Source organism: Drosophila subobscura, chromosome U, assembly GCF_008121235.1.
Source record: "Drosophila subobscura isolate 14011-0131.10 chromosome U, UCBerk_Dsub_1.0, whole genome shotgun sequence".
Lineage (NCBI taxonomy): Eukaryota > Metazoa > Arthropoda > Insecta > Diptera > Drosophilidae > Drosophila > Drosophila subobscura.
In genome coordinates, this window is record NC_048534.1 from 1,459,697 (window position 1) to 1,531,785 (window position 72,089).

Below are 72,089 nucleotides of genomic sequence, written 5' to 3' on the forward strand. Positions count from 1 at the left end.
GCTGCTCGTGCACCTTGTTACTCGTAAATTGCAACACGCATGTTTTAGCATAATATAATAATAATAATAATAATAATAATAATAATAGCATAGACATCGATCAACATCTACTACCATTTTAGAACTCTCGTCTCTAATCAACCGAGGATTTCAAAGTGGCTTGCAGACAGACGTCATTTTTACAGATTTCAGCAAAGCTTTTGACTCTGTTGATCATACTTTGCTGATCCATAAACTCTCTCTTTACAAATCTCGTAAATTGGATGTCATCGTATCTGTCGAATCGCATACTGCGTGTTTTGTTTACCAATGTTTTGTCGAATGTTGTGAAAGTAACCTCTGGCGTTCCTCAAGGAAGTCGTTTAGGTCCGCTCCTTTTCAATCTGTTTGTGAACGACCTGCCCCAAGTTATTTCGCACTCAGTTACTTTAATGTATTCTGATGACGTTAAAATTTGTTTTTCCTTTTCCGTCTGGTACTTGCATACTCGCCTACAACTTGACCTTGCTGAATTCAGCATTTGGTGTTCAAGTAACCTACTTTTCTTGAGCCTTTCCAAGTGCAAACTTATGACTTTTCACCGCCGTGCACCACATTTTGTCTCCTATTCTATAGGACACCATGTGCTGGATCGAATCTCCACATCATATGACTTAGGAGTCCTTTTCGATCACAAGCTTTGCTTTAATAGCCATATTGCTCCAACGGTTAACAAAGCTAAGGGAGTTCTAGCGTTTATTAAGCGTATATAACTAAAGCACTGTACGTCTCGTTGGTTCGCCCGATATTAGAGTGTTGTTCTTGTGTGTGGAGTCCACAATACAAGGAGCAACAAATTATTATTGAATCCGTTCAAAAACAATTTTTAATATTCGCCCTTAGACATCTAAACTGGGACTCTAACAGACTCCTTCCACCATACTTATCTAGGCTAAAACTACTGAACCTACCCTCTTTACACCATCGCAGAATTTGCAATGGGGTGGTTCATGCATATTCATGCATAAGCTCATTCTCGGGATTGTGGACTCCCAAACGCTTTTGGGACGAATCGATTTTTCGGTTCCCCCAGACCAACCCGTACTTTCCGCCCCATCCGATTACCCATATGTACATAGATCTACTTACGCCCAGCATGAACCTTTCCGGGTTTTATGCAATAATTATATTTACTTGTACCATTTAATATCTCCCGAAATATCCCTTGAAAAAATTGTACATAACATTTACCATTACCTTAGTTTAGAAAATTTTGTAAATTGTGTCTTTCCTTTCTGAAGGACCTATCAGACTGTCCACGCCTACGCCTAGTTTCAAAAACACACTCCCACGCATCAAACACAAGTCAGCCCCTATATCGACAAGTCCTTTAAAAACAGTATTCATGCAAATCACTAATTTCTGTTCAAGACGCGAAGAAAATTGGGGTGATGGTTTTGAAACGACGTTTTTGTCCTGAACTACGTTTGTTTCTCTCTCTGTCTTAACTTTTCCTTGCGCATTACAGTGTACTGCTCGGTGTCCTGGGCGATCATATCTAAAATATTTCTCCCTCACCGGACAATTTCTCTTTATATGTATGTGAAGAGTCTCCACACCTGAAACACTTCCTACTAGATCCAACTGGCTCTTTTTTTCCCCATCTCATTTCCCACCTTGCTGATCGGACCACCATACTTGCTTGGCGGCTTAGAAGAACCACGAGATTTTAGATATGCCTCCATTTGTAGCATTAGATCTTTGATGTTTCTAGCCTGGTATACAATAATTTTGTTTGACCTTGTATCAACAACTCAACTCGTAAATGTCTAGACTTTTATAATTATAATTTCACAAAAAACTTTCTCTCATTACATTTTAATGAATTTCTAGTAAAATTTGTAATTTACTGCGAACACAACGTTAATTTAATTGCAATACAAACAGAACAAAAGAAGAATCAAGTCTCAAATGAGTTCTCTGGGTTCACAGAACAAAATGAGAAATTGGGTAGTGGAGTTGCTGGGAGAGGACAAGGGCTAAAGAGCAGGTCGTCTCAAAGTGGACGAACCAAGACGCTAATTTTCCATTCCTACAACTGCAGCAGATAAAGGATAGAGGATGCCTCTCTTCGTTGAAGGGGTTTCCTACAGCCCGGGAAAAAATATATAAATGGAAAAACAAAGATCCAAGACGAAAATGCTTTCTCCTTTTGTCTAGGAGTCCCCTTCACCTTTTCTTTTGGTTTCTCCACTTCAGGCCGCAACGCATTGCCATTTAACGCAAAAACCAAGCTTAATTAGCCTTAACAACAAGAAATAGCTCTCTTTTTGTATAGCACTCCCCCTCTCCATCACCCACCCACTGTGTGTGTGGTTAACGCTTGTGCAACCTGAAGCAAGGGGCGTGTCAGCCGTATCTTTGCCGTCTCCTTCTCCACCACGTCAAAGGCAGAAAAAATATGAGTTACAAAAAATGTCCACAATTGGCTTGGCTTCGTATTCTGCTGCTCCTTCTGTCTGGGTTAGTTTCCTGAGTGCCAGAAGGAACAAAAATTTAATATAACTATAATTAAATACGCAAACACTGAAGAAACCATACATATCGAAATAATTAGTACAGAGCATGGACAGGCTGGAGCAACAATAGACACGCATTTCAAAATTTTAAAATACAACAGTGTGAGCATACAGCCATCTGGATGAAAAATTTGGTGGCTCCAGCTTTTATAAGTAGTCTCTGAGATCCAGGCGCTCAACAAGACGGACGGATAGACAGACATGACTAAATCGACTCGGCTATTGATGCTGATCAAGAATATATAAACTTTGTGATGTCGGAAACGCTTCCTTCTGTGTGTTACATTTTTTCCGGCCAAATACAATATACCCTATTTACTCTTCGAATGCCGGGTATAATTAAGAAAGAGAATAAATGGCAATCAAATCAATTGTTCATGTACTGAAATACTAAGCCAATGCACTATGAGAAATTTGACAACTTTTTGTGACAACACATAATAATTCCAAACTAAACAACATTTTTTGATTAAGGTTTTTGAAACAAGTTCATTTTAGTGAGAGGAAGGTATGTTGAAAAGATGGGCAACGCCTTTTCTTTATATAGAAAAGGCGTGCCTGGATTTTTAAAAATGTAAAACTAGAAGATAATCGGATTTGTACATGGACTTCCTTCTATACTTCAAGCAGCTTATTTTCTTTGAGTTGTAGAAATGTTGGACATAATAGCATGCACGTCAGTGCAGAGACCTGCAAGACCTTAATTTGATTATAATTGTACGTTAGTACAAAAAGCTAGCCAATCCGTGAAATTTTTCAAAATAATAAAAAAAACGGTTCAGATAATCTCTTACTTTTATCTTAGAAGATCCTTTATCGTTATCAAACTAGTGACTGGTATTACCGCTTAAATGCATTGGAAATTTAGTCTTTAGTCTTTTCAAACCTTAGGTTACACCCTAAAAACTTGAATTCCAGAGAAAGTGAACATTGGTATGCAAAACATATAACAAAGAAAAATTTTAGTTAAAAATGTATAATTTTTAAACAACTGAGATATTATTAGGACCATTTAATATGTTCACTCGCTAGCTAACAGCTACATATGTTAAAAAGGCTGCTAACTTAACGGTGGCATGCTCGATGCATTTTGGACTACATAACTTTGAAGATCAATGTTATTATTATTTCAGATACTCTCTTGGCTCTAGCTTTTATAGTCTCTGAGAACCAGGCGCTCAACAAGACGGACGGACAGATGTACAGCCGTCCGCAAAACAGACAGACAGACAGGCATGGCTAAATCGACTCAGCTATTGATGCTGATCAAGAATACATATACATATGTATGTATATACTTTGTGGGGTCGGAAACGCTTCCTTCTGTGTGTTACATTTTTTCCGCACAAATACAATATATAAAGTCTTTACAAGTAGGTATTTAGATAATAATAGTTATGTTCGTTTGTATATATTTTTCACTACCCTTTCTATATTGTTTCCAATATTTTCTTTTGTTTTTACTAAAAACTTTTTAAGTTATATTTCGAAAAATGTGATGATCCCTTCCAATCACAGAATTGTCCGCTTTTCTCGCATTTTCGGTCATGAGTCTCCACCTTAACGATAACTGCAGTTCTCTTTAGTTAGATTCGGGATGACTTTTGATTCAAAACTAGCCAAAAGCCAGTGAGAGTTTCTGTGCTGAGTTTTTAGGACCCTACTGCAGGTGATTGATGGCTGGAAGGCGCACTACACACTTTCCCGGGCAATCAAAGTCACAAAATGTTTCGCAATTGACATGTAATCGAGAGGGAGGTAGCGCTGAGAATCGCTCAGAATCGGTGGTGGAGGAGGAGAAGCAGCATTGGGGAGCATCGTTTTCAGTTTTTTCTCGGCGCCTGCACATTTCTAATTTCATTAAAATTTGTTCAAAGGCCTCGGACCGTGCGATAGCTCAGATGTTGACAGACACAAATCGGCACAATAGACGTCAAAAAGCGCTCTCTCTCTCTCTCCCTCGCTCTTTCGAAACGATGAAGAGTGGCAAGGGGAGACAGGGGTCCACTTGTGGGCGAGACAGCTTTTGGCAATCAAAGTACGCCGATCAAAGTGGAAAATCGATTTTAATTGCAATCTAAGCGCCCGCCAAAGCTTCAACATGCTCCATTGGTGGTCGAGGGGAGGGGCGTTTGTGTGTGTAGACTGGCAGTGGGCATTAAATGGGCGTGGCATGTCGGCCACTCGGCCAATAATTGATTCGCTTTTTTGGACGTTATTTTCCTCCGCACAGGGAGAATCCGAATTTTGATGCTACTGGCTGTTTTCGTGACTAATGTGTCGAATATCAAGAGATACTTTGGTTTTTTATTAGGTTACATTCCCTCCCCTTCTGACACTACGGCACTCTGCCATTGCAATATCTGCCTTTATTTCGGAATATGTGGCACTGCAATTACAGCAACGTCGTGTCAATGCTTGTCGCTCAAAGGAAATCCAAACTGTCACATTTTCACACGCCCAATGACCGCCCCACCAAAATGTGGGATATGGCCGCGATAGCAAAGACAGTTTTCATTCAAAACAGTGTGATTTAAAAGGGGAGATGTGGCACATATGGATGGATCATTTTTAAATATATAAATTAATTAACCCACATTAACCATATTCAAACTCTTTCAGAATTACGCCAACTCCTGCTGCAACATCCAATCAAATATGCAGCAATCAATATCAATTCTCATTGAAAGTTGCTTTCAGCAGGACACGAGCAGGTGGGAGCAGTACAGGGATCCAATGAAGCATAGGAATCCTTGGAATACACGTGTCTGACCGCCAGGTGGTGTGACATCAAGCAATGAAAGCTATATGCAATCGAAAAGAAGCGAATATTCATACTTATGTACATCCACCTGCTGTGTATCCGGCATCTGCATCTGCAGATTGTCCAAAATAGCCGAAAATTCCATTACGTAGATACAAATCAAATTGAAAAAAAAAGGATCAAACGAAGCGGTGGGAACGGGAGGGAGTGGGTGTAAGAAAGGTGCAAAGAATATGCAAAGAAAAATCAAATTACCACAATTTGAAAAATCGCCAGACATCAGGAGACACATAAATCCGTGCAAACGAAGACGGGAAAAAGGGGAAAAATGGCAATAGCATAAGGAAATGTTACCGCTATTTAAGGATTTATTGATGCGTGGCTTTTGGCTGAAATTTATTGGGCACTGTGCTGGTCGTTGGCCTTACGCAAAGAAAATCTAAGTACACTCTGACCTCCATATCATACATTCCCCATAGTACCCTAAAATAAATATTTCCACCTGAAAAACTTCAAACTGTTTGGCGTAACAATGATCGCAGGGAGTTTTGGGCTGAAGGACAGAAAAGAAGATGTCGAATCAGATGCCAACACACCCGTCGCTCCCACTGTCGCACAGCCCTCATCGATACATCTGCCCACCTATGCCAATCGTTATACGGATATACCACGCCTGAACCGTTTAAAGTTCATTGCAAAAGTGTGCCCCAAGCTGCGAGTGCCAGCGCTGGAGCTTGCCATCAATCATGTTAAGACCACATACAATGTGAAGCTCTACGATGAACTTTACAAGACGCTGTCCGCGGCCATTGACAAAAAGAAGGCACAGATGGACATGGACGAGGCGGCCAGCACATCAAAGGGTAATGCATCGCAGGCAGGATATATCAAGAAAGGTCCTGTGCCCTACGATGCCTACTGGGTGGAGGATAACACCATGGAGTCGACACTGCTGCAGCAGGAGCTCGATGCAGAGTTGAATTACAAGAAGGCAAATTCGGGCAGCGCCAAAGTGAGGCGCATTCTAGAGGAGATCGGGGACTATCATCTGAAGAGCCACAACCTCAAGATGGCCGTCAAGTACTACGGCAGGGCCAGACAGTACTGTACCAACAGCGATAATGTCATCAATATGTTCCGCAATCTGATTCGGGTCTCCATTTACATGGCCAATTGGTGGCATGTGCTCACCTACATCGAGGATGCCAAAAAATATGCCTTTGGATTTGATAATCTCTCGCAGAAGGTGCCGCCACGACTCAACTGTGCCGCGGGGCTGGCCAACATGGGGCTGAAGATCTACAAAACGGCGGCACATTGCTTCCTGCTGATCCCTTTCGATCGCTATGACTTTGATAATATTGTGGCACCGGAGGATGTTAGCTACTATGCGGGGCTCTGTGCCTTGGCCACCCTCGATCAGGAGATGCTGGATCTGGGTTTCATCAATTCGGAGGGTTTTAGGCCGTTCTTTCAGCTGTCTCCGCAGGTTCTGTCTCTTTTGACCACCTTCCATGCGGGCGATTTAGATCATTGTCTGCTGCTGCTGCACCAAATCGAGGATCATGTCAGGTTGGATTATTATCTGGCCCCACATGTGGACACGTTGTTTGACATGATCAAGGTCAGGATTCAAAAGAAAAGAGTGCCCAAAGTGCCGCCAGCTGCCAAAACCACACAAAGACTTAAAATTATTAATGAACGCACAAAATCCTCTCATGAAATGAATTAATTAAGTTACATTTTGGGTTGATTAACGAGGGGGCAAAGGGGACGTTCTCAAAGTTAAAGTTATGTGCAAATAAAATTCAAAATATCTACATATATATACATATAACATTTTTGTGCCACGGGGTTAGTGCATGAGCTCCACCTAAACGGCTCGAACGATTCTTATGCAATTTTTGTTGAATATTAAGTAGGACTGCAGATCGGATGTAAGCTATTTTCCAACTTATAATCGTGGTTTTAGTCTTTTTGGCCAATTTACATATTGATTACCAAGATTACAGTTTTGCAAATCATCTAAATCCAAAATTAAAGTGGAAACCCTCGTTATTACATTATCAGCTTACATTTGTTCTGAATGGGTATGTTTGGCCTGGTCAAAATCTAAGTACGCCGGAGGTATTTTTAAATAAGGATATGATCAGGGTTTGGTAAAAGATTGCTGGTTTTTATTGACTCCTTGCATATTTAAGAACATGAGAGTTACAAAAATTCTTTAGCTAGCCCGAAAAAGGCATTGTATAAAGCCTAGTACTCAGATCGAAAAAAAGGGGTCGCAAAAAAAATCAGGGATGATATTCGTATGGAACCGATAACAAAATGTTGTGCGCACAAGTTTTTTTCTACCGGCTCTTCGCCAGGCAGTACTCAGATCGACAAAAAACAGGGAAAAAAAATCTAGAAAGTCAGACGATAGTATTTTGTGGTATCGACAGTCTTTGTGTGGTATTGATAGTTTTGTGTGGTATTGGTGTGGTATGTTGCTAGCAGCTCGCAAATTAAAGGTTTGATTTAATTTCCACGAGGTTGAAAGTAACTGTAACTGACAACATTACACAAATGAAACAAATATCATCAAATGGAGAGAGAGAAGGCGAAACCCAACAGACGGCTGGGCGAATTTACTGACGACAGCAAAATTAAATTAATGAAGGTGGTGGAAAAAAACGAAATTATCTTGAACCTGTGCCACAAGCAACATTCCGATGCGAATGCCATAAAATGCGCTTGGGAGTTTGTGGCAGCTGAGATGAATAGAGATAGTAAGTACAATTGTATTTAATTTTAATTATTTGTTTGTTCATACATATGTATAATTTTCAGTTGAGACGTGCAGAAATGGATGGAAGTCTCTGATTGACAGCTACCGGTACCATGTCAAGAGAGTCGCCAAGAGTGGAAGTGCTGGAGGAGTTCCCATTGAAGGTCCAGTTGCGAGTGATAGCATTGATTGGAGATTCGCTCCACACATGGAGTTCCTACCCGACCTTTCCCCTCAAAGACGGTAAGTACTATATATGTACATATACTTCCTATATGTACTTGACACTCCCTCAAACCATTCCACAGAACGTTCTTTTCGTCAAGCTCGTTCGCCCCCGACACTCCGGCTCAACTCTATACCGAAATCGTTGACACGGATAAAAGAAGCTGGATCGATAGTGAGAAAGGCTTGGAGAGGGAGTTGAGCGACCAAAGCAGTTGGGAAAGTTCCACTCCACTTCGAACCCCTTCGCCCACTGTAGCATCTTTTCTGCGTTCCATTTGGGAAATTCATTTGACAGAGCAATGCATAGGGCTTCACACACTTTTACGATTACAACTCCAAAATGTTGTTTGCTAATCCGATATGCGCTGCAAACGTGGAGCTGCAAGTCACCGGAAGCAAGAAATCTAATAAAACAAATGGTTTACTAACTACATGAATGGATATATAAAATATTCACTTTAGAACAATGGCCAACTTGGCTTTCCGTTTGAGTGTTCCGTTTGGGGACCATGTACTGCTCCACCAATCCAAAAAGGGTGCAGAAGTTCTTCTCAGACATACATATGAAAATTCTCATGGAAAACCAATGGCCTTTGCGTCATATTTTCAAACTACGGAATGTTCAAAGGGTATTGTTAGATGTGTTTGCATACATATTTATATGATTAAGTAGACTCACGGTCATATACATAGAATCGACCCTTCTTATTTCTTTCCTTCAGATATGGGTTTACCCAATGTTGTCGGCGCTTTCTACGTTGATTTTCCTCCTCTTGCGCTATTAAAAGAGCCACACATCCTACTATAAGTATTTTCTTGCTTCGATTTATTTCTTATTCACTGTTTTATTAACTTTTTATTCAATTTTCACACATTTTCAAAAAGGTAAACAAAACAACACAGCTGCCTGAGAAGTGTAACCGTACGGAATGCGATTTTCACCTCTGGTCACACTCTGCAGCTAGCAAAACATATTGCAAATTTTGCTAGCAAGTTTTTTTTTCGATCTGAGTACTAGGCTTTACGGAGGAAAGTGCATAGCCATGCATTTTCCAAATGAAGGGAAAAGTCTTCAGTAAATTAAGAAAAGTCAAGGAGGATCACCTTAATTATTCAGAATGCCTTCAAATCAACAGTGTCTTCTAAAAATCGAGTGACGATACAAAAACCAATCATATTGAAATGACTCCAGGAGACATTTACGACTCCCCTAAGGAAAAATTGAACGTCCGGCACACAACGAAAATAGTTTATGCATGTGAAATGCGACTTTCAAAAGGACTACAACCAAAAGCACAGTTCAAGATTGATTAATGATAGGATTAGACAAAGCAAGGTGCACGCCATGTAATGTGTGTATGTAAGCCAAGTCTGTCTTCTCACTCAAATCTAATTTAAAACCTGTGGGGAGACTTAAAAAATCGAATTGGTTCAACTGCGTTTCAAAAAGAACCGGAGGTGGTGGTGGCTATACCGTATTATTATGAACATAGATTTGTAATTTTATATTTTAAATGTAAAATGATTGTGTTAAACATTTTTATACCCGGTATTCGAAGAACAAATAGGGTAATTGTGTTTGTGCACAAAAGTGGATGTATTTAAAGCAGAGAGGGAAACGTTTCTGACCCCATAAAGTATATATATAGTATATAAGTATATATTTTTGATCAGAATCAATAGTCTGTCCGTCTTACTTGTCGGCTAGTTCTCAGAGACTGTACAAGCTAGAGCCACCAAAGTTTTCATCCAGACTGCTGTATGCTCACACTGATACCATTGTATTTCTTCCACCCCCGCAAAGACGATGCCATTCCGTAGTGAAGGACTACATCTATCAAATGGTCGTATAGAGATCAGCTTGGATCGTTATTATATCCAGAATGAAGAAACTGATTTGCAGTGGCTCAACCCACCCCGTCCAAAAGCTTTTTTTATTTTTTGCACATTATTCCACATAACTCATTCCACACTCTGCTTCGTTCAGTGTGCGGCTCTAGAGGAGGGAGCATGAAGATGTAGATGACATAAGTAAAGAAAAATGTAAAATGTAAAATTTGAAATCACACTACTACATCCTAAACGTAGATGTACTACGGAGTACCGGGTATAAAAGTTGTGACGCGTAAGAAGAGTCCCACACGTTCCTTCTCGTTGTGTGCAGTTTTGTTTGGCTGAGTGAACCTGCAGAAGCTTGCACACAAGTGCACTCTACCCCCACACCCACACAGCAACACACAGATGCACGGAAAGCTGCCGTTGTTTGCTATTTTGTCATGCAAATTTTATTTATTGCGGCGAAAAACCAACAAGAACAGCAGCGACAACAAGCACGAGGCAGAAGTACCCGATACTCGAACAGTAAGTAGGGTATCGTCGGAAACGTTTCCTTCTCTGCGTTACATACATACATCACCTTTACAAAATAACCTATTTACTCTTCGATTACCGGGTATAAAAACGAGAAGGAATGGCAGACATTTTTTTAAACATTTTTTAAAATCTGGAATATTTGTATTCTGTTTTTAAATAAAGGTGGTTATCAAGCACAGCGGAAAATAAAAACACATACAAAAAACTGGTCCAGGAATTTTTCGTCTGTATCCAGCAACGTAAACGTAAACGTAAATACACAGACTCTTATCGATATATCGATACGAAGTGCGTATGTGGGCTGAGAGAACAGCTGGTAGGCACATCAGGAAAATATACTTTACAATTATTCCTGGAGTGAAAAGTAAAATGGAAGAAACAACTTTTCGCAAAAACGTGAAAAATAGTCAAAATAGATCGTCGGAGTCAAAAAAATACTTCTCCCATGACTTTATTGAAAATTAAATCATTTTACTGAAATTAATAAGTTAATTCTTTATTATTTGTGCTCTTTTGGCAATAATGGACGTTTGGCAAACCGTATGCTTTAATGGCAAATCCCAAATGCATTCTCAATTCAACTACCAGCTCTTTTTTTGCCTTCTTATTTTCAGTTTAAATTTTAAACTGTCACTGCAGTACACATGTTTACAAAACACAGCTGATCCGTATGCCTGTGTTAGTTAGGCCTTAAATTTAGTATCCTTCCTCTGGTTGTAATGAACTTAGCCATTCCACTATGGGTAAAAAGCCCGTTTTTTTTGCATTAACCAAACCAAAAGAGCTAGAGCTCTAAAAATAATAAGTAGAATTTCGGAAAAAAAATTTAGTCATTTGAACACATTTAATTATAAAAAAAGTTATTCAAAAGATTAATTATGATAAAAGATCCTTTAAAACATTATAGAACTTTTAAAAAGTATATTTGATTGTCTGGCTGACTGATTGTTTGGTTAAAAGTAGTTTGATTGGAATCGCTCCAACGTACAATTGAATTTTGCTTAGTACTTGTTTAACTAAACAATAATTTGGATAATTTTCGTTTGAATTGTAATAGTTTCATCTTTAGTTAGTCAGATTTTGTCAGTACTCTTTAAATTAAAACATTTTATTGCCTCTGCTTCACGATTGTTGTTGGTCCAGACCTCCGGCAGCGCTGCATGAGTGAACTCATATGCATTTGCCAAATTTAAAATTTTTCGAAAAGGGGCATTAACACCACGTGATTCTATAATATTTGGTTAATAACAAGTAACTTGAACTTCTGTGCAGTGGTGTGCTGTGCAAAAGTAATATTCCACAGAAAACACGTGCAATTGTTAGTACCAAGATAAAAAGACACACGAACAATACATTGGACAACTAAATAACTACACACAACTATACAAAAAAATTTATAACCAATTAGTTTAAATACCTCGACCTATTATTTCCATATTTTTACTTGTATATAAACTTTGTAATCGAGCTACAATTACAGCTGCAAGTTGCTCAAATTTACCCGCACTTTTTCACAAGTCAAAGCATCTCAAAATCAGCCGACTTTGAAAGCGCGCAAAAAACATATGGTACTAGGTAAAAATCTTCTAAAAACAGTTTTGTTCTATCTGGATATTTACATAAATGCCAAAAATTCGGGCTTTTTACCCATAGTGCATTCTATAAAGCTGATTAATGCATCTGTAATGTATCCCAAAATACTTTGTGGTTTTAGCTTACCGTCTGGAAAATATTGAGCTTTGAAATGCACTAATTTTGATATATATTTATTATATTATTTATTTTTACGATGTTTTGACTTTAAAAACTTAGGTAAAGTCGAAACAAAGTTATATATACCCAGGCTGCTTTGCGATTACAGGGTACAACAGTCAAATGGACCGTCCAATGAAACAACAAGAAGAACAGAGAACGTGGCAGAGAGGGAGAGACAGAGGCCAGCTTGGCAGTTAGGCTGCCACTGCGCCTGCTACTGTCTCTCCTACTCTACTGCAAGTGCCTCTGCCACTGCCTCTACTGCTGCGCCTGCTACTGTGCCATAACTTATGAATATTCAATTTTACATACAAGATTTTTTGTTGCTTCTACTGCTGCTGCTGTCTCTGTGGCTGTTGTCCAGGCTCCACTACGCCCTGCAAACTTGCCGCTTCATGCATGGCATGAAATGTGAAAAATATTGGCTGGGTCTATGCCAAAGGTCGTGAGGGGGGTATAAGTATAGGTTAATGTTAGCAACACTAAAAGAAAACTAACCAAAAAGCTTAGCCGATTGCCGATGCCGATTCATTATACATTTAAAATTTTTCAAGTTAAAAAATTTAATCTATTTTTGCCCCAATGAACTGGAACCTCCTGGACGACGTGCACGTAATCAGAAAATCTCTCCGTCTGTGTGGACAGCTATGTCAAGTCCACTGTTGGGTACAGCTGTTCGTCCTTTAGGATGAGGAGCAGCAAATACTGCCGCTGGTCGCTGTCCGGCATTCCAATATGACATTTTGCTGGCATGCGTCGCAGAATGGCCGTGTCCAGGTCCTCGGGTCGATTGGCGGCACCCAGTACGATTACAGTAGAGATGCCGGGCGTGAACAGGCCATCCTAGAGCTGCATGAACTGCGTCTTCATCATGTGCGTGGCCTCATGATCATGGTGTCCCCGTGCCCGCAACAGGGAGTCGATCTCATCGATGAATATGATGGCTGGCTCAAATTTTTTTGCCAGCGAGAAGACGGCGGCGGCAGCTTCTGGGTCTCTCCAGACCACTTTTCCATCATGTCTGGACGTTGATATGCAATGACTGCACCATCAAGTGGCGGAACCCAGCAGAACGCAGCCCTCCTCCCGCCCAACCGACCGAGGGGCGCTGCCGCATGACGCGCGGCGCGATTAACCGAACCGGTCGCGAGCATGCAGGAAAGATAGATGTTAGGCTAATATTCGAGGAAAATTATAACTAAACACAACTAAACTAAAGCAACTATAGCTAAGCAAGCAAATTATCAAAGTCAAAAATTAAACTAACTACGGGAAAGGTAGGCTAGTATAAGAGATTTAAGAAGAGGAAGGAAGTTAGTCGAGGATATAATGTTATAGAGGGAATTATAATACGAGCATAAAACTGTAAAGGGTTCGTGCAAAACATAATTCGATCTACACATTGGAAGGAACAAAGGAATATAGTTTCTAGTGGGTCTAATGGGAATCGTAAAGTTTACGTGACTCAGCAAGTCAGGGCTGTCTACATCCCCCTTGATCAAGTTGTGCATAAAAATTACACCAAGCATTTTTCTACGACTAACTAAGGATGGAAGATTTATTAAAAGAAGTGTACTACGGTAGGATGGCAGTCTCACAGTTGCATCCCAGTTGAGGCCCCGTAGGGCAAATAATAAAAAGTTTTTCTGTACTGATTCAATACGGTCCTGATGTATGTTGTACTGAGGGCACCATACACATGAGCCGTATTCTAAAATCGGACGAACAAGCGAGATATAGAGAGTATTCGTTATATAGGGGTCATCAAATTCCTTTGACCACCTCTTTATAAACCCAAGCACACCCACGGCTTTCTTCACCATGGTAGAAATGTGTTCAGAAAACTTTAACTTGGGGTCTAGTTGAACACCAAGATCATCAACCAATGTAATTCTCTCAAGAGAACTACCGCAGAGGGTGTAAGGAGCCAGTAAGGGGCTGGAGCGATGAAAAGTCATTACTTTGCACTTCGAGGCATTAAGGTGTAACATCCGTGGCCACATCCAGGTGGCCATGGTCTTGGCAATCAGAGTCTTGCCACAGCCAGGTGGACCATGGAGCAACACCCCCATGGAGGCCCCCACAGATGCGATTGCTTCAACAGCTCCCGATTTTTGCAGAGAGCACCACTGTCTCCCGCAGCTCCTGGAAAATGGTATCGAGGCCGGCTATATCGCTCCACTGGATCTTTATGTTCTCGGGTGTGACCAAGACACCGGAAATGATCAGCTCCTGATCGGTCAAGTCTGCCGTCTACCGGATATCTTTAGGCTTTTATTAAGTATTTTCAGCTGCTTCTGGGCCTGCTTCTTGGCCTGCTTCTTGGCCTTGCCGTGTCTCTTGTCGAATAAGTGGCTGTTGTCGAGGAGGCAGGCCGCACCAGCTAACAGCAGGTATCCACTTATGATCATTAGGCTGGCCTTCAAGGCCAACGAGGTGATTATGCCACGTGTGAGGAACGGCGCCTGGTCACTGCGGCGTAGCGACAATTTGCTTAAAACGAAATCAATTAACCATGAGAGTTGCCTACAGACTACATTTATAATAAACATACTGTGTTGAAGTACTTTGTGGGGTTTGGAAATTGAAAACAGTAAATTTCAAAAATGGATGGATAATACTGCGAATATTTACAAATTTCTACCAGCGGCTGCGTTTTAATTTCTGTATAACTTTTCCTATTTGGCCTGGAGCTGTGTTTCTCTTCCCCTCTCTTGAGCTCACTCCACTGCGAAGAACCTGCAAAGCAATGTAAGCCAACAAAAGAAAAGAAAATAGTGGCGAAAAGTAAAGCATAGAAAAGGCAGAAGAGAGAGTAGAGGAGTAGCAGGGAGAGAAAGACTGGGTTGAGAGCAGAAGATGTTTTTTAGTTTTAGCATCTTTCGGCGGAAGTCAATGTAACAAAAGATAAACTTGTCCAGCCAGCTGCCAGTTCCTTGCACTTCGATGTCCGTAGTCCTTTTCCAAGGCATTCCAGCAGGCAGCAGCAAGAGCAGACTAAAGGCCAGCCATAAGACGGTCAATAGTATTAACTAAACACTGCAGCAATTTATCCTGGAAGCCGTACCGTACCGTACGTACCCCTTTTGGCGAACCCAAACGAACGTAGGTCAGTTATGCGCTTTGTCTTAAAGTTTTTTCTAAGCCGCCAGACGAAACCCTCCTGCAACTCCTTCACTATGTGCTATGTTGTGTGTTTTTCTATAGGAAAAGCTTTCTTCCGCATTAAAAAAGAACTACTCAGCACAATGTCTGGAGTCAAGCTTCTACCCCCCCAGATCAGATTTTTTCCAACCATATTTTAACTATATAATATTCCTTTGTGGCAACCCCTTTACAATTGTTTCAGCTACGGGCCCTCAGCCCTCAGGTGGCGATTTTGCACCATTTTCTGAACACATTTCAGCAGCATATTTTACAGGAATTTTCTACCGTTTCAATCCATTAAAAATGAAATTCAGGCATGCTTTTCAATGCATTTTTGTATGCCCCAAAATAAGCTAGCTGCTGTTCCAAATCCTTGAATCTGATCCAATCTTGACCAGCCGAAGAGGACACCTCTTGTTTGGCCTACTAATGGCACAGGCAAGTCCTGCAGGAAATCACCAGCAGGGCGGAGGCTGCCCTGAATTGCTGTCTTGGGTGCAATTTCCAGTACGCTCTTTAAGCTTGTTAGCGAGGCGGGGGTATAGAGTCCTTCTCTTATGCCGTCAATCCTCCTACTCCTTTGTCACCCATTCTAATGCTCGCTCTTTGTCGCTGTCGGTCTCCTACTTTTAGCTACTTTTTAAGAGTTCATAAAAATCACTTCAACTTTGTGCAATATTTCATGATTTTGAGCGTCAATCTTTTGTGAGTCGCTTTCCTTGCATTTCCTTTCTGCTCATAGTTTGGGCCTTCCTTCCAGTCCTTTTCGAGCATCTTTTGTGGAGCATCCAAGTTCGTTCTTTCGTTCTACTGCACACACGAAAATTTAATTATGTTGTTTTGTTACTGTTGTTGTCTTGTGTCTCCACCCCACACCCCCACGAACATTGTGTGCTGCCTAACCTAGCTTTTGCCTGGCCGACTTTTTTTCACAAATGGAGCCATACAGAGAACGAAAAGGAAGCCTTTGATACACTGCAAGACTCTTTAAATCTAAAAATTTTGTTTATTTTATTCGAGATTCTGCGAAAAATAATATATGAATATCAGAGCAGCAGCAGGTTTGGATAGCTGTTTAGATAGATCTTTGTTGAAGCCATAAGCCACTTTTCATACAAAATATACTCTGTCTCTGGCGTTGTGTCATTTCTTCTGCAGAAAGGTAATCAGAATTGGGGTAGAGTAAAGTGTAAAGAGGCAAACACCGCTGACAGCTTCCCTTGCTAAAAAGGTGCACTGCAATTTTTGTATTTAAAATAAAAAAATAAAAATAAAAATATGACTGATACTTTACTTTAATTTTAATCATTTTTATAATATTTTCTTGTTGTAGTTTTGTAGAAATATTATTTTCTTAAAGTTTGATTTAAGCTCACTTCACAGTTTTGCATTTCAAAGCTTAATATTTTTCAAACTTAATATTTTCAAACCATTAAAAATATTTAAAAAATTGAATTTGTGTGTTGTCTTAAGGCTCAAGGCTCTCCATTAACTTCATTTCGGTGGCTGTCGTGTAGGAAATCTCGTCTTATATATGGACAGAATACAGACAATCAGGAACATTTTTTATCAGATTTCTTGGTATATTTAACGCGACTTCATTAGTTTATTCAACTAAACTTGTGAGATTATTTTAAAGTATTATGAGGAAATCTGACTGCGTTAACTCTGACCTGAGACCATAAAAGACATTGTTTCCTCGCAAAAAACTCAAAATCCGCGACAACACAAAGCTTCCAGATAAGCCCAAAAATTCGCATTTAACATTGTTTTGTGTCGTTATAAATCGCGAAGCTAAAGATTATTTCTAAAATAAATCGGATAATTCCTAATACCCTGATGATTTCATTAAGCTAAAACTTTGGTATGTAAATACTTGCAGGACGGCTAATATTAGTATATGAATATGTTTTATGGTCTGGTCTAAAAATAGCCATATGGGCTATGTGTGTGCTTTCGTGCTAAATTTTTGGACTAATTTGATTTGCAGAGCATTAAAATTTACGGCTGCACTGCTGCCTGTGGAGGGTTTTATGTCTATGGCCGTGTCGTAAAAGACTGCGCTGCAGTACCCCTGTTAAAAGTCATAATTGAGCCAAGACGATCTTTATGAGAAGCGATTTGCTGCCTAAGCCCACAAACCACACTCGGCGGCCCCATAGCCCTTAAAAATCAATTTACATATGTATGTATATGAAAAGGAGTGGAGCTCTGACTCTGAAGACATTCAGTGGATACATTTTAATGCCACGCACGCCACAGGAAATATTTTTTCAGTCTAATTCAAAGCCCATCCAGAGAACTCTTGAGACTATTACCATAATCCCCACTGTCGAGGCCGAAGACAAATCCATCAAAGTTTGTGAGTATCTCAGCATCTCAGTTGATGATGCTGCTAATGATGATGGAAATGAGAAAGTGGGGAAATGGCAATGAGAATGAGTACGGCAAACGTGTGGCATAATAAAACTAACAATCGTAAACAGAGGCACGAATCTCTCTCTCTCTCTCTCTCTCTCTCTCTCTCTGTCTCTTGCTTCGATTAGAGCTCTCGACTGGCAGTCCGACTCGCAATTTATGTTCTCCGTTAGCCCCGTAGTCGTCGTTTCACTGCAAGTCATTTGGGTTGAGTTTTATTTATGTGTGCAACTAAATTATCCATTGTGTAAAAAACACTTTAAGTCGGAGCGCAGCGCTTAGGCATGGGATTAAGAAAGACGAACAGTTAGGATTTGGTTTTGTGTAGAGCTGCATTGAGTATGATCTAAACTGCGCAATACTCGCGCGACATGTTCGATCTAGCTGCTCTCATCTAACAAAGATCAAACTTGTACAAGTCAACATTCGAAGATGAGTTCTCGATCGGCCTCTTGCATAAACGAACGCGGAAAGCTTGCCAGCGTGCAGCGGATTTCCCACAGAGAGTTAATTCACAGCCTGAAGTGATTAGGATTTATTTATGTTCATAAATTAAAACGAATTTCAATTACAAATTCTTACCGCACTTCACTCGGCCATTAACACACTCTTCAAATGGTCTCATTCTTTGGGTCGTCCTCGTTGATAAACTGCATAATTGATCACAGAAACAGGCACAGATACACAAACACATTTGATGACAAAATATTTGAAAAAACATTTAAGTGGTTTTGTGCAGAAATTTATTGAATTATTAATAAACTGAAATTGCACAATAAAAATTGAATATTATTGCTGTCATTGGTGTGGGCCTCGGTTAACGCCAGTCAACGGCCCTTGGCCAAAGTGAATTGTGCATCATTAAATTAATTTAATTGCATTCATAATTGAATTGATTTAAATGCTGGTCTTCGCTGCTCGCACTAAAAGTACATTCGCTTTGGCTTAGAATAATTGATGACATTTTACATTAATTACACTCAACAATTTCCCAACTTTCAACTTGAAAAGCTTTGTATTTAAACGTACAATGACAGTTGGAAACCTTTTTCACTGGGCTTCTCTGCGAGGATTTAACTAATTTTATTGTTTAGCATGAATCATGCACCACATGTTAATAAATATTAATGGCCAATGGCGGCAATGTGTGGATTGGCGGCAATTGCCAATTTTAGCCCATAATATTGCTGGAATATTTTTGCATTAAAATGCACTGATTTATGGACTTTGGAGCGGCAACAAAAACCAACAACCGACAAGTTTATTCAAAGAGTAGCATTACAGAAGAAAAAACACAAAAAAAAACCCATTGCAGAAATAGCAATTAATTATTTTATAATGAAACATAACTGTTGGGCTTTTAAATTAAAAACGAACTTGGGGATACACTTGAAAGAAGATAAAATAAAGCAGTCGAGATTGGACCAACTAATACTCGTTGCTTTAGGCATTTACTTAATGTACGCATTTTGGGCATAATAATGATTCGATAGGAACCAGATTCCTGCACTTTTCTCAACTTCCTCCAATTTAAACATTCTATATGTGGAATATTTCAAAACATCATTGGAAAGACTCTCACGATATTAAAAATGACCCTAATTTTTACTGAGCATGTAGAGTATTATTATTTCGCCATTTGTTGCATTCGCTGCAAGACTCGTTGTATCCAGCCTCTTGGACATTAAATGCATCTGGCTGTGCAGCCCGAAAAATGACACAAAAAGAAACAGAGAGACACAAATGAGAGAGAGAGAGAGAGAGCTGTTGGAGGGGGAAGAAAGATGTAGTGAAAAGTTGAGACCGACCCCAAGCAGCATGCGGAAAAAAAGGAGATGCAACTACTGCTGACCATTTCTATTTCCTTTGGCCGTTCCTAAAAATTTGCATTTTTTATGCCACAATGTATAAAATTCATATTTATAAATGTTTTAACTGCTGCTCACACACACACACACACCAAAACGGGACACATCAAAAAGCCAGAGCATAGCAGAAAGAGAAGTGAAAAATGTGTATAAATAGGAAATGGAAATGCTAGAAAAAAAAATAATAACAGCTAAGAAAAAAGAAACGAGAAATGGGCTTAAACTTTTAATACTCTTCTATGTGCGGGTTCATCAAGAGAAATGTTTTGATTCCTGTGAGAATCATTCTAAAATTATATTTGGAACATGCCCAATAATTCAATAAATTGGTATTATTTCCTCACTAAATATCGATCTAGGATCCCAATCCTTTATTATTTTCTTTATTATTTATTAATTACATTTATTATTATTTTTTTCCTTACTCACTGTAAGGGTATACAAAAATAAATACACAAACAAAAATTTGCCTTCTCGCTTTCCACATAAAAAAATTAAACAAAAAAAAAGAGAAAAAATGTGTTTCAAGTCAGTAGTGAATGAATGAATGAATGAATATGACTTTGCCACACCAAGCAGAACACAATAAAAATGCTAGAGAAATGACATTCCTTCCCCCTGAAACGGAAACCTAGCAGCAAGCAAAGGAACGGATCGGAGTGAAACAGAAGGGGAAAGGCAGGCCACGGAGCTGTGATTTTTCATTTGGCGTCCGTCCTGTGCATTGCTTTTGAGTTGGAGCTTTCCCTAGCACTTTTGCCGAGGCAACAGTTGTGTCCGGCACGCGTGCGGCATGCTACCAAAAAGGGACTCATCCACGGACCCCCGTTCAGCTGTATTTATTAATTTAATTTTTATTTTGAGGTCTTATAAATACAAATGTTTATTTCACTGGCTCCCACACTGTTGTAGCCATGAAGTGAGCCCTGAAATACTGTATTCGCCATACCCATTCATTCAGCAAAAAAAGCTTATTATACCCGGTACTCGAAGAGTAAATAGGGTATATTGTATTTGTGGGGAATAACGGTTGTATGTAACGCACAGAAGGAAACGTTTCCAACCCCATAAAGCACATATTTTCTTGATCAGCATCAAGACGAGTCGATAGAGCCATGTCTGTCTGTCCGTCCGTCCGTCTGTCCGTCCTGATGAGCGCCTAGTACTCAGAGACCATAAAAGCTAGAGCCACCAAATTTTGCATCCAGACTTCAGTATGCTCACACTGTTACAAGTGTATTTCAAAAATGAGCCCCGCTCCCTTCCGCCCCCGCAAAAGGGCGAAAACCTCCCAAAGCTACAATTTTGAAGATAAAAGAAAACTAAAAACGCCATTCCATAGGGAATGACCATATCTATCAGATCTATGAAGAAATTAATTTGCAGTGGCTAAACCCACCCCGTCCCGCAGCTTATGTTTGTTTTTTGCACATTCTCTCATTCACACTCTGCTTCGCGCAGTGGAAGAGGCCTCTGCCTCTGACACGTCTCTGCCTCTGCCGCTTCTCTGCCGCGACTCTGCCCTGACTCTGCAAAGTGTGTCTATAGGGGAGGGTGGTGAGCTAAAGGAGCGTGTTGGCGTGAGCAGTGCTGTTGATGTAGATGACAGATGAAGAAAAAATGTAAAATTTGACAAATAACGGCTAAGGTTCAGATGTAGTACTGAGTGCCGGGTATAAAAGTTGTGACGCGTAAGAAGCGTCTCACACGTCCCTTCTCGTTTATTTCTCTATATGCGGAGGTCCGACGCTTTACGAAATTTTGCGCAGCATTTGAGATTGATAACATTTTTATGACTAGGCCAAGAGAGTGATCCTGAGAGAGCCGGAGGGTGGAGCATGAGTATACTTTTCAACGCACCCCAGTTTTTCTTTCCTTTTAGATTATTCCGGTGTCGTGGATGGCTCTCTATCTCTCCCTCTCTTGTGGCGTTGCTATTTTAATTATATCCTGGCACATGTTTGCTCAAAAATAAGCGTGATGCAGACATCCACACACAGATGCATGCATACACATAAAAACACTAATAGGAGCACACACAGAGATACTTTTAACTTTGGGACTTATGTATGTTAAAGGCGTTGAACTTCTCGCTGCTGCACGCCAAAAAAAGATACTTTTAGACGCAACCAAAAGTTTTTCCAACACCAAAAAAAAAGTGTAAAACCGAAGAGATAGTTACCCTTGAAGATATTATCATAAATTAGCCATTTCATAGTGAAGGTACCCGCTTTTAAGGATGTAAAACAACCGAACGTCAAGTGAGGAAAGGTTTGCCCGTAGAAGCCTCTCAACAGGCAACACATTTTCCAGCAACCTGTGAGTACGCGTATGATGACGACTATCTCTCTTCTGGTTGTCTCTGTCTGTCTGTTAGTCGCTGAAGTCCTAATTAGGCGTTGACTTTACCTGCTCCTGCTTCTGACTTCTACTCCGGCTAGTTCACCGCGCTTCGTTAATGAATGTTTCATGAACCAAATATGCAACATTTACGCCCAGCTCATACAAAATTTCCTGTGTCGCGCGTGCATGGGCCAAGGTTGCAGTACATTTTCTCCTCTGACTGCCAGAGTATTGAGTGTCTTAGGGTACGAAATATCAAAGAAAATAGTAATCTTAACTAGGGAAAAGCAAATGACTATGTTCAGTAAACATTCCAGCCGTAGGCTGTTTTTATACCCGGTACTCGAAGAGTAAATAGGGTATATTGTATTTGTGCGAAAAAGTTGATGTATTTAACGCACAGAAGGAACCTTTTCCGACCCCATAAAGAATATATATTCTTGATCAGCATCAATGGCCGTCCCAATGGCCACTTCATATCCGTCTGTCTTTTTGAGCGCCTGGATCTCAGAGACTATAAAATCTAGAGCCACCAAAGTTTGTTTCCAGATGGCTTTATTTTAAAATTTCGCCACGCCCCCTTCCGTCCCCCCAAACGGCGAACATCTGCTGTATCCACAATTTTGAAGATAAAAAAAAACTAAAAGAGCCATTCTGTAGAGAAGTATTAGATTGGATCATTGCTATAGCCAGAATGAAGAAATTTATTTGCAGTGGCTACCCCCACCCCGTCCAACAGCTTTTTTGCTTTTTTGCACATTCTCTCATGTATATCATGTACTATATCTTGTATATAAGGCAGACTTTCGACATTTTCGGGGGCGAAAGGGGGCGTGCCTAAATTTTGAAACAAACTTAATTCAGTATGATATCACATGAGTCTTCACAAAAAATTTGGAGACTCTAGCTCTTATAGTCTCTGAGAAACAGACGTCAAACAAGACGGACACACAGCCATAGACACGGCTATTGATACTGATCAAGAATATATATACTTTATATATTTACTCTTCTAGTACCGGGTATAAAAAACTTTTCGTACATGCAAAATCACAGAGATGGATATTGCTCAAATCGGAACATTCTTATGGCCAGCTCTCACAAACTTTTAATAGAAGAGCAAGTAGCTTTGAGGGGGCACCTCACGCGTCCTTAGTGTTGTGGCTAGTTTCGATCCACCTAAAACCAGATTTTGGGCTTCCGACCTCGTGTATAATTTTGCTGTAGATTCATAGCTGATTCATGGAAATTAGCAGCGTAAAAGTTCAAACAAAGCGAAATTAAAAAACGAGAAGGGACGTGTGAGACGCTTCTTACGCGCCACAAATTTTATACCCGGCACTCAGTACTACAACTGTAACTTAGCGGTTATTTGTCAAATTTTACATTTTTTCTTCATCTGTCATCTACATCAACAACACTACTCACGCCAACACGCTCCTTTAGCTCGCCACCCTCCCCTAGAGACACACTTTGCAGAGTCAGGGCAGAGTCGCGGCAGAGGCAGCGGCAGAGGCAGCGGCAGAGGCAGTGGCAGAGACGTGTCAGGGGCAGAGGCCATAAACTGCGCGAAGCAGAGTGTGAATGAGAGAATGTGTAAACAACAAATATAAGCTGCGGGACGGGGTGGGTTTGGCCACTGCAAATTAATTTCTTCATTGTGGCTATAATAATGCTCCAATCGTATCCCAATTTGGTGATCTGATAGATATGGTCATTCCCTACGGAATGGCGTGGTTTCAGTGTGAGCATACAGCTCTAGCTCTAGCTCTTATAGTCTCTGAGAAGTAGCCGACAAACAAGACGGACAGACGGACAGACGGACAGACATACATGGCTCTATCGACTCGTCTATTGATGCTGATCAAGAATATATATACTTTATGGGGTCGGAAACGTTTCCTTCTGTGCGTTACATACAACCGTTATTCGCACAAATACAATATACCCTATTTACTCTTCGAGTACCGGGTATAAAAAATGAATTGCATCAAATCGAATGCCAAATACACGAAATCCATCCCGTTCTACTTGCCACATGCCCCAGCCGCTGCTTCATATTGGCTAGAAACTTTGCTCACACAGCAAACAAAATTTTGCGCTGACTTCATTAAAAATTCCAAAAACAAAGAAGAAAATTCTGGAAAAAACCAGAAGTAAAATTTCAGGCAAAATGAATCAGTCTGGGCCACAGAGAAAGAAGGAGAAAGAGAGAGAGAGAGGGAGAAAGTGGACCCCAGACGGGGTCCATCGATTGAGTTCAATTGAGGGGCAAAAGATGAAGAGGAAGCAATTGTAAAATGGCCAGACCATGAGCTAAGCCAATAATCAAACGTGTGCGGTGGGATGCGGAAGGTAGAGGTATTATGTTGGAGATATCGGAATCCACGGGTGGTGGTCTGCCTCGGCGGCAGCTAATTTATTACGAGAATTTAACAAGCATACTCTTGGGGGTCTCTCACGAGTCCGCTTTGATTTATTAGGTGTTTGGTTAAAAAAAAGTACGAAACGAAACGAAGGAGCATACACGAAAAGAAGAAATAAAAGGAACAAGAGCAACGAAAGGAAGTAAATGCAGGAAGGCAGGAAAGACCGAAACTGGAGAGACCAGTCGGCGAAGCACTAATGAGAATGTAATTTGTAGTTAATGTGTTCTCGGGGTTTTAAGGCATCTGGGTGTAGCATCCACTTTGGGCCATTCAGCCATTTTAATTGTTCAAACCAAAATTCTTTTGGACTTTTTCACAACCCCCCCGAGGGAGCGCTCAGAGCAGCGTTACGCCCATGAGGTTCGGTCCGTAGCTCAATTTATGCCGCGTTAAGCATATATTCATGGCTACCGTACATAATGTTGCTGATTTCCATTTTATTCTTGTTGCTGATGAGGCAGGAGACAGCCTAAGAATACATTGCGACACGACTTTTTCTGATAGTTTTAATGTTTATTTTGAGTTAAACTTTGTTTAACTTTGATGATAGTTTTTTTTGTTCTATGGTAGACCATTTTTTAAACAATTTTTAGAATCTGCAATTTTTTTAACCTTTTTAACCTACCTCTAGGTAGGGCTTCTTTTTTCACTTAACTTAAGTAACTTACATCTGGTACAGTTTAAAAAATATCAAGCTTCGACATTTTTTATTTTTTGCGGTATTTTTTACGATATTTTGAATTTAAAAACTCAGGAAAGGTCTAATATTTTTTGTGTATGTGTAGGTGCATTAATTCGGCGTCGTTTAAGGTATTGCTCGTCAAAATCTATGGAGAGGTGGATTAGCTAAAATTATTCAACCAACCCTAAAAAATATTAAAAAGTCCTGTTGGAGGGTGTGCGCCCAACTGCCAGTGTATTTCTGGAATTTCCTGAGTTTTTAAAGTCAAAATTTCGTAAAAACAAACCTGACAAAAATCAGCATTTAAGCATTTGAAAGCTTAATATTTTTTAAACGGTAAGCTAAAACCACAAAGTGTCTGGGTATACATAATAGATTCCATCATATGCTTTATAGATCATTACAACCAGATGAAAGATACTTAAGTTATGTGAGAAAACAAAGCGCTACCTCTAAAAAAACCGTTGAAAAAAAAACCAGAAAAAATCATTGTTTTTAAAAAAATGTAAAGCTCTCAGTCTATCAGAAAAAGACGGGTTGGATCAATGCGGAAAGAAAATTCGATTTAGCCGAGTAGTTTTGTAATAAATGTGCAACTTTAATAGGAATTTTTCAAGATAAAATATAATTTAACCTTTAAGAATTCGATTGTGGAATCAAAGCTGCAGCTTTAACCAATAAGGCATAAGTGTCAAATATGTCTTTGGATACAAACACAAAACTCCTTTTGAGTTCCTTTGAAGTGTAGATTATAGACGAACAAAAGTCGTTTTCGTTTTTTTTCCATTCACTTAATAAAAGAGACAACAAGAAAACCCACCGAAAATAGTGATATCTGAGAGTTAAGTATTACCCGTAGTACGAGTGTACTTTCATCATAAATCATTATTTATTCAAATATTTGGTATTTAAGCTAGTGGTAAATTTATTTATATTTAATTGTTTGTGTGTTTCACACAATTTTTTTTATTATTTTTAATCATATTTAATCAAATCGAAAATCATTCTTTTACCTTGGAACGAAAACTGTGAGTGAGAATAACTCTCATAAAGTTGCGTTTTATTCCTAATTATCCTATCCCCCACAAATTTAAAGCTAATCCCATATTCCCACCAAACTGATTTCTTCTGCTTTTCTTTTTGTGTATGTGTGGTGTGTTGGGAGGGGGGTCTTGTTATACCCGGTACTCGAAGGGTAAATAGGGTATATTGTATATGTGGTCGGAAATGTTTCCGACCCCAGTAAGTGTATGTATATATTCTTGATCAGCTTCTAAAGCCGAGTCAATCTCTGTCTGTCCGTCCGTCCGTCTGTCCGACCGTATTGATGAGCGCCTGGATATCAGTGACTATAAACGCTACAGCACTTTGGAGATAACTAACTTTACATGGAGATTGCTGTATTACACTATTACAAGTGTACATCAAAATTTTCCCCGCCCCTTCTCCCCCACACACGGGCAAAAGTCTTCTACATCCACAATTTTGAAGAGGAAAACAACCTAAAAACGCAGCTCCGTAGAGAATAATCATACTAAGTCTCACAAACGTTCCTGCTCGTTCTTGTTGTTTTTGCCACAAAAATGTTAAATGTGAAATCACATTGTCGAAAGTCGCTACCATTCATTCCGAGCTACTTCTGTTTGGCTTTACTGGCAGCGTTCAGCGAGGGCCATTAAAGGTCATAAATCACAACATGGCATAGAAATAAATCAACCCTTTTATTATCAACACATCGCAATTTTTGTTATCGAAAGGGTTATTTATAGTTCTCCTGGGAATCGGGAAACGCAGTCTTCAGAGTTTCCAGCCGGATGGAATTTGTGAATATAATTTTATTTTAATTCAAGGTTGATTATTCGTTTGACCGAATTCGCTACTTTACTGATAGTCTCTCGCCCTCTCTCTCACTTCCTATGTCACTCTTTGTGTGTTAGTGTCGACTGCAAAAAGCTCATTAACCAAATCGCATTACTTGCTCATAAGAATGCAAGTATGTAGAACCGTACATTTCCAGTGCACTAAAACCCCTCAGAATCAGAGCATCAGCATGCTCTGACAGGCCCACAAGGAGCTTCACTTACTCGCAATTGAAAGGCTGGCAAAAGAGACACACAAAAAAAACAGACAGAGAAAGAAAGAGAGAGGGAGAGAGAGAGAGATAGAGAGGGAGAGCGTCAGAAAGACAGGGAGAGAGTAAGTGAGAGCTGAAACATGGCAAATGAATACATCATTAGCTGCATGAAATGTCTTTGTCGAAACACACGTACACACCACCTCATCTACAAATTTAACAACCAAAAGTAGGGAAGGAACGTCAAACGACTAGATGGATACCTAATACATGCAGCAATTTTAAGGCAAATAGCTCATGAAAACCTGGACCTGGCTGATAGTAGATAGCTTTCTGATATTTACAACTTACTTTATTACTTTTGTCAACTTTTTTTTAAATCAAATCGCAAAAAATACACAAGAAATATAAAATTCTGCCCAGCTTCCACATAGTTTTTGACTCGTGGTGATAGAATAAACCTGACGATATAGCGACTCAGAGTCAAAGTTTTCCACTAATTTTAATGTTTCTTCTCCTATGAGAATGGTTGTTTTTGATCGCACGGTCCTATTTTTATACGTATGCTAGTTGGTGGTTTTTTTTCTTAAAAAATAATGTACTTATAATTTATATATTTATATATTCTCAAATAATGTCTTGGGTTAAGTGCTTAATGCTTACGCGTGTAAATTTTAAACGGACTGTCGCACAGATTTACTCTACTATTTCTCCAACCCCCCTCTATTTCTCTACGCGATTACAGGGTATTTAAACGTGGACAAAGAGTGGATAAAGAACGTAGCAAAAACCAAAAGCGAATACAAAGACAACATTATGATTATCACTTTCATCATCGTCTTCACCATCGCTGCTATACAGCTACTTAAACGGCTTAGGTTTGAAGTGCTTATGCAACTTGTTAACGAATTACACACGTGCACGGGCAGCAAAAAAATGTCTTAAACTGGGCACACACACAAGCCCATAAAAACATCACATAAGAGCAACTCAAGGGTATTCGACAATCGAGAGCAAAGAGGAATATGCTAATAAGCCCCTTTTCAGTTGGCATAGAAATCTAATGAAATATTAGATAATATGATCCAATAATTATGGCAAAAGATAACCACTACTATGGCCCAAGAAAAATATATTATTTTTGTGTATATTTAATAGAGAGAATTTAACTGAATTGAGTGGAAGTGGAATAGGGTCCACTTTTTAGCTGCATCAATCGCTTTTCAGATACAACAAATTTATTACAGCCAGATCTAAGGACTTAAGTTATGTGAAAAAACAAACCGCTACCTCTAAAAAAAACTTTAAAAAAAATACCAGACAAATTTAAAAAAAAACGTTCTGCCATAGAATAAAGCAATAATTCATTAAAAAATTTGAATGTCCGATGTCTATCAGAAAAAGTCGGTTTGGTTCCTTGAGGAAAAAAGATTCGATTTTGTCGAGTAGTGTAATTTTTGAATACCTTGAAATCTCCCTTAACAGAACCACATTAAAACAATGTGAAAACTGTGCTGCAAGTTTCAGTTTGATAAGAAAATTGCCATGGAAATGTGGCAGACATGTTTATACATATGTATGTACATATGTGTGTACAAAGGTACAAATGCACCTACATATGTACATATATTTCCATTCCCACATAAGCCCACCCGGCCACACACACTCACACCGCACTTATGGGCTCTGCGCACCTGCACTCTCAACCTGCACCCAACCACTCTCCCCAAAGGCAAAAATCCTGTTTGATAATTTACAGTGTTTATTTTATAAGACTATTAGAGGAAGAACCAGACTCAGAGGCAATTAAGTTTTCTGCCAAAGAGGACTGTTCCATATGAGGGTGTGTTTTTTGGTAGTGGGAATGGGCAGGAAAATTAGGTTCTGTCTGACGGTTTCATAATTTATGGGTGTTTGTGGAGGCGTGGCAGTATCTATGTGAGAGCAGCGTGTTGAAAAGCAAATTGCGACATAAATTGCCATCCTTCTACCTTAGAAACTAATCGTATTGAAATGTGCGGAAATTTAATTTTTCACTTTAGGCCGAGAAATTATGTTCCAAGGACTAAGCCCACAATTAATTGTATGGAATCAAAGATTATAGTGATATTAAAATGTAAGTGATATGGAATATCAAGTCAGTTTCGGGCAGTAATCAAAGCAGAATCCACCAAAATGTACCGCAACAATTTTTTATTTGCTGCCTGTTTCCATCAAATGTCAGCGAACTTAATAATGGAAAAGATTCAATTAAACAGAATCAGTTAGTGGTTTTAATTTCCTGTTTAACAGCCCCTCCCTTTGCTGCGTGAATCCCTAAAATAGTATGAACAAAAAATGTGCCAAAACATAAAAAAAGAAAGTTTATCTAACAATTGAATACTCGATACAGTGTATACGAAATTGTTTATGCCAATATTGAAGCTGACTTTTGCTCAAATTTTACAGCCACAGTCATAGAATTGCCGCCCATTCCTGCCTTCACTCTAGACTTCCGGGCAAAGATAAAACTTTGATGTTTCTGCCTGCACTTGTCGCAGACTGGAATTGTTAATTAAAGTGTAACCGGCAGCTATATTCAAATTTTGTGGCGCCTTGCCAGCTGTTCAATAAATTAATTTCCTCTCTCTGGGCATCGCACCAAGGGAAGGGAATGGAAGGAGTTTCCGGCCACAGCGCCGGCGATGGAGCTTACCTTTTTTTTGAGAAATTGTGCCTGGCTAGGCTATGAATATTTGGCCAAGTGTTGCTATCTCGTTTCAATCTATGTATTTCACGGGTCGGCAGCGTCGTATGCTGCACTGTGCATAGGAAAAGATCCCGGCTTCGGCCGATGCACAGAGAACCGGCGCAGAGGCAGGGACACAACTTCAGGGGGCCTGTGCACAATTGCTGAAACATACAACATATGTACATACAAAACGCACTAAAATATGTGAGTGCCTGCCGATGCATTATTGTATCTTAATTAGGCCTCATGGCTTAGTGAGACGCTTCTACATGAGGCACTGCATCGGGCAGAGTGTGCTAGCCATAAAAAATGAATGCAATAAGCAAGCATAAGCAAAGCTGTTCGACGGGTTGGGGGTAGCCACTGCAAACTAATTTCTTCAGTCTGGCTATAATATTGATATGAGCCGATATTAATACGGGGATCTGATAGATATTGACATTCTATACGGATAAGAGCAAGGAGAGTTTATTTAGTCACACTTTGAGAGCCCACATTTCAACAGACATAAAAAAAAAAACCAAAATCAGACAAAAATACAATGAAAAAAAAACTGTTGAAACAATTGAAAGCAAAGCAAAGCGAAGCAAAGTAAGGTAAAAAGCCTGAGAAAGGTTTCAATATAATAAATCACACCTTTGTCACTCAATGCGAAAAGGAATTTTTTTCTTTCTTTGTTTCCAATTAAAAGCCAAAGAACGCTTGCCTGCAAATTACTTTTACCTTTCGTCGACCATTGGGGGCTGGCATGGATGGCTGGCTGGCTGGCTGACTGCCGACATGTAATTAGTTGACAAAAGCTGTTCGTTGTTGTTGGCATGGGTCGGGCTTAATTGAATTTTTATCTCAGTTCTTTGTGGGTCGGGTGGCGTATGGGCTATCCGTGTCGGCTTCTAAAAAGCACAAAAAAGGGGTAAATTCAGTAAAGTGGGAACTTCAATTGCTACGCAAACTTGTTCAAATTTTGTGAACGATTTTCTTGGGCTTTGGATAATGCTGGTACACAAATAAATTGTACTACATATTTTCGAGTTTCTATAGGGGAAGATCATGGATATAAAGCCGTTTTAAAATATCATAAAAGTTATAATCAAAGCATTGAAAAAAAAATTAAGGACTTACTTTGATCAAATTTGTATATTCTGTGCTACTTTTAACATTAAGTTAACATATTTTCTCTAACATTTGCCGCAGTACCTTTTTATACCCGGTACTCGAAGAGTAAATAAGGTATATTGTATTTGTGCACAAAGTGAATGTAACGCACAGAAGGAAACGTTTCCGACCCCATAAAGTATATATATTCTTGATCATTATCAATAGCCCAGTCGATCGAGCCATGTCTATCTGTCCGTCCGTCTGTCCGTCCTGATGAGCGCCTAGTACTCAGAGACTATAAAAGCTAGAGCCACCAAATTTTGCATCAAGACTTCTGTATGCTCACACTGCAGTGTGAGTGCACTGTTACAAGTGTATTTCAAAACCTCCCAAAGCTACAATTTTAAAGATAAAATAAAACTAAAGCGACATTCCGTAGGGAATCATTATTATAGCCAGACGGAAGAAATTGATTTGCAGTGGTTAAACCCACCCCGTCCCGCAGCTTATATTTGTTTTTTACACATTCTCTCATTCACACTCTCCTTCTGCAGTGTTTGCGGCCGCTGCCTCTGCCGCGTCTCTGCCGTGAGTCTGCAGTGTGTGGGTCTTGGGAAGGGGGGCGAGCTAAAGGAGCGTGTTGGTGTGAGAAGTGTTGTAGATGTAGATGACAGATGAAGAAAAAATTTAAAATTTTACAAAAAAAACCGCTAAGGTACAGATGAATAAAGGGTATAAAAGTTGTGACGCGTAAGAAGCGTCTCACACGTCCCTTCTCGTTAATATTACACTTGACTCCACACCCACACTAATATTCCCAACTTTATTTCTCTTTGGAGATTGTCACTTGAAAAACATTAACCGTCATATTTATTTTAGGAATAAAAAATAAACTAAACCAAGAAGAAGAAGGAGGAAAAATAACATAATGGCAACAGCAAACAGTTGCTTTAATTGTCCTGAACCTGGATGGGGCTGGGAGCGGGGCCAGCACGCCCCTCTCTAAAGCTATTGTTGATTCTCTCACTATGCGGTTCATTGCTTCGCATTTTGGCTACACTGCGGGACGAACGTCGGGACAAACGCCGCAGCCATTGTTGTTGCTGCGCCCAGAGGGCAGGCATCAAACCGCAGCAACAATGTCACCAACAGCGGCAGCGGCATAAGCCGATTGCGTAGAATTTCACCATTGTCCACCCTTCGATTTCTCCTCTGGTGTTTGTTTTTGTTGTTGTGCCCCCCGCACAAAGTCAAATGATAAGTCAATTGTTTGGCTTGATATCGCGTCCCTAACCATTTGAATGGTTTCTCGTCTCTCAAAAAAGAAAATGGCATCCAACTGCAGCTTTGTGGATTTAAGCAGTATTTAGTTTCAATTTGTGTGCGCGATCTAATTGTTTATTATACCCACTTGGCTTCCGCCTCTGTTTGGCCAAACGTCCTGCAATGAACGAGTCGGATATAAATACAGACAAATGTATGTACATTGTACATATTCGACCCTTCAGTCGATCGCCATTGAGTTATATGGCGCCAAATGCGCTTAAGTTGGGGGAGGAAAAGGCAACTTTATGAGCGTTGCTTCTACTTGAGCTGTAGCTCAATTCAAATGTGGCACGCAAACCAAATCAAGGATGCAAGGCTGGAGTAACAGTGTGTTGGTGTGCCTGTGCGTGTGCTTGTTTGGTTGTTTGCCCTTGTTGTTTTAGTAAAGTTGTGGGGAAGCCTTAAGACAAACCATAACAATTGTGTGTGCTGCAGGTCCCAAGCTGGACCCTAAAGATACCCTAAAAGGGGGTTCCAAAGAGCGTATTTGCATAACAAACAGTTGCCATGGGAAATTATTAGAGACAAATAAATTAAATTTTATGGCTTTTGGCGCGCGGCTCGACAAGGTGAGTCCAAAGTGCAGGGGAGGAAACTCAATTTGATTGGGGCGAAATTGGGTTGCGGCTCGGGTTGGGTAGAGCAATTCAAGATTTAGGTGGCATATTAGAATATGATGTTCCAGGGGGTGGGTTGGGGTGGCGTTAAACCCATTTTTGCCGCCACAATGGGCAGCATTTGTACTGCAATTTCCTCACCTCCATTTATGGAGCAATATTTTATATGCAAGAACTAAAAGTTAAGTTTTATCCGAACTCCAAACGACAATGCAGCTGGTGTTAGATGTGGAGGATGTAAAAAAAGAATCGATAGATGGATGGATACTGCATTTATCAAAGTTCTGGCTATGAAATCTGTGACGTTGTTTCTCCCACCAGCAATCTTTGGACATCATCAACACCAGTCCGGGTTCTTCCGCCTCCGCCTCCGCCTCCTCCTCATGCTCAGTGCTTACGGCTCTCCATAGAGTTCTTTTGCAACCTTTTGTTTTTTTACAAGCACTTTGCAAATATTTATGGCTGAAAGGCAGCGTAAACAATAAACTCATAAACTGCAGCGACGATGTCTGCAGGACACACAGAACACACTGGACGAGTAAATCGATTTTTAAAATGAATTATGTTTGCAGTTATGCTATATACATATGTATATGTATATGTGTATGTATATGTATATGTGTATGAATATGTATATGTATATGTACATATATGTATATGAATATGTATATGTATATGTATATGTATATGTATATGTATATGTATATGTACATATATGTACGTACATATGTAGACACGATTGTAAAGATCACTTCTACGAAAAATGCATATAATTAGCAAAGCTAAGTTTTAAAGGGTATCATCAATTCGCCTACTTATAGTTTCAATTACAGAGGCGTGTAAGTGGAATGACGCTGAGCACAACAAAAAAGTATGTACGTTTCATGGCTCGCATTGTTTGTGTTGCACTTTGGCTAGGAGCCGCCGCTGTCTTTTGTTGGCCAAAGACCAGAATTTTGCTGATGCATACATGCATATAGGCTAGGGTATGGTTAAGGCCATTCCATATATGTACATATGTATGTACATATATAGAACGAGAAGGGACGTGTGAGATGCTTCTTACGCGTCACAACTTTTATACCCGGCACTCAGTACTACATCTGTACATTAGCGGTTATTTGTCAAATATTAAATTTTTTCTTCATCTGTCATCTACATCAACAACACTACTCACGCCAACGCCTCTTTAGCTCGCCACCCTCCCCTAGAGCAACACACTTTGCAGAGTCAGGGCAGAGTCGCGGCGGAGGCAGCGGCAGAGACGTGTCGGGGGCAGAGGCCATAAACTGCGCGAAGCAGAGTGTGCTGCCATAAGCTGCGGGACGGGGTGGGTTTGGCCACTGAAAATTATTTTCTTCATTGTGGCTATAATAATGATCCAATCGTATCCCAATTTGGTGATCTGATAGATATGGCCATTTCCTACGGAATGGCGTTTTTGGTTTTTTTGTTATCTTCAAAATTGTAGATTTGGGAGGTTTTCGCCCTTTTGCGGTGGCGGAAGGGGGCGGGGCTCATTTTTGAAATACACTGGTTTCAGTGTGAGCATACAGCAGTCTGGTGCCAAAATTTGGTGGCTCTAGCTCTTATAGTTTTTGAGAACTAGCCGACAAACAAGACGGACGGACGGACGGACGGACGGACGGACGGACGGACGGACAGACAGACATGGCTCAATCGACTCGGCTATTGATGCTGATCAAGAATATATATACTTTATGGGGTCGGAAACGTTTCCTTCTGTGCGTTACATATGTACATTCACTTTGTGCATAAATACAATATACCCTATTTACTCTTCGAGTACCGGGTATAAAAAGCACAAGTGCATTTTATAAATTAGCTAAATATATTGTCAGCCATCCTCCCACGCATACACACTCAGTCTCATAAACACATCCTGTGCTGCTACTCCTTGACCAAACAGTATGCATATGCATTTGAAGCTCTATTTTCTGAAAATGTTGAGTCCACCCCACCAGCCAGAGATTCCAACAGTACGGTTTTGCGGCGTACTGTTTGTTATTGTGCAAACATTTATCAGAGCAAAGAGAGAGAGAGAGAGAGAGCGCTGCTCCTACAACCTGGGACACATAAATGACAGAGACAGAGAGAGAGGAGTAGGGCTACACTGTAATTAGCAGGCGACGTTGCGCAAAATTTTCCTAATTCTGAGGCAAATACACAGCATCTGAGTGAATGGATGGCAACATGTGGCAGTGGCAGTGCAACTATCTGAATATGTCAACACCTACAGCAGCTGGAATATAATTAGAGCATTTTTGTGCACAGTAAATATTTCCACAATCTTGAGATGGAACTACCTCGAACTATTACAATTTGACGCTGGATTGAAAGGACATGAAAAAAAGTAGACGACTGTCATTTGGACATTTCATAAACTGCAAGTCAAAGTGAAAATTTAAAAGAACATGCCACTTCTTTATGCAATTTAATCCAACATTGATCATGTCCAAATAATTGTTTACAAATGTAATTACATATATACATACATATGTACACATATGTATATTATTTAAATTCCTAACGTTCCATTTTTCGACGAAAATTACTAATAACCTGACATTGGCTCTCACAATTTCAAATTGTTATCTTAATTGCCATGAAAATGTCTAAATGGATGTACATAAGTCTACTACTCACTACTACTATTTGAAGAGAACTCACACATAAAACGAGAAGGGACGTGAGAGACCCTTCTTACGCGTCACAACTTTTATACACGGTACTCAGTACTATATCTGTACCTTAATGGTTTTTTTCAAATTTAAAATTTTACATTTCACATTTTTTCTACATCTTTCATCTTTCAATTCGTTGATCTGATATATATGGTTCTTCTCTGCTGAATTTTTATATTTATTTTCTATTCAAATTTGTGGATACCGCAGATTTTCTCCCTTTGCGGGGCGGAAGGGGCGCGTCGAATACACTTGTAACAGTGTGAGCATACAGAAGTATGCACAACTTGGTTGCCCTATCTCTTATGGTCTCTGAGTACTAGGCGCTCATAGGGACGAACAGACGGACGGACAGACAGACATTGCTATATCGAATCGGCGATTGATGCTGATCAAAAATATGTATTCTTTGAGGGGTCGGAAGCGATTCCTTCTCTGCGTTACATAAATCCACTTTTCTACACAAATACAATATACCCTATTTACTTTTCGAGTACAGGGTATAAAAATATGTATAGAGCCCGAACTGAAATCCAACAATAATTGCAGTTCATAACAGTGGAGCAATACAATTTACAAAATAACAATTGCAAAATGTTGTAGTAGTAAGAAATTAAATGGTAATGGTATTTAGAGTTCAATCCAAATGGAAGATTGGATGCTCTTTTTTGTATCAGAATCTAGGGCCCATTTCATATCACTCTAAGTTACCATATATGATTTCTACATATGTTCCTGCTTTCCCAATTTTAAATCAAAGCGTGTGTAATCTTAAAATTATAAAATTATAAAATCCGCAACCATTGTTAGAGTACACGAAATGTCATTTCATTTTCAGGCATTATTTTTCTGTTTTTCAAATGTATTTGGATGCTTTGAAACAATTCGTTCTGGGGCAAAGGCTAGCCCATCCTCTCACTATCTGAATAATCACTGAATACAGTGGACTGTTGTCTGAGTAGGCATATATGTACATATGTATGTACATATGTACATATGTATACATACTCTGTCTGTATCTCTCTGTCTGTCAGTCTGTTTTATTGGCCCGACAATTGTCAACTACAAACTCTTGTAATCCTAATGAATCCTGCACCTATTTATTTTTCATTGTGGGAAATTGTATATGCCATGACAACATTTCGTTTTTCGGCCTGCTTGCCCTCCTGCCACCCTTGCCACCCACAATCCTGACCATTGCAAGGCGGGGTGCGAGTGTGTGTTCAATTGTTTAAATGTGCTGTAACAACAATGCCGAAAAAGAAGACAACACAGAACGTGAAACATATGCACATACATATGTATGGGTTTCAAAACCACCCATATGGGATACACTCTTAAAAGCGGCAATATTTGCATCTAGAAATGATGTAGAACTTTTTTATGCCTGGCACATGTCATGCTAGGAATATTTTTTATTTTTTTCTATTTAATCGTCACAGCGCAATTGGTTGGTCGCAGATGATGAGTCCGCATTGACCAGGTACTTTATGTTGAACTTTAGAATAAGTAATGACAATTTTGAACTCAAAAAAGAGTTGCTTGCCGAACGAACACTCTTGTGTTTTCTTCCTTAAACCAACAAGTTTGGTTTTTCAAGGACTTCCTGCATACGAGCTGGACTGGTTATGTATAGATCGATCATAAAAAAATGTTAGAATGTGTTAAAATGTTACTCTATAAAGTGATAGAATTTTTCCAAAATTTAAAAGTCGAAATTTGCTTTGCTCATGAATATGGCCAGTTCTCTAAGGCGTAATGCTAGGAATATTCGAGTTATTCGAGTTACTATTCTTATGTATTCGTAATCGTTTTCTGGTATTTTTCTAATATTTTCGAGACGTATTCAGATGAAATCGTTGGCTGGTTCCTGTAATTTTGTCTGATGTTTTGATAGTATAATCTAGTTTTTTGCTGGTAATAGTAAAACTAATGGAAAACAACATACAAATTCTATCCCCAGTTTCTGTCAATCGACTTGCAATTCACACATTTCCAACACACTTAGGGTAGGGAATCCAAAAAAAATCCCCTGCTTGTTGTTGTTTAAACTTTAAACACATCACATAGCAGACAGAGGCAGAGTGAGGCATATAGAACGAGAAAGATTGAATGGGATGTGGCAGGTGGGGCTGCAGGGCCGCCCCGGGCCGCCTTCTGGCCGACAGTTAGACAGTATTTGCTGTTGTTCGCTTGTTACTGTTTTACATGAAGCATTGCCTCTCATCAGTTTAATTAGTTGGCAATGCTCTTGCTCTGCTTTTAGCAGCCACCCACAACAGACCAAAAAACCCCCATTCAGCCAGAAAAACAAAGTTTTAACTGAAACAAAAAATAATAAATGTTTTGTATGCTCTCGATGGGTCTACTTGGGTCATATTGAAGTGATGAAAGAAGCAAGGCCTGACATATGTTTTGTTTACAAATTAAGTGAAACTTATTTCACAATATTGATATGTATGTATCTTTCAACATTTTACAACAAGTCAACTAAACCCAATCCAAATAATCCACACTCATGTCCCTTAAAATATATTCCTGGCATAAGATAGAAAAATCCTTGCGTATTTCGTGGTTTGTCATTCAAAACTTATATTGCTAAATTTGTTTTCGATATTTTGTGTGGGCAGTAGTGCTTCCGTGCATTTTACACACAAAAAACACTCAGCTAATTGCTTTTCAATTGCCAGATGAATGCAAATTGTTTCCATTTGCATACCCGGCACTCGAAGAGTAAGTACGGGATATTGAAGGAAACTTTTCCGACCCCATAAAGTATATTTATTCTTATAGACATGTCTGTCTGTCCGTCCGTCCGTCCGTCTGTCCGTCTGTCCGTCCTTATGAGCGCCTAGTACTCAGAGACCATAAGAGATAGGGCAACCAAGTTGTGCATCCATACTTCTGAATGCTCACACTGTTACAAGTGTATTTCAAAATTTCGACGCGCCCCCTTCCGCCCCGTGAAGGGAAGACTAAATCTGACCATATCTATCAGAGAACCGAATCGGGAACACATTGGTTCATTATAGTTTGCAAACTAGTTTGCAGTGGCTACCCACACCCCGTCCAGCAGCTTTGCTTGTGCTTATTTTTTTTGCTCATTCTTTCTTGCTCGCACCCTTTGCCTCATGTAGTGTGCGTCACTGGTGATGTAGATGTAGATGACAGATGTAATAAAAATGTAAAATACATAATTCGAAAAAAACCATTAGGGTACAGATATACCAATTGACACGTGTTATAACAGACATTGTTAGGTAGATCGTTTAAGATAAGGAAAGGTTTCATTAGTTTGATAAAATACTTTCTTATACGTTTTGCTTTCAAATATTTCCGAATAGTATACATACATACATATGTACATATGTCTGTATACTATGGTAATTTCTTATAATATAATATAAATATATAATATTTTTATAATATTTTTAGTATCAGAAATTAAGTATTTAGTCATGGTGAAGGTGGTACTTTAAGTGTTGAATAACAAAAATTATATTTAAATAAATGATTATAGTAGAATATAAAAAGAGCTAATATACATTTATTGCGTTGTCCTAATTTAATTAAATCAACAGATATCATGCCGATATCATAGCATATAAGTATTTCGGCATTCTGTTGACATCTTCCATTGTTGGCTTCGACTCTTTCAATTCTAATTCATGTTCGTTTTATATATTTGGCTGTTAACCAAATATGTACATATGAATGTGGTATCGCCATCATTGAAATCAATTAAGTATCTAATACATGTGCGAACTACAAAACATACAATACATACATACGAATGTATGTTCATAGATATAATTGAATATATATGGAATGTGTTAGAAATACACTTATGCTTGACGCTTTTCCATTTTTGGTTCGGCAGTTTTTGTTTTGGTTTGTGTTCCGTCCATTGTTAGCATCCAAAATCTGTTAACATAAACAAAGCAAACGTTTATTGGAAAAACTATTTTTAAGCCCGGTACTCATAGAGTAAATTGGGTATATTGTTTTTGTGGTCGGAGCAATGTGCTGAACGCACAAATGGAAACGTTTCCAACGTTTCAGATCAGCATCAATGGCCGAATCGACATGTCTATCCGTCCGTCCGTCCGTCTGTCCATCCGTCTTGATGAACTGGTTACACTTCTCGACACGATTTTGCCGCTTCGATCCAGACCAACTTTTTACGAAAGATATGGGGCTTAGAAATGGTTTGATGATAATTTTTTTTCTATAGCAGAACTTTTTTGAATAAATTTTTAAAATCTTGTATATTTTTTAACCCTGCTTTTAGAGGTGGCTCAGCTAAATCTAAAAAGTGTTTGGTTACACTTTATAGATGCATTCATCAGCTTTAAAGAATGTTTAAGTTCATTACAACCAGATGTAAGATGCTTGAGTTTTGTGAAAAAAAGGAGTGCTACCTCTAAAAGAACCGTTACAAAAAATACCAGACTTTACAAATTCTTTAAAAACATTTTCTGACATAGAAAAAAAACCATAGTTCTTTACAAACATTAAGCGGAAAAAAAAGTTGGATTTTGTCGAGTAGTGTTATCAGAGAATATAAGAGAAACCGAATTTTGTATAGAGATTGCGGTGATATCAAAAAGTGTGAACTGTGAAAAGTGTATTCCACCTTTGACCACCTTAAAAGCGCGAAAAGCTAAAATCAGCTTAATCCACAATTTTGAAGATAGGAGAAAACCATGGTAATCAGATCCTCGAATTGGGGTCAGATCGGATCCTTATTATAGCCGGAATGACGATATTAATGTATATTGCCTACCCCACACCCCTTCCAGCACCTTTGTTTATTGTTGAAGTGAGAAGTGATTTAATTGATGATGTAGATGACAGATGTACCAAAAATGTAAAATGTTAAATTCGAAAAAAATCTGTGTGTATGTACATATGTTTGTACATGCATGCATACATACATATGTATACATATGCATACATCCATAATTGCATTTGCATATGAATATACTGACTGAGTACCGGGTATAAATGTTGTGACGCGTACGAAGCGTCTCACACATTCCTACTCGTTGGTTATGCATTTTGTCGGTTTTAAATTGGTGAAGAGATAAAAACATTTTTTAAAAATAAAAAGCCGAAACAACAAAATAAAGGCAGAAAAGAATGAAAAATCGAATTGGCTTGTAGACAGAAAATGTGCATTTAATGGGTTGCAATTTCTATGCGCTGAAGTTTGGCATACAATTCAGGAATTGGCGGAGATTCTTTTTAACTGCCTCGTTAGCCAAGGCATTGAACCATTTATACGGTAAGGAATGCTGAAATCTAAAACGTTGCTGCAGACCCCCAGAACCCCTTCTTCGTAAGCATAGTCGTCGTCGTCATCATCATCATCGTTGGACTACGACTACCCATAGATTTTCGTTTTTATGTGCTGGAAATCACATTAGCCGGGTAGCGTAAAACCAAAGAAGCGCATAAAAATTCTGTTCTCTTATGCAGTGAGGGAGGGCGGTGGGTAGGAAAATGCATGGGGATGCACGGCTCGAACTCGAAATGAGAGCGAAAACCCCAATACAAGATAGTTCAGGAAAGTGGGTGTATCCATACAGGGTGCACACTATAAAAGTTCTCCTACTTTAAACTGAAAATACAGTCTAAGGAGAGTATTACGAGTTATGATTTCTATGAATTTCTTTCCTGAAGATATCAATTTCCTGTTGCGACACCCTGTTTTTCTTTTGCGAAATGCATTTCGCGTCTGGCTTAAAATTATTGAGACGCAAAACGATGGGTTGTAGGTCGAACACTGGGATGGATGACTAGGAGGTGGTGGGATTGGGATGGGATCCCTAAGTAGACAAGAGCTAAAATAAAAAGTGTTTGAAATTATAGCAGGCATGCAGCTTACCCATTCATTTCTCAGATGAAGCTCTTTCTCTCACTGCGCCCCATGGTAGTTGGCCTGTATATGCTCCTTGTAGCGAGTGGTCTTGGAAATTGTTGACTGAGTGAGTGAGTGAGTGGGTTTGGGATGGTGGTTGGTTCAAGGAAGGTACTTGCACATGAAATATGAGTTCAGAAAAATTGATGACAAACATTTCAACGTTTATTGCATAAAATTACCATAAAATATTGCATGCAAGTTCATTCTCTTCTTTTTCTTTACCATTTCTTTGCTTTTGTTCTACGGTACACTTTTACAGCTCGTTAAAAAAATGTTCCCAACGATTTGCCATGAAAGACCCAAGAGCAGAGTCAGTAAAGGCCAGGCCATAATTGCAATACGAGAAGGCCAAAAGGAAAAAAAGAATGGACTTTGGTGCAACGAGTGGGAGAGCGGCATACAAAATATTTATCTAAACTTTAAATAGGGCAGATTTGCATATTTACAGATTTAATTCAACAATTTTCTAAAATATGCCACATAAATATGACCATAACCATGGCCCTGTGTCTGTGTGTGCTTGTGGCTCAATAAATTTATAAATATTTAAGGGATTTATTGGGTATGGAATTCCATTGGCAGAATTGAATTTTTTTGTTTCCAGATTGTTTTAATTTTCTATATTTTGTGCGGTAGCAATGGATTATCGTATGGAATATGCCGACTAAAAATTCATTTAGGCTGTTTCAATTCAAATATGTGTTATGTTTAAATATAAAACAGTTCATGGATGGTTAAAAGATATTTTTCTGCAGCTAATACATATTTGGGAGTCCGATTAGTGATTTCACTAAACATGCCATGAACTAAATTTATATACTTAAATCCTACAATAGACTTAATTTCCTTGGCCTTCTTCTTCATCAGCAGCAGAGAAATGTTGTTCTGTAGTCCTGCCTGGGACATAATTAAAAACGAGAAGGGACGTGTGAGACGCTTCTTACGCGTTACAACTTTAATACCCGGTACTCAGTAGGAAATCTGTACCTAAGTGGTTTTTTTCAAATTTTACATTTTATATATTTTTTACATATGTATGTCACATACATCTACATATATCACTTCTCGTGTCAACAAGCTCTTTAAACTCGCCCCCTCCCCTAGACCCGCACACTGCATGAGAGAGTGTGCAAAAAACACAAAAAAGCCGCTGGACTGGGTTAAGCCAGTGCAAATTAATTTCTTCATTCTGGAAATAATAATGATTCCATCTAATCCCAGTTCTGTGATCTAATAGATATGGTCATTCCCTACGGAATTGAGATTTTAGATTTCTTCTATCTTCAAAATTGTGGATATAGCAAATTTTCGCCCTTTGTGGATGCGTGGTTAATATATAGACAGACAGATATAGACTCGGCTATTGATGCTGATCAAGAATATATTTATATACTTTGTTGGGTCGTAAACGTTTCCTTCTGTGCGTTTCAAACATCCACTTTTGTGTACAACTTCAACATACCCTATTTACTCTCCGAGTACCGGGAATAATAATGAAAATAGGCGGACAAGGAGGCAAAGTTATCTGCAGAATGAAACTCCTGCTAAAGGATTCCTGGGATCTACTAGACTACCTGTCGTCTTTATCAGTTTACCCTTTACTCTGCACTGCACTACTCTCCACAGTTGCCACATTAAATTGTTGCCTTTTGCAAGCGAAGATTGTGCCAAAGGATGCCTCTGGTGCCCCAACTAGAGAGTCCTGTCTTGTGCCTTGTAGCTGTGCTTGTGCTCCTGCTTCTGTCCTAGAAACCAGCACCGCAGGCTACATTATTTGACATAACCAAAGTAATTTTAATTTTTACTTCAGCTTTCAGAAAGCAACATCAGCGATGGGTTATTCTCGTTTCTCAGAGCCTCAGCTGGCACAGGATCCCGGCCCTGCCCCTCCACCAACCACTACAATGCACTCTTGAGCAAGAAGTGGGCCGGAGATGGAGATAGATGATGAGGGAACATCGACGAGTAGGAGGAGCAGTATGAGGAGTAGGTCTGGTCCGTCCGTCTGGTTGCTTAAGCATATTGTAAATAGACTACATAATGAGCTACGTTTTGCTTTTGCTCCCAGACACTCAGGTGGAAATTGAGTGAATGAACGGCAGCACTAAAGCAAAATGTGCAAAATGAATTGAACCTTGGTTGATTTTTCTCAAGCTTCTTCTCTATGCATTTTCTATGGGTTAGGTGTAGTATGTGTGTAGCTATAGAAGTTGCTCTTGTGAGAAAACTTTAATTGCAGAATCATGAAGATGAATGATTTTTGCAAGATAGAAGAGTATGGTTCCGATTAGAGCATTGTTCTAGGCAAAATGAGGAAAAAATTTATTTTGACTCTTCAAACAACAGGCCTTCGAAGAATATTAACTTTTAAATAACTTTTTATAAATAAATATAAAATTAGTTACTATTGCGGTGGACCCAAAACATTTCATTGATTCTTTTTTATTGATATTTTTGTCATGGAAGTCTCTATTTAATTTCTAACAATTTACTTTGATTGATTTGTTATTGAAATTAACAATAAATATGTGACAGGGAGAATATATTTTTTCGCCACACAAATTGTCTTCATTTTGGCCAAAAATCGTATTATAGATGACTTCTTTATTAACTAAATTGTTGACCAGGATTAGTTTTACATTACAATCAATATTTTTAGCCCGAGCAACAAAGCGTTCAGCGGACCTATTTATGTAGTTGTTAATAGCAATTTGAAATATTTCTGATTTAAGATATATGTATGTATATATTTGTATATAAAACGAGGAGGGACGTGTAAGACTCTTCGTAGCCGTCACAGCATTTTTAGCCGGCACTCAGTCAGTATATCTGTAAATATGTTTTTTCTTATTTTACATTCTACATATGTCATCTAAATCCACTTCTCCCGCCTTTTAGCTTGCCGTCGTCCCCCAGTGACGCAAACAGCATGAGGCAGAGTGTACGAGCGAGAAAGCATGAGCAACAAAAAACAAGAACAAGCAAAGCTGCTGGACGGGGTGGGGGTAGCCACTACAAATTAATTTCTTCAGTCTGGCTATATTACTTCCCTAATCTGATCCCAATAAGGTTTTCTGATAGATATGGTCATTCCCTACGGAACTGTATTTTTAGTTTTATCTTATCTTCAGAAGAAATTGTTCCTTTTTGCCTTTCTTTGGTCGGAAGGGGGCGTTGCGAAATTTTTAAACACACTTGTGATAGTGTTATTTCCCAGATATCTGGATGCAACATTTGGTGGCTCTAGCTTTTATAGTCCTGATATCCATGCGCTCATCAAGACGGATGGACAGCCGGACCGACAATCAGACATGGCTATATAGACTCGGTTCGGATCAAAAATACATATGTATGTATATGTATGTACTTTCTGGGAGGGAAACCTTTCCTTCTGTGCGTTACATATGTACATCTACTTTTGTGTACAAATACAATTTACCCTATTTAATCTTCGAGTACCGATTATAATATACGAAAAAACCAATATATGTACATAGTTTGCCAGCTGACTTAACTTTTGTAGATGATAAGATAAGATAAAATAAATATATTCAAACTACACCCAAACAAATACACACACCTCATTTAAAATTTACATAGATCTAAAATGAATGAAATAGTGCCATAATTTAATTTAGTGCCGCAATCAAGGGGTTGAAAGCTGAAAATGTCTATTTTGTTGTGGTTTTTTGTGTGGTTTTTTTCAGTTGGATATATTTTGACTAAAACTGTGGTATTTGGGTAAAAGTTGAAATGACAGGCGATGAGCGATGCAGAGGCATGCAGACATAGAGAGAGAACGTGGGAGAGATAGTCCTTCAATTTGGTTGATCTGCTCGTAAATTGGTTGCCAAGGCAAACTGTTTCCCTCAGTCGTAAGGCCAACGTATGCAAATTTCGTATTCACTTTGTCACGCAAGCACACAACAGGCACACACATGGATTGAGAGATTTTCACATACACAGACAGACTGATACAGACACATGCACACTTGTGCATTCATCATCAGCCACATCATCATTTATACATTGTATTTGTCTGTCGGTGGTAGTTGTTCTTGCCGCTGCTTCTGCTGCCATAGTACATAAAACTGCTGATATTTGTTGTTTACAAAAAAGGGCATTGCAATGTACCCCATGGTCACGCCACAAATCCCCCAGCTAAAACCCCACCAAAATACTAGTGAGAAGAGTATCAAATCCGGTCCAGCCCAAAAAGTTAATATTTTCGGTTAGAGCTTAACGTTAATAAAGTTAGAGCTTGTTGAAAATAAACATTTTTTGAATTGACAGTTTAAGGGATAAAGGTTTCGGGGTACAAAACAATTGAAACTGATGAATATCGCAGGCTCGCGGGATTTGTGGCCGAAATTTACTACATGTTTGCATTAAAGATGAGAACAATGAACAGCAAATATAATGTTTATTAACGATTAAAAAATCTTGTATTCCCGTCCTCAAAACCTTTAGCCAACTGAAAACTCCATTGACTGAAGTACAATGCATATCAGCAACTTCGATATAGACCGCATATGCCTGGCCATGCCACAAAAACTCCACTGTTCCCACTTATTCCCAGTCAAAAGGACACAAGCTGTGCTAATTAGCGTAGACAAAAGGCTCGAAAAAAAAGCTGAAACAAACACTCAAGAAGTAGAAAGCCAGAATAAGGGACAAGACCCAGACATATGTATATATGTATGTACTATGTATGTATGTATGTATGTATGTACATACATGCCGCTCTCCGTTCTCCACTCTCCCAATCGGGTATGGTTCCCTCTGTGTGTGTTTGGAACATGCAGTAGCAATAATTACAACCGTGGACACACAAAAGATTTCACAGTGAGCACAAGAGAGAGCAAGAGAGGACAAAAAGTGGAAAACGCATACGCCATGTTTCACGGAGTCTGAACCTTTTGCTGCTCCAACTGCAACGTCTGCTGTTGTTGTTCCTCAAACAAAAGCCACCCCAGCCTCGCCCCAGCTCAGCTTGGACAATGCAAGTCGAAAAGAGAGTGAGAGAGAGCGAGAGAGCACAGCAAAGAACTGTTTCTGGTTTCTGGACTCTGTGTTGAGCGGATAAAAGCTTATTTAAAAAGATTGTGTTAATGCAGGCCTCGCGGCTATGCAGCACACGGACTTTTGTGGTGTCATTTCGGAGTTTCCCTTACACGATTGCCGTAGACAGAAGTAAGAGAGAGAGAGAGAGAGAGAGACCTCAGACCCAGACAGGGAAAAAATTAAACCAAAGTAATGGAATATCTTGACTCCTGTGGTAAAAATGTACTGATTATGTTGAAAATGAAAAGGGAATAGAAGATAATATAAATATAAAAACACTAAATAAAAACGGTTTGGGACGTGTGAGACGCATCTTACGCGTCACAACTTTTATACCCGGTACTCAGTCAATGTTTATGTACATATGTATGTGTATTCATATACGTACAAGTGTTTTTACCTCTTACATTTGAAGTTTACAAATTTCATCTACACCTACATCACTTCTCACACCAACACGCCCGTTTAGCTCGCCAACCTCCCACAAAGCAGCACACTGCACGAGGAAGAGTTTGCAAGCGAGGAGAACGAGCAAACATGTACATGAATTTCGTCATTCTGGCTATAATAATGATCCAATAAAATCTCAATCCAAGAATCTGATAGATATGGCCAGCTTCTGTGGAAGGACATACAGGCATAGCTAGATCGCCTCATCAATTAATACTGATCAAGAATATACTTTAAAGGGTCGGAAACGTTTCCTCCACTTTCGAGCACAAATATAAAATAACTCTTCGAGTATCGGGTATAAAAATTAATTCAAATTAATTATAAAGGAATACTGTGAATAAAACATAAATAATTTCAACAAATTAATGAGAAAAGATAACTAAGGACTTAAGTAAGAACACTTGAAGATGTATTTTGAGAGCTCCATACCTAAAAAGATTAATACTTTCCACTCAGATAAGATCTTCAAAGAAAAGTCTTGACGTTTTTATGTTGAGTTGAAAATTTATATACGGATTTACAATCAGCTATGAGATACAATTTAATATTCTATTCTTATCGCTAGACCCACCGGAAGGATACAGCGTTACTGCGGGTGGTAATTTGGTTGCATGCATACCTGGGACGATCTTGAATAAGTGGTTTCTCCACTTGTGTTTTGCTGTAGTGCATGTTAACGGTTTTACAGATCTTTCTCAGCTTATAAAATAGAGCATTTCCTTTAATCAATTAAATTTAGAGATCGGTTTTAGTATACTCAAGTGAAAGTGTATAAAATCTGGTTCTTTAAGTACAATACTGTGATCATGCTTGAACTTTCTGCAAGGGCCGGAAGTGGCATGATTTTGATCTGTTTTGTTTGTATGTATATGTTTTCTTTACAGTTATATCAAATTAGATCTACCGATGATAATTTTCAAACTAACATTGTGTAGGACCGTGCGATTGATTTCAGTCTTCGTGCACTACTCGACAAAATCGAGCTTTTTTCCGCTTCGAACCAAGCCGACCAAACCCTCAAACAGGTACTTTTTATACCCGTTATTCGAAGAGTAAATAGGGTAATTGTATATTGAGGGGGAAAACATATATATATAAATATATTCTTGATCAACATCAAAATCCGAGTCGATATGGCCATGTCTGTCTGTTCGTCTGTATGCTCACACCGTTACAAGTGTACTTCAAAATATCGCCCTGTTCCCTTCCGCCACCATAAAGAGCGAGAATCTGCGGTATCCACAATTTTAAAGATAAAAGAAGAACGCCATTCAGTAGTTAAGGACCACATTTATCAGGTCATCGAATTGTAACATTACTACCATGAGTCCTAGCTTGGGTGTTCGGGCTCTACCGCGAGTACTTCTGGTCTCTTTAGGAGGCATATCTGATTTTTTTTCTTCAAACTCGATACCAGCTAATGGACATATTTTGGTAACAGGTAGTTTAATTGATCCGTACTGATGTTTAATTGATTCTACTCTAACCCCATCGTCTTTACCTTTATGAACTTCTACTATTTTTCCAAAATGCCATCCAGCTGGGTTACAGTTTTCATATTTTATGAATACTCAATATACTCAATACTTAATACTCAAAATTCCTATTTTCCATTTATTTCGTTGTTGCACATTGTGCAAATAATCGTCCATTTAATCCAAAAGTCTTTCATCATTTTCTTTATTTTCCACCCATTCAAGTTTCAAATTCTTTTATCTGAAATTGTTTAAATGGGGCCAAATTTTGGCCTTCCAATAATAAAATTACCTTCCAATATAATTTGTAGCTGTATACAAGGGGCGCTAATTCAATACAGCTTTAATTTGACATAACAGGGTTGCTATTTCCTTATATGTTAAGTTATTGTCTCTAATTACTCTTTTCATGCGACATTTCACCGGCTTTGCCTCAGCTTCCCAAATACCCCCAAAGTGTGGTTTTGCCGGGGGGATAAAATGCCACTCGATCTGCCCTCTTTCTAAAAGTGGAACCTCTTTTATATTGACCTTAAGGGCTCTCCGGAATTATTCGTAATCTTAACGGCTTCCTCAATTTCAGGAATATTTTTCAACCACTTTCTTAAATTAAACACAACATTTTGCAACTCCCGGGTAACTTCCTCCACGCTTTTTAGCATCTAATATGTAATCGGCATCTGTCATCAGGTCGTCAATATAAACATAATTTTATATGATTTTTCCAACTTGTTTAATTTTGCAAACATCTGCTATTACAACAGGCACCCAAGTGAGTTTGTACTCCTTTAACTTTTCGTTTGCAAATAATTTTAATCTTCTTCATCAATATTAATTTTACGGTAAATTTGTTCAATGTCTGCAGATCCCACATTTGGAGAAGATGTTGTTTCGGACTCTTGGTCCAACCCGTTTGTGACGACTCACATTTTTGTAGTATGTAAGTAGTTATAGTTGTTATTATTGAGCATTCTGGAACATTCATAGGAAATTATATTATAAGGGTACATTTTGAAGCGATAATTTAAGTTCGCGGCCCACGGTGGCCCACAGCAGAGCAAAGAGAACAGCATAGCAAAGAGGACAGCAGAGCCCGAGATCAGCGCCGAGAGCCAGCAGCAGAGCAGCAGAACGAAAAGAGAACGGCGACTCGAGCCAGCAGCAGAACAAAGCGACGACGTGAGCCAGCAGCAGAAGCGAACCCCAGCCCAGAGAGCGAGAGAGCAAGGGCGCCGGCAGCAGCCCGAGAGCGGCCAACCGCACGAAAGCCCCGGGCGTGGGCAGCGACGGCATCAGCGGCAGCGCAGCCCGGACAAGGGACCGCAGCTAAGGGCTCGCGATCGCCACGCGGAGCCCGCCTCGGGGAGTTAGTTTTTGACCAGCAAGCGGAGCAGTTCAGCGATGTAAGAAGTCCCCAAGTCAGTGGGCAGTGCTGGAAACACGTGAGACACACCCCACTGGGACCAAGGAACAAGGATCGCACGAGGAGAAGGCGCCCGAGGAGCAACCAAGGAAAAGAAACATCTAGCGGAGCGGGTGAGCGAGGCTGCGTGCTGTATCCCTTTTAAGACTTAGTTTGGTGCGAGTAGGCAGGAATATAGGATATTTAAGCACAGGGCAAAGAACCAACAATCAGGAGTTAAATAAATGCAAATGAAACTTAACAATGGGTTCGTGGAATAAATTAATGTAAATTTAACACCCCTTTCCCCTCCCTCAAAGTGCAAGTGCAAGACGGTAAGTGTGGTCGCCCACCGTTGGGGGCTCCGCTGGGCTGTTCGCAGGTCACTACCGCGCCAGACCGCGGGCTCTCAAACGGCGCGTGCCTGTCTCCGAGACGGGTGCTGCCTAGGTACTACCAGGGGCACTCGATCCGGAGCGGACAGGGGCGGCTACACTGCCAGAAGGCGCCTCCGCTAACCACCGATCAGGTTCCCTTTTCGCCCATAATCCCACCCCTCCACACACGGCGTCCCCATTCCGCAATCTCGGGTCCCGGCACTATACAAATTTCTTTGTAAGGTGGCCCTGGAGAGGCTGAGCTTACCTCAGCCTATGAAAAAGACTACCTTACAGATGGCACCCGAGCAGGGACTCCGGCATTGTTAGCATTTTCATCGCTAGATTTTTCGGACGGTGGCGCTGAAATAGTGTAAAGAGCTAGAGTGAGGAGAGGTTAGGGTATTTCAGGGGGAAGTTCAGTAGGGGGAATTCTGCTTGGGTACGCGCATAACGGCAGTAAGCCGTTATCCGACAGAGCGTCAGCATAGCGTGGCCGCGCGGTGCGCTTATGTATGTACATACAACTGTACTTATATACGCGCGCTCATAGCGCCGTTAGGTTTTCTGCTGTTGTTTACTACGCAGCGACACGCGCTGGCTCAGGCATACATATGTACATATGTAGGTACCGTTTACAAGCACAGCGCATTTGCACACAGAGGGGCGTTTCATTTGTATTTGAAATTTTGGTTTCCCTTAACATAGACCGGTCTGCAGGCACACGAGTGCATTTGGCAAACATCTTCACGTGGGTACAGTTTCACAGATACTGTGGCACCCAAGAACACCCATGTACAGTTTTAAAGTAATTGGTCAGGAGTTTATTTTGCACGCGTTTCGGCACGTTTGCAAATTGCACAGTTTTACGGACACTGGGGCAGTCAAAAACACACGTGAACAGTTGGAAAAGCATTGGTCAAGGTTTTGTTTGTTTCCGGTTTACACGCTGTTCGGGAAAATGCCCAGTTTTCCAGGAACTTATACGGTCCAGTGAGAGGCATGCGGGAATAGGCATACACGAGGTTCTCAGGGTATACAGAGTACACATTGCGGAGCCACGAGGAGCAGAGAGATCGAACAGAAAAGAGGTTATATTTTTTTGGGTGATCGCATCTACGAAGGTCGGAAGAGAGAGAGGCGGGCCACGCAGCGCTCGTGAACTCTCGGTCACGATCGTTCGGCCGCACATGAATCCCCCATAAATTAAGCTGGCAGAGCATAAAAGGGGACAGTCGACCCAGAGTCATTGAACAGTGCACATCGTTCCTAATCATAAAATGTTTGGCCAAGTGAGAAAAAGAAAGATTCACCAGGGTATACAACCAGGACATCGCACAGGATACTAGCAACAAGGACATCGCACAGGATAACACTAGGACATCGCACAGGATACTAGCAACAAGGACATCGCACAGGATAACACTAGGACACAGCAAGGATACTAGCAACAAGGACATCGCACAGGATAACACTAGGACACAGCAAGGATACTAGCAACAAGGACATAGCACAGGATAACACCGAGGATATGATCACCGAGGTGATGATACCAAATCAACGCGACGTCTCCGGAGCTAGGGGAGTGGAGCGCATGCAACGCTGGGGAGTCACTTTTGACGGCGCCAGCGATCCCTTGCGATTCATCGAGCGTTTGGAGGAACGAGCCGTATCACACCGAGTCGACACCCGAAGTTTGGCCCAAAAGAGTACCGGAACTTTTAACAGGTACTGCCGAGGACTGGTTCCGCACGAGTCATCTACAGGGAGAGCCATGGAACGTGTTTCGCAGGGAATTTTTGGATTTCTTCCTACCCCCGCGGTACTTCCAGAGACTGGAGGACGAGATCAGGATGCGATACCAGAGGGAGAACGAGGGATACAAGCAGTATCTAGTGGACATTCGCCTTATGATGAATCGCGCTGGTTATTCGGAAGCTCAGGAACTGGAGCGGGTGTACGAGAATCTGCTGCCAGAGTACCAGTTGTACGTGAGACGCATGGACTTCCGCACGTTCAAACAGCTAACACAGCTGGTGATCGACTTTGAGGTCACCCGGGAACGCGAGCATCAACGTCAGGGCAGAAACCGTACAGTATCAGCAGCGGTGGCAATGCGTGGAACCGGCGCACAGTGGACGACTTCGAATGCCACAGCATTTCCTAAAGAGGGAAACGATCAAGGTACGATAGGCAATCCCAGCCGCGAGCAACCAGTGAACACGCGTAATGCGTGCCGCAACTGCGGAGTACTTGGACACTTTGCCAGAGAATGCCGTGAAACGCGGATACTATTCTGCTGGAACTGTGGTCGCCGAGGATTGAGGACCATCGACTGCTGCCAGGCCAAGGAGACGGGAAACGCCCAGTGCCCCTCATCAAATCCAGGACAGATGAGAGGGCAGACGAGCGAGTCCTGGGGCTAGCGGGTGTCATCCGTCCGCGGTATGGCCGGCTGGTCTCCGAGAAAAGCATCGGGGCCGAGGCGATGGTAGCTACGCTGGACACGGGGGCCCGGCGGAGTTTCCAGAGCAATCCAAGAGGAAGCGCTGTCGCTCAGCGTGCGGCGCAGCAAGGTTTTGCGCCAACAAAGACCAGACAGGACGACGCCTGCATCCGCGAGGCGGTCGTCACATCAACAGTGAATACGAGGACCAGACAGGACGACTCCTGCATCCGCGAGGAGGTCGGCACATTAGCAGTGAATACAAGGACAACACAGGACGACGCCTGCATCCTCGAGGCGGTCGTCACATCACCAGGAAGGACAAGCAACGACGACGCCTGCATCCGCGAGGCGGTCGTCACATCAATAGTGAATACGAGGACCAGACAGGACGACGCCTGCATCCGCGAGGCGGTCGTCACATCAGCCTGGAGGACCAGGATTCAAGATGACCCCGGCACCTGCAACCGCGAGGTGGCCGGCGGGTCATCATTGACAACGAAGACGAGGACAAGCAAGGACGACGCCTGCATCCGCGAGGCGGTCGTCACACGACCAGGGAGGACAAGGAAGCAAGATGATCCCGGCACCTGCAACCGCGAGGTGGCCGGCGGGTCATCATCGACGACGAGGACAAGCAAGGACGACGCCTGCATCCGCGAGGCGGTCGTCACACGACCAGGGAGGACAAGGAAGCAAGATGATCCCGGCACCTGCAACCGCGAGGTGGCCGGCGGGTCATCATCGACGACGAGGACAAGCAAGGACGACGCCTGCATCCGCGAGGCGGTCGTCACACGACCAGGGAAGGCAAGGATTCAGGATGACCCAGGCACCTGCAACCGCGAGGTGGCCGGCGAATCATCATTGACAACGAAGACGAGGACAAGCAAGGACGACGCCTGCATCGGCGAGGCGGTCGTCACACGACCAGGGAGGACAAGGAAGCAAGATGATCCCGGCACCTGCAACCGCGAGGTGGCCGGCGGGTCATCATCGACGACGAGGATAAGCAAGGACGCCGCCTGCATCCGCGAGGCGATCGTCACATCAGCAGAGACGACAAAGAAAACCAAGGACGACGCCTGCATCCGCGTGCTGGTCGTCCCATCAGCAGAAACAACAAGGACAAACCAGGACGACGCCTGCATCCGCGAGGCGGTCGTCCCATCAGCAGTGACATCGAGGATTCGAGATGACCCCGGCACCTGCAACCGCGAGGTAGCCGGCGGATCATTGTCGACAACAGAACGAGACAGGACTTGGGGAGGCGTTCTTGGCCTTGCACGACCGAGAGCTACCCAGAGGAACCCTTTTCGCATCAGACCGGAGGACCAGAAGACCGAGGTGGAACCAGTACCACTTGGGATACTGGCCAGCATCGCAGACGTGACTTTAGCAGGAGCAAGTGCAAAGCCGAGACTGACAAGAGCATGGTACGACGAAGTCATGCCAGGACCAGGAATAGCCGCTACCGATCCCGAAACCCGGTTGAAGCAGCTATGCGAGATTTTTCAGGCGGCGAGGGATAAGACACAGCGAGCATCGGCGGAACAGGGCCGCCCTTACAACCTACGACGTCGCGAGTGGAGACCACCTTGGTGCTAGCAAAGCACCACGTACTATCTAGAGCCAACGACGGATTTGCAGCCAAGTCAGCCTACGGTACGAGGGACCGTATAAGGTAACCAAGTTCATTTCACCCAACATAGCCAGAATTCGCCACACGGAGACTGGACAACGGCGCACCGCCGGGGTAGCCAACCTGAAAGCCTACCAGAAACACGACGACGAGGAACAGCAGGACAACGAAGACGGCGAGCACCCGCTCGACCGCAACACCGACAACCAGCAAGGACTAGCAAGTAAATTTGGGGCCGTTCACAAAGCGGATTAGTATAAGACACTGTATAACATTGTTAGTAGTATTACGTTAGGATATTTCAAAGTTTTCAACATCGCACCAACCAACAGCAAGGAAACTGGCGACGACGCTTCGCTATGACGTTGCCAAAAAGCGTCTTCAGGGCCACGATCGCCCGGCCGGCGGCGTCATCATCTGTTATCACCCGGGAAGAAAGGGGGGGGTGTGACGACTCACATTTTGTAGTATGTAAGTAGTTATAGTTGTTATTATTGAGCATTCTGGAATATTCATAGGAAATTATATTATAAGGGTACATTTTGAAGCGATAATTTAAGTTCGCGGCCCACGGTGGCCCACAGCAGAGCAAAGAGAACAGCATAGCAAAGAGGACAGCAGAGCCCGAGATCAGCGCCGAGAGCCAGCAGCAGAGCAGCAGAACGAAAAGAGAACGGCGACTCGAGCCAGCAGCAGAACAAAGCGACGACGTGAGCCAGCAGCAGAAGCGAACCCCAGCCCAGAGAGCGAGAGAGCAAGGGCGCCGGCAGCAGCCCGAGAGCGGCCAACCGCACGAAAGCCCCGGGCGTGGGCAGCGACGGCATCAGCGGCAGCGCAGCCCGGACAAGGGACCGCAGCTAAGGGCTCGCGATCGCCACGCGGAGCCCGCCTCGGGGAGTTAGTTTTTGACCAGCAAGCGGAGCAGTTCAGCGATGTAAGAAGTCCCCAAGTCAGTGGGCAGTGCTGGAAACACGTGAGACACACCCCACTGGGACCAAGGAACAAGGATCGCACGAGGAGAAGGCGCCCGAGGAGCAACCAAGGAAAAGAAACATCTAGCGGAGCGGGTGAGCGAGGCTGCGTGCTGTATCCCTTTTAAGACTTAGTTTGGTGCGAGTAGGCAGGAATATAGGATATTTAAGCACAGGGCAAAGAACCAACAATCAGGAGTTAAATAAATGCAAATGAAACTTAACAATGGGTTCGTGGAATAAATTAATGTAAATTTAACACCCCTTTCCCCTCCCTCAAAGTGCAAGTGCAAGACGGTAAGTGTGGTCGCCCACCGTTGGGGGCTCCGCTGGGCTGTTCGCAGGTCACTACCGCGCCAGACCGCGGGCTCTCAAACGGCGCGTGCCTGTCTCCGAGACGGGTGCTGCCTAGGTACTACCAGGGGCACTCGATCCGGAGCGGACAGGGGCGGCTACACTGCCAGAAGGCGCCTCCGCTAACCACCGATCAGGTTCCCTTTTCGCCCATAATCCCACCCCTCCACACACGGCGTCCCCATTCCGCAATCTCGGGTCCCGGCACTATACAAATTTCTTTGTAAGGTGGCCCTGGAGAGGCTGAGCTTACCTCAGCCTATGAAAAAGACTACCTTACACGTTTCATTTAAATAAGAGACCGTACCTGTTATAAGTTTTAAAGTAAAAATTGCAATCTGAGAATTACTTTAAACTTTTTATACCCGGTACTCGAAGAGTAAATAGGGTATATTGTATTTGTGGGGAAAAGTGGATGTATGTAACGCACAGAAGGAAACGTTTCCGACCCCATAAAGTATGTATTTGCGAGCGAAAAGAGCGTGATGGCGTGAGAGTGATGTAGATGTAGATGACAGATGTAGAACAAATGTAAAATGTAAAATTGAAAAAAAATCACTATGGCACGCGTCTTACACGTCCTCCTTCTGGTTTTAGTTTGTATATTTCCATCGCATATAGTAATTATGTATGTATGTATATCGACGTAACTTCTTCCCTAATAGCTTCCCGCTCACATCAAGCGTTATGAGAAGCAATAAAATAGTCGTGAGTGTGTGTTTTTCGTATCTGTATTGCATCCTCCATTAAACCATTTCCATTTGTTCTGCAATTCCTGTTGGCTGGCCTGGCGTGGCTGTGCGTATAAATTATGTACAAGGGGGGAAGGAAAAGGGATAGAAATCCATAGAAGAATCCTGATTTTCTTGAAATTTGCATTTGCACACCTCTCGCTCTTGAAAAATTCGAAGAGCGGAACCGAAACCAAAGAACCGGAGAGGGACAACGAATCACGTACTAGCAACCAGCAGCCCACCAGGAATGATATATGCAATTGCAAAGGAATACGCAGAGAGAGAGAGAGAGAGAGAGAGAGAGAGAGGGATGGAGGGCGGGTTGGCGGCTGGGATACACCCGTGGAGAGATGCCTAAGCTTAAGTGCCATTAGGCACTAGGACTCGACGGGTCTAGCCTCCAACTACCTCGGAGGAATGTTACACAAATGTACATAATGCATATTTAAAGAGTTGGCTGGCAAGTGCCAAAAATCGAATATTTTAGTCGGGGAGTAGTGACAGTCCTCCAGTAGCTGGAGCACCAGGAGCAGCAATTGCCTGCATCATTGCAGGGAGGCCTGTGAGACAGGGATGTCATCTGTCACCATAGGCGAAATTTATTTCGGGGTCTCTGGTTGAAAGTGTGGCAAACACTTATAGGATGCACATTGAATTAGGCTTAGGAAATGGAGCTGCTACTCACAGGGTGCAAGATGCTGTGCATGTGAAAGGTATTTTGGAATAACCAACATAGAAATCTGGCAGACAAAATATATATTGAATTGTTCTTTCAGTTTTGTTCTCTGGTTCTGCTCTTGCCCGGTGCCCTTGGTTCACGCGTTGATGTGTTCTTGTTCGACATGAAAACCACATGGAAAAAAAGTATTTTTACCCGCAGGCCATAAGTTGGCTATAAATTTATACAGATGTACGGTATGCACACAGTGCAGACTATATGTACATACATATATGTATGTATGTGTACAGACAAATGTACCATCCGAGTGTTAACTTCTTCTTTTTTTCATTTTTTTGTGACTGCTGCCTACCTGCCTGCCACTTGAGTAATTAAATTCAGCATCGCCATGCCACACGCCCGCAATGCCAGGAATGCGAATGGCGTGGGGCGACCTGTGCTGCGCTGTGGCCAATGGGCGTGGCATTAACTCTTTTGTGGTTTAACATTTTTGTGGTTAAATGAATTTAAAACGCGCATCGTCGCGCCCCAAACTTCACACAGGTGCAAAATTGACAACAACAAAAAATGCCCGATTGCTACGGATCTGGTGCTCTGGCTCTTGGCTCCCTGAAAACTCCACCGATTGCTGCATGCTGCCGATGACGACGATGTCGACATATGGAAATGCTTATGGATGCATTCGGATGGGCGGCACAATTCAGCAGGAATTTACGCTCTCGTCCGTTGGTATGCAAATTGAGAAAGACAACCGGAAGAAAAACGAGTAAGAACGTTTGTGAGACGCTTCGTACGCGTCACACCTTTTACACCTGGTACTCAGTCAGTATATCTGTACATACATTTTAAATTGTTTCTACATCTGTCATCTACATCACTTGTCACACCAGCATGCTCTTTAAGCTCTCCCCCTCCCCTAAAGCCACCAATTGCACGAAGCAGAGTGTGGAAGGCGAGAATGAGCAAACAATAAAAACAGCTGCTGGACGGTGTGGGGGTATTTCTTCATTCTGGCTATAATATTGCTCTAATCTGATCTGGATACGGACATTTCCTACAGAATTGCATTTTTAGTTTTATCTTATCTTCAAAATTGTAGATACAGCATATATTCGCCCTTTGTTTGTGCGGAAGAAGAAGCCACCCATCTTTATTGTTTTTATACTCGATGAGTAAATAGGCTATATTGTATTTGTACTCGAAAGTGGATGTATGTAACGCACAGAAGGAAAGGTTTCCGACCCTACAAAGTATATATATTCTTGATCAGCATCAATAGCCGAGTCGATATAGAAGTGTCTGTCTATCTTTCTATCCGTCTGGTTGTCTGTCCGTCCGTCTTGATGAGCGCCTGGATCGCCGAGTAAGGATCCGGTTGGATCATTATTATCAACAGAAAGGAAGATGGAGCAAACGTATGTACAATAATAAAAAAAGATAATATCTAGTGACTGCAGAACCTGGTTCCGATTGAAGCATGAATATGGCGAGTGCACCCGATTTGTTTTTTTGGGTTTTTGATCACCTGGACACTTAATAATTGTAAATGCCAGAAAAATCCAGAAGCACATAAGATTTACTCTGCAAATTGATTACCAGGTATCTTTGAGTTGCCACACGGCTCTGTCTATTTTTAATGTAATTTATTGATCGTTGTTGACCGTTGTAATTGTTGTCGTAGGATAAAAAAAAAACGAAAAATTAAAATGAAAATCATGTGCAAATTGTTTTCTTTAATTGAATAATTTGAAGGCAGGCGACAGTTTTGAAGCAAAAACAATTTACGTTTAAAATTGATTTCCAATAATATGCGTTTATCGTAGGAAATTATGGTAATTAAAATGGAGCAATAATTAAAACGGGAAATAACAAAAGGAAGCAAAAATAAATATGTATGTAAATATATAAATCATTCAGTGAGAGATTATGGGGGAATCGCGAAGCGATTTAATAGTTTGGAATAGTTTCAAAAAGGTTTCTAAATGCATAGAAATTAACCAGACCTCATATTTTTGTTGCTAAAAACCATTAAACCACACAATAAACGCTACCATCTGCATCCATCAACCCTTTTAATTTTGCAACAAAAACACACACACAAATAGACGCACTTCCTTCCCGCAACACAACTCTAAAAACATAGAGGAGAAAAAAATAAAAAGCTTTTCGTCGTCAACTTCCTCTGCAAGTTGCAGTCTCTGCATGATAAATGCGGCTTTTTGATGTGCACTGCCCCAGTCCAACAGTGACCCATCCCCCCTCCCACTGTCTGCGTGAGATGTAAAGGTTTTGCTGACAGCGCAGAGATTGTGGGGAGGGGAGGGCTTTTAAGGACTGCCTGCCGTATACGGTCTGACAAAACATAACGCGACATGCTTCATTTGTTAGCAAAACAGGAAAAGGATTCTAACTTGAGTCTACTCCACAGCAACCACATCAACCCAGAAAACAAAACTGGAGTTGGTTCAACTCCTGCCCAGACGTTATTTCCCATACAAGGTTTGTGAAAAACAAAACTTTGACTACAATTACTTGGATTTAGCATTTTCTTAATTTATAATTAATTATGGTATTTACCTCTGTGTATACCTAAGAATTATTTTCTTGTATATTATCAAATGTGTGGTATGGTTTGAAGGGCGTGACAGAGTGAGCTTTTCAAATATTATGCTATTTTTGGGGTTTTGTGTACCTATTTATTTGAATTTTTGCTACGCTTATTGAGGATCTTAAGTTTCAGTTGGTATCGCTAGTCCTGACTATGGAGAGAGTATTTAAAAACCTAAATATAGTGAATACTTTACCTGGGACAAGAGACAAAGAACGAGAAGGGACGTGTGAGATGCTTCTTACTCGTCACAACTTTTATACCCGGTACTCAGTAGTATATCTGTACCTTAGTGGTCTTTTTCGAATTTTGCATTTGATATTTTACATTTTTTTTACATCTGTCATCTACATCTACATCTGAATCACATCTTCCGCACACACCCTCTTTTAGCTCGCCCCTCGCCAAAAATAAAAATAAAACTGCTGGGCGTGGTGGGTTTAGCCACTGCAAATTAATTTCTTCATTGTGGCTAAAGTAATAATCCAAACGGATTCCAATTCGGTGATCTGATAGGTATGGGCATTCCCTACGGAATGGTGTTTTTAGTTTCCTTTTGCGGGGGCGCGGCGAAATTTTGAATACACTTGAAACAGTGTGAGCATACAGAAGTCTGGATGCAAAATTTGGTGGCTCTAGCTTTAATGGTCTCTGAGATACAGGCGCTCAACAAGACGCACGGACCGACGGACGGACAGAGAGAGATGGCTAGATCGACTCGGCTAATGATATTGATCAAGAATGTATATACTTTTTGGGGTCGGAAACGCTGTGTGTTACACAGTGTGTTACATTTTTTTTCCCACAAATACAATATAATCCATTTACTCTTCGAGTACCGGGTATACAAAATATTCCACAATGGTATTAGAGGGTAATGTGCAGCGCTGTAGCTTGTCTCTCATCGCCTCGTTTTTGCCACCACGAGGTGTGGAAATAATTTTTCCTCGCAAAGGTACTTACACTCCCAATCAATGGAATACACTGAAGAATTTTCAATAAATATATTTTTATACCCGGTACTCGAAGAGTAAATAGGGTATATTGTATTTGTGCGAATAACGGTTGTATGTAACGCACAGAAGGAAACGTTTCTGACCACATAAAGTATATATATTCTTGATCAGCATCATTAGCAGAGTCGATTGAGCCATGTCTGTCTGTCCGTCTGTTCGTCCGTACGTCCGTTCTCAGAGACTATAAAAGCTAAAGCCACCAAATTTTGGCTCCAGACTGCTGTATGCTCACACTGAAACCAGAGTGTTTCCGCCCCCGCAAAAGGGCGAAAACCTCCCAAAGCTACAATTTTGAAGATAAAAGAAAACTTAAAACGTCATTCCGTAGGGAATGACCATAACTATCAGATCACCAAATTGGGATCCAATTGGATTATTATTAAAGCCACAATGAAGAAATTAATTTGCAGTGGCTAAACCCACCCCGTCCCGCAGCTTGTATTTGTTTTTGTCACATTTTCTCATTCACACTCTGCTTCTGCAGTGTGCGGCCTCTGCCTCTCGCGTTCCTCTGCCTCTGCCGGGACTCTGCAGTGTGAGGCTCTTGGAAAGGGGTCGAGCTAAAGGAGCGTGTTGGCGTGATAAGTGTTGTAGATGTAGATGACATACATATGAAGAAAATATGTAAAATTTGACAAAAAACCGCTAAGGTACAGATGTAGTACTAAGTACCGGGTAAAAAAGGTGTGACGCGTAAGAAGCGTCTCACACGTCCCTTCTCGTTTTAAATGCACCTACGCATGATTATGAAAAAAAAATATATTTTTGTATTAATCAAGACTCTATTGCTCATTTAAAAAAAAAAAGAAAATTTAATTTATAAACTTTTAATAATAACAAACTTTAATAGAGTCTCCGCATGAGTTTTGGCAACAGCTTTTTTGGCACTTGGCCCAAATCCCTTAGCGCAAATTAACACTCAATGGCCTAAAGATTAGCCATAAATTCAGTTTGCGTGCCAATTGTGTTTCCAAGTGTGTAAACACGATTAAGACTGGTAACAGGTAAACCCGATTCTCATTAGCATTTAAGCGAAATTAAGCGATAGCATTTAAAATACGTTTTTCTCTCTTAAGAAAATCAATATCCGGTGTTCAGGGTCAAGTGGCATATATGTACATATGTACATATTGCAACAGCAACAACATCTGTATGTTGTACATTGCTCAGAGAAGCAAAAAAGAGTGAAAATTAAACATCTCTCTAAGAGTATGCCCAAGGGTCAATAAGGAAACAAGAAGGAAATGGGGGAAAAAATGGAAAAATGTTGCAGGCAGCAGAATTATCTGCATCTGCAAAACACTGGCTTTTGTTTTTTTTTTCCACTCTATTCCTTTGCCATAGTGGACCTTTTCGTGTGGGGGGAGGGAGGACATTTTGAAAAATTGTTTTGGGGTCGAGTTTTTTTTTGTGCACCTATTTTTGCACTTATTTTGATAGATATGAGTATGTAAGTTCTTTTAAGACCATATGGAAGTGAATTTGGGACACGATATATTATAATTGATTTCGACAACATTCTCTTAACTCTTTTCTATTTATAGAGCATTCAATCTTCGTTTTCTATTCATTGGAAATTCCCCAGCTGTGCCCTAGCCCTGGCCATGTCTTATATTGCCTTATGGGTGGGGTAACATGTGAGGAGCAGCTCTTTCCCGTTGTACCAATTATCGTAATACTCGTCCTCCAATGGCTGAAGCTGCCACGAATTCGTACCCCTCTCATTTTAGTTTCCTGTTCTTGTTGTGATTGTCACGGCAACAGCGGTGGCCAGCACCTATAGATACAGATACAGCTACAGAAATACAAAGAGCTGGGATATCATAAGCCTGGCCAGCCACCACGAAGCGTTATGTCCTCATACGTGGGTCCTGGCACTGTTACTGGTTCTGCTTTTTCGCTCTGTTGTTTTTACTTCTCTTTTTATACCCATTACTCGAAGAGTAAGTAGGGTATATTGTATTTGTGCGAAGAAAATGTAACACACATAAGGAAGCGTTTTCGACCCAATAAAGTATACATACATATGTACATATATTTTTTGATCAGTATCAATAGCCGAGCCGATTTAGCCATGTCTGTCCGTCCGTTCGTCTGTCCGTCTATAAAAACTATAAAAGCTAGAGACATCGACTGCCTCCAGAGTGCTGTATGCTCACCCTGAAACCAGTGTACTTAAAAAATTAGCCCCGCCACCTTCCGACCCCACAGAGGTCGAAAATCTCCAACAGCCACAATTTTGAAGATAAAAGAAAACAAAAAACGCCATTCCGTAGGGAAGGACTATATCAATCAGATCACCGAATTAGATTGGATCATTATAGCCAGAATGATACATTAATTTGCAGTGACTAAACTCACCTCGTCCAGCAGCTGATTCGTGTAGTGTGCTGCTCTAGGGGAGGGGGGCGAAAAATGTAATATATTAAATTTAGAATTTAAAAAAAAAAAAACCATTAACAAGCTCATTTCTGGTGTTCGTTCGGCATAAACTCTTTTTTGAGTTTAAAATTTTCAGCAACTTTTTTTTTACTAATAATTAACAAAATGAATAACAAAAAAAATATAACAATATTCAACATATAGTACCTGGTCAATGCGGACTTATTGTTTGCGACCAACCAAAATCGCTGTAGCGATTAAATAAAAAACAAAAAAAAACATTCCAGTACAGATGTCCTTCTGAGTACCGGGTAGAAAAGTTGTGACGCGTCAGAAGTGCCTCACACGTCGTTCCTCGTTTTTTAGCTAGTGTTGTTTTGCTGCTGCACATCCTCCCCTGTACGTGATGTTAGAATTTCACTTTTGTTACTACTCGGCTGCTAGACCATTGTAACATATTGTTGCAAACTCCCATCGCATCTCATCTGCCCCCCTTTTCATTTTCTGCAAGTGTTTTTCGCGTTGTTTTTCTAATCTGTCTCTCGTCCGTGTTCACGCAGGTTTTTGTTGTTTATTTTCTTACGGGCTTGTTGACAGCGAGCAAATAGAATTCGATTGGATGGGATTGAGCGGCGGCAGAAGAGAGAGAGGGAGAGAGAGAGAGAGAGAGAGAGAGAGAGAGAGAGAGAGAGAGAGAGGGAGCGGCAGAAGAAAATGGAATTAGCTGTTTATGTTTGCGGCTTCTGATTGCAAAACCTTAGGCGGGTATATGTATCTCTCTTATGGCTAATGGAAGGGCAGCATAGGGGGCAGGAAAAGGATTTTATTTCAATATTACTATGTTATTATATTATATTATATTCCATACAACATTTTTAAGCTTTAAATAAACTTTAATCCTTAGCCATTTCTACAGGCTGCCATTTTCTAACAATCGCTTTCTGCTGCTCAGGAAGATGAAATTAATTTGAAATGTATTAAAAATAAAATGAGAAAGTGTCTTTCTCCTTTCTCTTCATCTATCCATCACTCACTAATCTGTCACGTACATTTTCTAACGTTCTTTCTCTCTCTCTTGATGAAAATGAGAATGATGAACAAGCATTTATATTTATTTATTCTCTATAGCGCACATACACAAAATGTGTGTACACATTGTGTATGCGGTTTTCCCAGTATGTTTGCAAAAGAAAAATCTGTAAAAAATAAGAAAAACCATCCTGTAGATGGGAGGGGGATACCAGAATCAATTTTATTTTACAATATCCGCTTTATTCTACCTGGAAGACCCTGAAAGACGTGACCAATTTAGTCCAAGTTACAAATATTTTATCGTTGTTGTTGTTGTCCCCTTATTTATTTTGTAATGAATTCAACATTTCTCTCTCCGCTACATACATATGTATGTAGACACGGGAAAGACGAGATACGAGATACTGGTCCTTTAACGGCCGCAGCAACAGCTGTGTCCTGGCGGTTATAGGCGTTTAGGAATAATTAAGTAATAATTTGATCTCGTTTTTATGTCCTTTTTTTGTAAGTCCTTGTATTTTTTTTATGCTTACTGCCGGCTCTCTTTTTACTTAAGGAATGTCCTCTGTTGGCATTGGACATTCGTATGTTGCCCAATGCAGTGAGTGGGTTGAAGGAGTCTGCTTTTGGCATTAGGAAAATCAGTGAAGAATTATACTTGAATATTTTGGTACCAATTTACAATGATGGATATAATTTGTGTAAGCCCGTCTACTTAAGTAAGACACTTTTTTATAAATATTTCCATTTTTGTACAACGTTTTTGCGTTGTTTTGTCAATTAACCTGTGTCTGTCACCAATATTACTCGCAAATTAACTTCAAATCGGATTTAAAATTGTCATTTATGGTTGTTAGCCTATCCGCACCTTGACTGCAGCACTTCTCCGTTAAATTCTTCCATAAATATTGTATATTTTTCCTCAACAATTTCCTAAAATCAATGAAGCCAACAAAAGGTCAAGGGTATTGAGGAGCTTTTCACATTTATAAATCCGTGAGGTATGTCTAGACTCTAGACAGTCACTTTTTTTTCGGTCAAAGCAGCAGAGAGAATGAAAATAGGAAAACAAGAAATTTGTTTTGTTTTTGCTCTGACTTTCTTTTTATGCAGGTGAAAAAAAATGTTTTGCAATATTTCAAGCTTGTCTGGAAGAAAAAAACAAAACGCTGGAAAAAGGGCTACATTTCTGTCTGGCTGTAAGGAATTGTATTTCCATTTTCACATGTGCTAATTTCAAAACTGTCCGCTTACTGGCTGTTTTTCGGTCCTGTCTTTCAATTAACATGCATTCCAGCGACTTTGTTTGCACTTTCACTTGTATTGAATTGCATTGCACTTTTTGTTTGTTTGTTTTGTCTGCGCCTGCACGACTTGTGCCCAAGTCGGTTGCACTTTGCCAAAGACATTTTCAATGATACTTCAGTACACACACATGCACTTAAGGTTGGTCTATCAGGTTGGGTTGATTCCGCCCATGGTCACTCACCCTATCCTTTAACACATTTTGCCTATTTTGCACCTTTTTGCCTTATAGAGACCCTCGACTCGACTCGGAATCATCCTGCCTCTTCTTCAACATTGTCAAAAATTCATAATTGAACATTTTCCAAAAGCCCCTCATCGATGGAGCGGTGTATGGGGTGGTGCCAGGGCATGAGGAATATTCACGAGTATGGAGGATGAGGTGAAGAGTATGTCCTGGCCAAGTGCTTTTACAGTCGCGCGATTGGCCCAAAACTGAATATCTTATACTCGTTAATAATTCAAGAGCTTTTAATGCCATGAATATTCATCAAATTTTCGAGCATGATTTGATTTTATTGCGTATTTTCTGTGACGTGGCAAATGTAGCTACGATCCCACACCATGGCCTTTGGCTAGTATAGGGCTAACAAATGTGTGTGTGGGAATGTGTGTGTGTATGTATACCTTTTGTGTGTGGGTGTTTCGAGTGCCGTGCATGCCCTCCAACCTACTTTAGAAGATTGTGTGTGGGCAGACATTAAGCTTAACGCTATTTTATGGGGGAATATTAATCGATTAGGAAATTTTGTAGTTTTTCAAATACTTACCTTCGATACTTAGACGATAATGAGATAGGAGATCTCTTCTACTCCTCATTAGCTTTGACTGGAAAAATCACTGAGGCTGATTTGTAGGTGTAACAAGGAATAAAGCATTTTCCCTGAAAAAATCTGCATCCTGTATATACGCAAGGTCTCCCAAAATTGAGTGAGGAGAACACATTCCTCCTGATTTGATAGCCCCAAACGTTTTTTTGTTTTGGCAACAATATGAGATATAAGAATCTACACACAATCTACCTCGCAAAAGTACCATTAAATATATCGATTGACGCGTGGAGTTCTTTATATATTTACAAATATGCCAAATCAGGGTAAAAGGACAGACAGACAACAATAGTTTCTGTAGTAGCAAGAGGGCTTGTGGGTTGTAGCTTTAACCTCATTCACGGCTAATCATTTCGAGTACTCGATGTATTTAGTTCAAGCCCATTAAATGGCTATTTGGTTATCAATTTCGTGTCAACCACCAAGAACCCAGCACACTTAATTCTTACTCCTAAACCCCGACAGCGACTTTAAGCCATTCATCAATTGCTTGTTGTTTTCAAATCATTGCCGTTTCGTCCATTCAGCCCAGCCATGCATGCAGGACTCTGAGACTACGTGAGACAAAGAGAAATGTCACTTGAAATTCTGTTGATGCTGGGGAGAGCAGGGAAGGGGTGTGGAGTTTTCCGTCAAATGAAATCAAATAATTTGCCGTGCAACTGATTTATGCTTAATTTATAGAGAATACTCCACCAAAAAAAGGGGCATGCAAAAATCCTGACCGACATGTAAATAAGTTTCCAGCACACCCATTCCGATAAAGAGAGAGGCACGAAACGAAGCGACAGCGGCACACACGACACGAGTGCTTTAAGGGAGAATCAGATACACTCTCTCTCTCTTGCTGAATATGGAGCGCTTAATATCGAGAAAGAGCAAATAATGTTGACCAAGTTTTTGGTTGCGGTAGGACTGGTGGAAGGTCGGTGGGTTCGGCTAAAATACGAATCCAAAAGTAGAGCAACAGACGGTGCACACGAAAGCCGGCTAAAGGCTGGCACGTTGTATAAGAGTGCAAGGGGTAAGCAAAGAAAAATATAAGAGAGAGTGAAATAAAGGCATAAGCGTTTCAATTTGAATTTGTTCTACTTTTCGCGAAGGCAATATAAGGGGAAAGAAGTCTTCCCCTAAATAAACTTGTATTTCCAACAGCAAAACTTACTTAATTATTTTTCGTTCAAAATTAAAGATTCTAGTCTCTTTACTCGAGGAGTTTTTTTTTCGGGTGTTTGAACATTCAATAACTTTCATTAATTTATTTTCTCGGAAAAATACAAATGTAGCTCGAGGTTTTCCACAGCTCTAACAGCAGCACTCTGATGCAATCTTGAACAATGATTGCATTCTCTTCTCTATTTCCAGTGCCCGCACCCATCCCCGCAGCCACCTCCGCACCCACCATTATCCTCTTTGTGTTCCGACACAATACTGAAAACATATTTCTGTTGCATTTGTCGCCGGAGCTGATCTCTCCTGCCTCCGTTCGTCTGCCAAAATGCAAATATTGCACTAAACATAAATCGAAGCATTTTCAATAAATTCCCATGGCGTCGTCGATGTCTCCTCGATTTCTCACCAACACCCTCTTCTGCCCTACAAACGTACGTTCCCTTTTCACTATTCTACTTTTTATACCCGGTACTCGAAGAGTAAGCAGGGTATATTGTATTTGTGCGGAAAAAGTGTAACACTTTAAGAATTAAGCGTTTCCGACCCCACAAAGTATATATATTCTTGATTAGCATCAATAGCCGAGTCGATAGAGCCATGTCTGTCTGTCTGTCTGTCCTCTGTCCGTCCATCCGCTTGTCCGTCCTTCTTGTTGAGCGCCTGGATCTCAGAGACCATAAAAGCTAGAGCCACCAAATTTTGCATTCCAGATGGCTATATGCTCACACTGTTACAAGTGTATTTTAAAATTTCGCCCCGCCTCCTTCCGCCCCTCAAATCGCAAAAATCTGCTGTATCCACAGGTTATGTAGATGTAGATGTAAATGACATATGTAGAAAAAATGTACATAATGAAAAACTTGAAAAAACCACTAAGGTACTACTGAATACCGGGTATAAAAGTTGTGACGCTTAAGAAGCGTCTCACACGTCTCTTCTCGTTTTTCCTGTATCTCCTCAAATCGAGGGGCGAACAATAAAATAACTAAAAAATTGTCATCGAAACAGTGAGACACGAGAACAATGTGTTTCACTATTTGCAATTGAATTTGGCGTGTTTATTTGCCATAGCGTCATTCCTCTTCCAAAAAAAATCCGCTCCTTCAGTACTCTCTCTATGGTATTTTATTTGAAATGGATGCTGTTTTGGGGTGGCCATGGGGTGTATACATTGGGGGGAACTATTGTTTTTCGAACTGCAAAAGATGAAATTACTTTGTTGATTTTTTATATTGCCAAAAGAGGTTTAAGTTTCTGCTAGATTGATTATTTTCAGTTGGTTTGATATTACTTCAAATATAGCTAATGCGGGTAATCGATGAAGAACACATGCATAGGGATTTTGGTAAAAGATTACTTTTACGAATTTTGAAGCGATAGTGAAATTTGTCTAGTTTTCGTTGCAAAAGTCGTCTATTCAAATTCGAAAGAGCATCCATTTCCCATTCAATAATTTCTATTTAAAATTTGCTAGTTAAAAAGTTTATTTGATATGTCCAAATTTTATGAAGACTTACCAAAAACAAAAAATGAAAATTTTCAAAAAATTGCTGTTGAACATTCGTCAAACAACTTAAATGAACCGTTGGCCAGCCTCAGTCCAAGTCCAAACGAATCGCTGCATGAAATAAGCGGAAGTTTTATGGACAACTTTTCGCATCAAAGGTCAAATAATGTACACACGGTAATCGAGCATAAGGTGACACAGGGCTTAATGGAACTTAAATCAATCACGAGTTCAAATGCATCCAACAAAGAGGCCATCATTAGCTTAATCGTGCCAAAGGTTATGGCTCAGCTGGAGAGCCCGAGTGCACACGCCGAAGAGCTGCAGACAATCAAAACCGACCTCAAGGAGTGCAAACTTCATTTGGGCGAAGTTAATGCGGATTTGGCTGATATATTTCTGGATTTGCATTATATATACAAAAAGCTTGAAGTTAAGAGTAAGAAAAACTTGACGTTGAGCAAGAAACATCGTGAGAGATTGTGGAAAGGTGCCCACAAAGCGGAGACCTTACAGGAGCGTAGTAAACATTTTCTTTCCAATGATCCCCGAGAGTTGAGTGCCATGTTTGAGGCACCCAAAGAGCAGCCAAACGTAAGGGAATTTTTGAAGTAATTTTAAAAATATTTTAACGAACGCCTACACCCGCATTAGTACTGATCAGGGACTGAGCTGGATAAGGATTCCCAGCAAGAAGGAGAACGGAAAACTTAGCGTGTGAGAGAGAGAGAGAGATATATCCATAAAAAGCAATTCGGCTTTTGTGGCTTTTAGGGCTGTTTGTAAAAAAAACCACAAACAAATGAAGTTGTCACCGGCTGCTGCCAACAGTCCCCAGTCCAGTCCCAGAGTCAGACGCAGACGCAGACCGCGAAAATTCGCATCGGAAATGGAAAGTTGAGCCAAAGGAAAGATCGAATGGTACCGCCTGCAGAGTGAAGTATTCCAACTAACGAATAGTCTTTAATCTTCTTAAGTGCGATGGTCCTGTACGGCAATGGTCACTGCTGTTGGACCGGACACGAAGCTGGACCTGTCATCGAAAGACAACGAGTGTGAGAAATTGGTAATAAACCAGGCCAAGAAGTAAGCAAGTCAACGAGCTTTCAAATAGTTTTTTCGTTCTGTGCAAGCCAATTTCTTTCTTTCTCCATCTCACATTCGTGTATTTTTGTCAGAAATAAAGCAACAAGCATTCGTATTTTGATTAAAGCGAGTTTAAGGTACACAAATTGATTGATTACCACGAAATCGGATCCACAAATACACCTGAGAAAACCTCCCGGGGTTTGGGGGGAATCATCATCAGCAAGCAGTACATTTTTCTGCTGCTATTATTAGTTGCTGAGCGCATGAAATCCCGTAGCTGGTTTATGGTATCAAATTAGTGTAGGGCCAAGACTAATTCGAAGAGCTTGCCTTTTATAATGGGTTTGCTGTGCAGTGCAAGGGTATATTGGTTTTAAATTTAGCAGTCCTTAAGAAGTGACTTGCTTGCTGCTATAAACAGCCTGAGACTTGGGAAAAACTAAAATATAAAACGAAAAGGGACGTATGAGACGCTTCTTCTTTTATACCCGGTACTCAGTAGGACATCTGTACACACATTTTTAAATACACTTGTAGCAGTGATAGCAAACTGCCATCTGGATGCAGATTTTTGGTGGCTCTAGCTTTTATAGTCTCTGAGAGCCAGGAGCCCAACAAGACGGACAGACAGACGGCTAGACGGCCAGACGGACGGACAGACAGACATGGCTATATCGAATCGGCTTTTCATGCTGATCCAGAATATATATACTTTGTGATGTCGGAAAAGCTTCCTTCGGTGTGTTACATTTTTTCCGCACATATGTATACAATGTACCCTATTTGCTCTTCGAGTACCGGGAATAAAAACGAAAAAATAACAAAACAACATATGATTAGTGGGTAAACCTTAGCCGCAATACTCACTCAGTGGTTTCTTGTTCTTCGGTTACATCTCGAGTATTAGCAGCAACAGAAGCTTTGCATGAGAATAGAGCTAGAGCCGAGAGCATTTGGATGTATTTTCTTTAATGTGACTATTTGCCGCTTTAGTGGCTGCTGCTGCTACTGCTGCTGTTGGCCGAGTTGCTGCTGCCGAGATAGAGATAAACTTTTGCAATTACAACGCTCGGCAGGAGTAAACGAAGCAGAAATAAGCAGCCCGGGTTAAGGGAAATGGCGTCTGAAGAGCGGCAGGGGGTAAAAGAAAGCGCAACTCGATAGCATCGAATCGATTTTACTTTTAGTGCGTTTTTTCCCCATTTGGGGGAAAGGCTAATTAGCTCAAACACCTCTGTACTTCCCTCCCCCCACCCGTCAAGAAAACCTCCTGCCGTTGCTTTAAAGATCCTACGAGAGAAGGCTTTGAAAAGTGTTCCATAACTTGCAAAAACGTTGAAATTTTCCACTGTTAACATATGCAAACCATCGTGGAAAATGCTCTGAAATGTGAGGGAGAAAACAAGGTTGTCCTCCCTCCCTACTTAGGTGGTTTCCGTCTATATAAACTTTTGATGACTTTTTCAAAGTTATATGTTACGCAAATTAAACGGTGGGACCAGGACCAGTACCAGAACTAGGATCAGAACCAGAACCAAACAACAACAGCAAACAACATTCGAAAGAGCTGATATAAAAGATATAAGCAGAAATCTCTCTTCATCCCATATCATAATTTGAGGAGGCCTTTTGACACAAAAAAGTGCAACAACTGAGACGAGATTGTGGCTAATTGGGCGACTGTTCCAAAAGAGGACACTCGACTGGACTGCAAGTAATGGGCCAATAAATGGGGAAA

General features: G+C 40.8%; 2 protein-coding genes and 1 pseudogene across 3 annotated transcripts; 2 read left to right on the forward strand and 1 right to left on the reverse strand.

The window, feature by feature from the left end:
* The first annotated feature begins 5,839 nt into the window (after positions 1–5,839).
* LOC117900408 (COP9 signalosome complex subunit 1) lies at positions 5,840–7,069 on the forward strand. Its single transcript, XM_034810763.1, has one exon. It carries the CDS (start codon positions 5,855–5,857, stop codon positions 7,052–7,054), a length of 1,200 nt encoding a protein of 399 aa, XP_034666654.1. The 5' UTR covers positions 5,840–5,854; the 3' UTR covers positions 7,055–7,069.
* Positions 7,070–13,058: 5,989 nt separating this feature from the next.
* LOC117901052 lies at positions 13,059–42,718 on the reverse strand (annotated as a pseudogene).
* Positions 42,719–69,217: 26,499 nt separating this feature from the next.
* On the forward strand, positions 69,218–70,045 carry LOC117900520. Of its 2 annotated transcripts, none has more exons than XM_034810917.1 (2): positions 69,218–69,856; positions 69,914–70,045. In XM_034810917.1, the coding sequence occupies exons 1-2, from the start codon at positions 69,248–69,250 to the stop codon at positions 69,914–69,916; spliced, it is 612 nt and encodes a 203-aa protein (XP_034666808.1). In that variant the 5' UTR covers positions 69,218–69,247; the 3' UTR covers positions 69,917–70,045. The 2 variants fall into 2 exon arrangements, with proteins under 2 accessions (XP_034666808.1, XP_034666806.1); XM_034810915.1 differs by having other exon boundaries at positions 69,220–69,856; positions 69,917–70,045.
* Positions 70,046–72,089: the final 2,044 nt, after the last annotated feature.

What these genes read in the sequence shown, in the direction of transcription:
- LOC117900408 (XM_034810763.1), top strand. Translation starts at nt 5,855, where the DNA reads ATGATCGCAGGGAGTTTTGGGCTGAAGGACAGAAAAGAAGATGTCGAA.
- LOC117900520 (XM_034810915.1), top strand. Translation starts at nt 69,248, where the DNA reads ATGTCCAAATTTTATGAAGACTTACCAAAAACAAAAAATGAAAATTTT.